General features: G+C 37.8%; 1 long non-coding RNA gene across 1 annotated transcript; it reads right to left on the reverse strand.

Annotated features, from left to right (window-relative positions):
• Positions 1-13,236: 13,236 nt before the first annotated feature.
• LOC147834154 (uncharacterized) lies at positions 13,237-56,179 on the reverse strand. Its single transcript, XR_015505805.1, has 3 exons — positions 56,135-56,179; positions 53,149-53,212; positions 13,237-13,373 (listed from the first exon to the last, which is right to left on the reverse strand). It is a non-coding gene; the product is annotated as an uncharacterized LOC147834154 (long non-coding RNA).
• Between the last annotated feature and the right edge of the window lie 15,910 nt (positions 56,180-72,089).

Raw genomic sequence — 72,089 nt, forward strand, 5'->3', positions numbered from 1 at the left:
AGAGTGTTGACAATCTATGTAGTTTGATAACTGAGCTCCAGAAAACTGTTGACAGTTCTAGACATGAAAAAATAAAATAATTGTAATGTGAAAGTTTCTGACAACAAAGGTGTGAATCCAAATGTAGAGTTTATTCAAGAATGGTCAGGCAGGCAATGGGCAACAAGATCAAAGATGTAAATGGGCAATCCTAAGTCAGGGCCATTAAACAGGCGAATGGTCAGTAAGGGCAGCTAGCAACATAAACAAACAAAACAAAGCGAGGGTAAAAACACAGCAAGGCAAGGGAAACACGTTATAATGTCACAAATACAGTAAAACAAGACTCAGCGCTCATGTGTGTGTCTGTGTATGTGCTGTTTAAATAGTTCTTGTAACCAGTCTTTGAGCAACTTCCAGCTTTGCGAGTGTGTAATCAATGGAAACTTGCAACGTGTGGGAGTGGTTCATGACAGGATATATAGTCTTTATAACAGGGTACTTGTAGTTCTTTAGCGATCTGCTTGTTTACTAGATTGCTGGTGATCATAACAATAATGTAAAGTCTAACAAAAAGAACAATTTCAAGTCTAAATACAACTAAGTGTAAAGACTATTTAAAATAGACATATTTCAAGTGTATATTAAATTATATTATATTATATTATTTTACATTATAATATATATATATATATATATATATATATATATATATATATATATATATATATATATATATATATATATATATATATATATATTAGGGATGGCAAGATTAACCGATATGTTTCGATACACGGTCATGCGCGTGCATCGGTAGAGCAGCAGAGGATGAATTAAATTTTGGAAGCAAATCAAGATGCATTGGTTTTTGCGAGATCCATCGGTTTTTCCAAGATACAACTTATATTTTTAATATAAGAATGTATTTTTTATTTATTAACAAGTGTTGTCAACCTGTTTTTGGCGCATAATTTAATCGACCTATATAAAGTATGCATTAGCAACGGACTTGCGGATGTGTACACTTACACTACAACTCAGTGTATCAGGTGTGCGGATGAAGCTAGTAGTGCGCCTTCAGAAAGCGCGAGAAGCAAAACAAACATTTTATTCCTCACTGAGTTTTAAATCTAAAGTATGGCAACATTATGGATTCTGTAAAAAGGATGGACGACTTGACAGGACAGATGCAATTTGCAAAATGTGCCGCGCATCTGTAAAATACACGGGCAGTACAACTAATCTGAAATCTCACTTGAAGCGGCGCCTCGGTGTTGTTATGGAAGCATCTTCCAGTGTTCCTGCATCCCCGGCTTCCTGCACTGCTTCAACTGTAGCTACCAGCTCCAAAAGTGGTGAGAAAAGTATTGAAAGTTTTCTCCATGCGCAACAGTTCTGCTCGCTCTACACCAATAACGAATGCTATTGCATTGTTCATCTGCAAAGATGTTCAGCCTAGTGTCACGGAGAACAAAGGTTTTAAACACCTCCTGTTAATTTTTATTTATTTATATTTTTATTAGCCTGTTGTTTACAGTGATAGTGATGTTTCAAAGCAACATAACACTGCTAGTTCACGACCTTAAGTTTTGAATATGCAGTGGCACAATATATCTTTGTAAAACTTGTTTTCATAGTTGAAAAGTTAAATCACAATTCTTGTTGTGCAATGGTAAACCTTTATGTTGAAAGAGTGCAAATATATACATTTATAGTATATATTGAACTTATACATTCTGTTTATCTTGAAAATACTTAAATAATATGTGCTATAGGTTCTAAAATGGCCCTCTACTGTAAACTGACACTCTGGCTCTGAGAGAAAAGCCAGTTTGTAAAAAAAAAGTCTTGGTTTTACTTGGTTAATAAATAATCAAACTCATTCAATGGCACAGCATCCTTTCTTACATCATCTCATAAACTTGATCTAATAAGTTAGTGCTGAATTATCGCATTGTATCGTGATATGGGTGTAAATCATATCGTGTTGCATCGCAATGTCACAAATGTATCACTAATATATCGGATCGTATTCTTTGTATCGAGATGCGTATCAGATCGGCATTATAGCTTAGATGCCCAACCCTAATATATATATATATATATATATATATATATATATATATATATATATATATATATATATATATATATATATATATATAATACTAAGGGACATTACTCACAAACAGAAAGTCCCTTAGTCCCTTTATTAATCAAGAGTTGCCACAAAGGAATGAACCACCAACTTATCCAGCATATGTTTTACACAGTGGATGCCCTTCCATCCGCAACCCATCACTGGGAAACATCCATACACACTCATTCACAAACATACACTACAGACCATTTATCTAACCCAATTCACCTGTACCACATGTCTCTGGAGCCAGAGAAAACCCACATAATTACAGGGAGAACATGCAAACTGACCCAGCCAAGGCTCGAACCAGCAACCTTCTTGGTGTAAGGCAACAGTGATACCCACAGCTCCACCACGCTGCCCCTATATTATATTATATTATATTATATTATATTATATTATATTATATTATATTATATTATATTATATTATATTACATTATATTGTATTATATTATATTATATTATATTTTATTATATTATATTATATTATATTATATTATATTATATTATATTATATTATATTATATTATATTATATTATATTACATTATATTATATTATATTATATTATATTATCATCTTATTTGGTCTTTTTTATTTTAACAATACTTCAATAATATGTCAAAGCATTTTCCCCGCTCACCTATAAGCAGCTTATTTACCTTGATATCCTGATTACTGCATGATAATTTAAGGAAATTGTTTTCAGTGAAGTTGTATAAATGCAGCCAATCAAATAGGAGCTTGAATTTTTTTTTATTTTTTTTTTGTGATCAATACGCATCAGACAGTCAGTGAGCAGTTATGTTGTCTGAGACGAGCCAGTTCAGCAGACACTTGATTATACGTTAAAGGGAAATGAACCTTTGAAAATGTCTGGCTGAAATGTTTTAGAACTGCAGGGAATTACATCATATTTTACATCATTTCATATTCACTCTTCTCCAACAGTTTTAATATTCTTTGTGAAGCCATAATCATGATTTGCACATGAGCTACCATACACTGCCCTAAATTAATAGATAACATCAACAGAGATACACTTTCTAAATCTGTCAAATCCAGGCCTGTTTCACACATACCGCATCTCTGCTATGCCTGAAAGTTTAACATATTAAATAAGTGGGATTGTTTGTCCAAAAATTTAAATTACCTCATCATATACTCTCCCTTTTGTGGTTTAAACTTTTATGAGTTTCTTTCTTAAGTAGAACACAAAAGAAGATATTTCAAGAAATGCTGGTTGCTGGCACCCATCAACTTCCAAAACAGGAAAAAAAAATTTAGTAAATGGGTGCCAAAAACCAGCATTTTTCAAAATATCCTTTCAAATTAGAACTTTAGTTAACTTACATACATTGTTTAACATGCATTAATTGACTAAATACAGTACAATGCTCACACATATGGGCTCTATTTTAACAGTCTAGGCGCAAAATCTAAAGCGCATGACTCAAAAGCATTAAGCTCATGTCCGAATACACTTTTTCTATTTAAAGGTTCAGTACACCCCGGAGAACTTTTTTTTTTATATTAACAGATGTGTGTGTGTGTTGAGCATTAGTTAAGACAATGTTAGCACCTGTCAGCTTTAATTGTGGGGAAAACTGGATAGTTTTCAGCTTTTGTCAGCTAATTTCAGCTTCTGGGTTTAAAATGATTTTTGGGGCGGGATCAAAATCGGCGACGTAGCGCAGAACTGCAAGTGCAATGATGACGCGTCGGTTTCTCATTATTATTCATAGCGGAGTTTTCTTATCCTATGAGAAGAGCCGGCTGCTTAATTATTCATGAGACCTGCCAGTGTCAAGCCCGAGCTGAGAGACACGGAAACCACGGCACAGTATTTAGCCATTCATGAAGGCTCATATGCGTTTGTTTCCATCATCCACGAGGTTTGTTGCATGTTTTCCCCCGCGATCTTGTCAGGGCCGATCATACAGCAAAGCTGTGTGTGCTGCTAGCATTTTTGTCGGGAGAGCAGCACGAGAATTGGAGAATGGCGGACGCTGTCTTTTATCAGCAGTTCGTTCATCGCCGTGCTGCTGTGTTTGCCTAAATCCTCCAGATTACCAGCAGGGTTAATGGTTAAAATAGACAGGTCAGGAGACCTGCTGCACTGAGTCTGCTGGATACGGGGATTGGGGAGAAGTCCTCATTTATAGTGTTTACATGAACACGATTATCTTTATAATGATATAAATTGTGGTTATGTGTATATGAAATTACGAATAACAAATGTAGCAGGGCATTAAATCACTGTTCATTTCTTTGCATTTTAACTTTGTAAACTATAAACTCATGCGTCTCCTCATGGTTTGTCTCATTTTGTGAGCTAACTGACAACAGCAGTTATTCGCTCCCCTTCTCCCCTGCTGGCCACGCCCACTCCTGCCCGATGCTCGCGGAGCTCCACGCCCATTAATCATGCATCTTTTGAAAAAATTCTGAAGTAGACTTTAACCAAAAGAGGGGGGTGTCATGGCCCTTTAAGGACAGAAAATTACGGTTTGCGCTGCAGTGCATGGTCTAACAGGGTTGTGCATATTCTCTTAATGAGTTATGCGCAGGGGTGTAGCAAATGGGGGACGGGGGGATACGTGCCAAAAAGTCCCCCTTACTTTTAGAGACAGATTTTGAAACGTGATTCATGAACGAAAAATTTTTGATCTTATAGAGCCGCCCCCTCCACGTTTAAAATGTCTGCTATGCCCCTGTTTATGGCATAACCAGGGCCGGATTAACATAAGGGCTAGGTGGGGCTGAAGCCCCTTGATTGGCTGAAGAATTCATTTGTGCCATGACACGAGAAACATATCTTTGCATAATGCTTTCTCTTGTCGATAATGTGAAGTATTCCTTTCGGTTCACTGCTGTTTAAAAACAGTGATGCTGGTGCTAAAATGCGGCTCAGAGTGGCTGTAGCCCAATCAGAATATTAAATAGTCCTGTTTTAGTCACCCATATGGGTGATCAGATGTCCTAATTTTCCCAGGACAGTCCCTTATTTCGACACTACCATGAGAACCGTCAAGTCAAAGGCTAACCAAACTCGTCCTAGAACAAAAATAAAATTCAAACTGTCTTCATCATTAATAAACGTGTACATGTAATACCAGAAGCTGGGATATGCGGAATCATAATGAATAACTGAAGTGCTGTCTCCATTACAGCTGGACTCAAACTGGCGCGAGCCAACACAATCCTTCATCATCACACTATATAACTGAGACAGTGTGTGAGCAAATTAAATAGCCTACACAAGCAGTTATCAAAATATTCATCACAGCAGAGTATCTATCTTATGTAAATACATTCGGTTATGCTTTACAGTAGGTCTAACTGAACTATTTAGAGCAATGTATAAATATTATATATATATATATATATATATATATATATATATATATATATATATATATATATATATATATATATATATACATATATATATATATATATATATATATATATATATATATACATATATATACATATATATATATATATACATATATATATATATATATACATATATATATACATATATATATACATACATATACATATATACACACACACATACATTATATATATATATATATATATATATATATATATATATATATATATATATATATATATATATATAGTAGCGAGGCAGAGGGAAAACACAAACACAGTTGAGTAGAGTTACAAACAAATCCCCGGAGGGTGCTTTATTTACAAGTGATATACGTGATTTAAAGGGTGCTCTTCTTGAGGTGCGTGCTCGAGTGCTCCGGGAAGGTGGTGAAGGAAGGTGAGAGTTCTGGTGCTGGATCGTTCACGAGCTGGAGTCAGCTGTGGGAGAGACAGAGAGACAAGTGTTAGCGCAGGGAGTCATGTGAAAATGAAGCTCGTCTTCCTACTGTGTGGAGCTGGCTTTTATCTCTCCCTGGCTGATGAGGTCCAGCTGTTCCATCTTATCCTCTCCGGCTCCGCCCCTTTCTGGTCAGGTCTGTCAGAGGGCGGGCTATGGATGAGAAGTTAGGTATAAAACATCTATTGTAGCCCGCTAACCCCAGAAATGCACGTACCTGGGTCTTTGTGTTGGGTTGTGAAGTTTCTTGTAGTGCTTTGATCTTGTTTTGTTGTGGCTGTATGAGACCTCTTCCAATGTGGAATCCGAGGTATCTGGCTTCGGCTAGCCCCAGGTGGCATTTCTTGGGATTAGCTGTGAGCCCAGCCCGTCGAAGATCTAAGAGCACCCTCCGTAACCATGTTCCTCCCATGACTCGGAATGGACGATGAGGTCGTCCAAATATGCTGCTGCATATGGCTGGTGGGGCCTCAGCAAGATGTCCATCATTCTTTGGAATGTGGCTGGGGCCCCTTGGAGCCCGAAGTGAAGAACCCGGTATTGCCAGTGCCCACCGGGTGTGGAGAAGGCGGTTTTCTCCTTGGCATCTTCACTTAGTGGTAATTGCCAGTAGCCTTTGGTGAGGTCGATGGTGGAGGTGAATCGGGCTCCACCCATCGAACTTGGAGATCTCGTTGAGTTTCCTGAAGTTGTTGCAGAAACGGAGGGTGCCATCGGGTTTGGGGACCATCACTATTGGGCTGGACCACAGGCTACGGGATGGTTCGATGATTCCTAACCTTCTCATCTTCTGGATCTCCTCGTTGATAGCCAGCCAGCGAGCCTCTGGTACTCGATAAGGCCTCTGCCGGACGATGGTGCTAGGTGGAGTGATGATGTTATGCTGGATGATGGTGGTTCGGCCCGGTTTCTCCGAGAACACATCCTTGACCTGACCAACCAAGGCTTGCAGCTCCGCCTTCTGATTTGGTGTGAGTTGCTCACCTATGTGGACGATGGGAGAACTTTCTTCAGTGAAGGCAACTAGGTGTCCTGGAGCTGCAACCCACTTCTTCATCAGATTGATGTGGTATAGTTGTTCTTCCCGTCTTCGTACCGGCTGACGGACTCGATAGTTTACCGGCCCTACCCTTTCTACCACCGTGTATGGTCCCTTCCAGGATGCGAGGAACTTTGAGGTTGTGGTGGGTATCAAAATCATCACCTTGTCCCCTGGGTGGAACTCTCTGGGTTGGGCGGACCAGTTATATAATCTCTGCTGGGCACGCTGGGCTTCGGTCAGGTGTTGTTTGACGATGGGCATGACTTTCTCAATGCGATCTCTCATGTCCCGTACGTGTTCAATCACCGACCGCTGGGGGGCTGGCTCCTGTTCTCAGGCTTGACGAGCCACATCCAATAGCCCGCGGGTTGGCGGCCAAACAGCAGTTCAATCATGAGGTCCCAGTCCCGCCCGTCCTCTGCCACCACCCGTCGAAGCATCTGCTTCAGAGTTTTGTTAAACCTCTCTAGAAGGCCGTCAGTCTGTGGATGGTACACTGAGGTTTTTATTTGTTTTACCTTGAGGAGGTGGCAGAGGTCTGAAGAGGTCAACCGGGACATGAAGGGGGTGCCCTGGTCGGTCAGTATCTCTGCTGGAATTCCCACTCGACTGCATAATAAAAACAGCTCCTTTGCGATGGCCGATGATGTGGCTTTCCTCAGGGGAATCGCTTCAGGGTATCTGGTGGCATAATCGAGGATAACAAGGATGTGTTCATGTGGTATTAGAGGGCTGGGGGGTGGTGGTTGGGGAGAGGTTCTCTGGCAGATGTCGCATGCCTGGCAATACCTTTTTACCTTTCCGTCTAGACCTGGCCAGTGGAAACGATCGTGGATTCTCTTCACCGTGTTGGCCGCTCCCAGATGTCCAGCCATCGGGTGAGTATGTGCCAATTCTAAGACCGTCTCCCTCTTGGTCCTCGGAACGACCAGTAGTGTCTTCTTTTCCCCCGCCTCTCTGCAACACAGTACAGCAGACCATTTTCCACAATAAAGTGTGGGAGGGGGTGAGGGCTGGGAAGTCGCTCATTACCGTCAATAACTCTTACTTGTGGCCAGCAGTGTTTGAGCGTCTCATCTTCCCTTTGTGCTCTGCCAAAATCGCCTCCTGCGGTTATCTGTTGAACAGATCAAAGTACAAATTAGCGGATGTAGATGACTCACCCCCTCTGTCGCTCTCGGTAGTCATCAGCGCTGGTTTGCGGTCCAGATGAGGCCGTGACTTGTTCTTCTTCTTGGAATGAGCTGATAGAGCGTGGTGGTGAGTAAGGAGTTCATCGAACCCCGGCCAGTCTCTGCCCAGTAGGAGGGCCACAAGAAGATCCGGAACAACCCCGACTTCGATGCGCCAGCTGCCTGGTTTAGCCACGAAGGTCACTCTTCGAGCAGGTACGTGGCAGGTATCGCCGTGCACACACGTAATTGGAATTCGGCTTTTACCTTCATGCTGGTATTTTAAGGTCTTCGGGTGGACCAGAGTGATGGCGCTTCCTGTGTCTAACGTGGCCGTTTGTGTTTTTCCCTCTAGTTGGACTTTATGGGTGGGAGCTTCGGGAGGGATGTTGCAGTGTACCACGCAACCTGCTGTCCAGGCCGGGGTCGAGTGCGTGGTCGGCTCGGTGGGCATCGGCTCGTCCATCGGGCTGGGGACCGCTGGTCTGCCGCCTGGTCGTGCTGTACCCCCCACCGGTCGCCATGGTGCACTTATACCCTCCGGGGTGGCAGAGCCGCTCTCTCCCCATTGTCTCTGGCGATGTGAGCTTCAGCCAGCTCGATCGCCTCCACCAGGGTGGCCAGTGATTCAGGATTTCTCATGCTGGTGAGTGTGCGACCTGGACCGCCGAAGGATCTCCTCCCAATAACCACAATCTTCCCAACCGAGAAAGTTGAGCTGCTTGGGTACGTACTGGCCATTTCTCATCATAAGACCACTGGGAAAACTGTTGTGCTGCGCTGATCGTGGAAAGCCCCATTCTGGCTAATATCACTGTTTTTAACGCTTTATAATCTTTATTTTTGGGTGTCTCAAGTGGAAATATGCTCGTTGTGCTTCTCCTGTGGGAAATGGAGCCAACATTCTCGCCCAGTTTTCCTTCGGCCAGTCTTCTCTCTCGGCAATTACTTCAAATGTATGCAGGTAAGCGTCAATATCATCCAGGTCGCTGAGTTTGGTGAGATGATGATGCGCACTCACTTCAGGAATCGGATGGTGTCTGGCCGCCTGGCAGAGCTGTTGTTCTAGTCGATCCTGTCTGGCTGTAAGTTGCTCAGAGATGGAATTCTGTTTGCTGGAGATCTCCGCTAGGTGGATCAGTACCTTTTCCAAAGACATGGCGCTGGGATGTTGACAGCCGAGTAAGAGGAAGCGTTAGTGAGAGAGAGAGCAGATGCCTGTCTGTAACACACAAAGAAAAATACAGCGGTTATTTCTTCTTACTGGTAAGTGTTTCTTCTGAATTTTTCCCTCTGCAATGCCCGCATTCTCCACCAGTTGTAGCGAGGGAAAAACACAAACACAGTTGAGTAGAGTTACAACCAGGTCCCCGGAGGGTGCTTTATTTACAAGTGATATACGTGATTTAAAGGGTGCTCTTCTTGAGGTGCGTGCTCGAGTGCTCCGGGGAGGTGGTGAAGGAAGGTGAGAGTTCTGGTGCTGGATCGTTCACGAGCTGGAGTCGGCTGTGGGAGAGACAGAGAGACACAAGCGTTAGCGCAGGGAGTAATGTGAAAATGAAGCTTGTCTTCCTCCTGTGTGGGGCTGGCTTTTATCTCTCCCTGGCTGATGAGGTCCAGCTGTGAGCGATCCGGTGCTCATGAGGTTCCAGCTGGGGTGAATTTGTGACCAGGGCGACGTGGCATCAGTAGACTCGCTACAATAAATATATATATATATATATATATATATATATATATATATATATATATATATATAAATATATAGTTTGCTTTCTAAATAGTTCAGAGAGGCCTTTGAATTTGCAATAGCCCCAGGGCCCAATGTGTTCTAAATTCGGCCCTGAGCACAACGTGCATTAAACCAATCAGAATCTCTCATCTCCCATTCCCTTTAAGAGTAATTTGCTTCACGTCATGACACATTTGCTATTTACATGATAGACTTTGTCAGTGGAAAAACTAGAAAAATAGAAAAACTCAGAGCTTTACTAATGAGAAAACAATTAAACAGACCATCTACGCAAGGATAAAGAATGAGCCTCTACCATTTAGCCTCTTTGCTTTACATTTACTATTTACTTTACTCCTTTACTTTCGTGGATAAGGAAACGGTGTTGTACTCACTTCACTGAGTACATCCATACATGTTTAATTTAGTTTACGCACAAAGTTTTGTTTCAAAACTATTTCTAAATTCAGTTCTGATTTCCAGCAAACTAATAAATGAATAATAATAACAAAGTGTGGTCAAAGGTAAAAATAACTTATTTCTAAAAACACATCCTATTCTTATACCCCATAAGGAGATACATTCATCTCCAAAACCCTACAGGTGGAAAAATCTAAACATGTTTTTATTAAAACAAGCATAAATATGCATACAATAAATAATATTGTTAATAATAATAATAATAATAATAATAACAGCATTATAACAAAAATGCAAATTGCCATGAATTAACTGAAAAAAAATATTAATAATAAGGCGTGGAGGTAGGTTAGTGGTAGTTAACATTTTCATCCTTAATTTTTTTTTTTATATATATGTAAAGATATTTGTGTATTGCACTGCACATCATGTGTGCATTAAGCAATTTGTAAATGTTTAAACCCACATAGGCGCATAACTAACGTGCTCTAAGCTGGACTTTAGACCACCTTGCACCTTGTGCAGGGTGTATGATACGGCCTATGGATGTATGATATGATACTTAATGTATGTATTTACTAAAACACCACTAAAATAATTTTCGCGAAGATCCATTTGCTGAACAATATTTTTTGCAATATCATAAAATTTATAAATGCTGCAAAATTACGATTTATAGAGTTTATGTTGAGGTTATGTTACTGCAGCTTAACTACAACAGCAGGCTCACATCGTGACAGTGTTTGCTGCAACTCCTAATAAAAATACATAATAAGAAGAATATAACATGGCTATTTTCCAGGATTTGTAGGTTATTCCATTGCATCTTTCCTTTAGAAACAGGTAAAATTATAATATGCTTAACAGAAAAAAACTATTGAGAATTATTACAAAGTTGATCCTTAAATATCTCATTTACATTAGGAGAGGAAAGCAAACTTACATTCAGATTTATTTAATTTACATAGAAGCCAAATCCCAGCGAAGCTATAAATGGCTTAAATCTTTCAGTCAGATTTAGTGAATGTAAATTCTATTTGTGTGCCTGTCAGTTCATGCTGAACTTAAATCAACCTCGACTGATGTGCATGTGCGTGTGTGGGTGTGAGAGTTTGTGCGTGTTTGTGTGTGTTTAAAAAACATTAGAGTAATTCCAGCATTTCTAATTGCTATATAACAGCCTATTTTGCAAAAAAAGTGCATTGGTAAATTTTATTATAATTCCATTGCATATAACATGTTTCATCAACAGGAACTGCTGCTCACAAGTGCAGTGTGAATATTGTAACCTATTAATATGGGTGCCGAAATAAACACAGGATGTGTGAAACTGATGATGAGAGTACAGGTTAACTCTCTTGCTAATTGTTACTTTAAAAAAACTATCAAAAAATCAGTTTGATTACATTTAACATTTAAACAGAGAAGGGGTATCATAAAATTACTGCATTCAAAGTTATTTACAATGCTAAACAGTTGTATAGATTCTCATGCTAATTATAATCCTAGTGCTAATAAAAATGTGCACATATTATAGTGTATTTCTCAAAAAGAAGAAAGAAAAAAGTACTTTAGGTTAAAGTTAAGGGGAAGGGAAGTTTACCCTGTTCAACTGTAGTTAGTCAAAGTCACTTTAAGGCAAGTCGTTTTACTCGACAGCCATCTTTGAAACGCCTCTTAGGCAGTATGCTCGGGCATTCTGTCTAAATGGGAAAACATCAGATTCTCCAAAATTTGCCAAGCTTACATTACATTACACATTTAGAATCACTAATAAAATTAAACAACTGTCTTATAAGTTTTGTTTCTAAACATTTGAGTAAAACAAAATCTGCGTTTTTTTAAAGCTGCCCGAGCTACTGTGTATATGCACTCAAAAAGACAAGATCATGACACCAACCTCATTTATGGCCATTTTACATCATATCATGGTCTGGATGATTGTGCTGGTCTTCTAAACTAATTCAAATCTTGGTCTTGATAATGAATCTCTTCCAGAAATTACAGTGACTCTTTGTTTGCAAGTTTGTGGGTGTTTGAGAAGTTGCTGTCATGTGATGTACCTTTGACCAGATGAACTGTACCTCGCGTTTGTTTAATGCAGATTACAAAACCAGAAAACTTTTGTTTACAAGTGTAGTTGGTTCATTTTAAAAGCACAAATTTTAAGCTTTATGTGGATATATTTCTCATATATGTACTATTTGCTACTATTTGCTAGTATTTCAGTGCATTTGTTGACACAAAACCTGTCGTAAAAGCACATGACTGATCCGAGCTTCCCCCTGGAGAATCTTCAGTCTATAGCAGTTGATGACTGGCTCCTGTACTAGATGGGACTTTGTGCTCTATATTGACTGTTACACTTTTCCCCATTCAAAACTACATAAGTAAAATGTCTTGAGTATTCTACAGTTTTTAAGTTAGTTAAGCATAGTACACATGAATTTTTAATACCTCAGCTGACCCCTTTGTCTAAGTTTTCTAACGTAAACATTGGTTAGATTGCATCACTATTATTTTCCATGGCGATGATGCGTCTGGGTTATGACATGGCAAAACACAACCCTTATGTACTGTAGTGGAGAGATTAGAGCTATTGGATATAACACACATTGTCAGAGTGTGTAAAAAACACTTATTACTGCCATCTCCATAGACAACAATGTGTATTTTACGAAGCACAAAATGTCTGAAACCTATGCAACATTATTTTATTGAAAAAAAAACTGATAAGTTTTGATCTTAAAAAAAAACAGGCACTTGTGTTCCTCTGCATTATCAGATTTTGGAGAGCGGAGAACCGACAAACTTTTAATAAGTTTTTAATTAGTAAATAAAACAAACAGGTGGCAGCTCCTCACTGAGAATGCCGTCAAACTGAAAGCAAAAGTAAAACAATATGCCTGGGCCCGGTCTTCTCTTGTCCAGCACTGGTGTCTCTCCTCGTTTTAGCTTTCAGGGCTCCTCCGTGAGACTTGAGGCAGGGGACGTGTCCAGGTTTCCTTGATTATCTCACCTGTAAAATATACAGTATTGTTCACAATACATCTTTAAAATACAGTAACAGACTGCAAAAAATATTCTACAGTAAAATACAGTTCACATTACAGTAATATATTGTGTACTTTACAAAAATCGTTAACAGTGTATATTACATATTTTTTTTACAAATACCACTATAAATGAGCCTTAAAATGAACAAAATCTATGTCATGATGAAAGAAAGAGAAGAGTGTTTTTGCCAAAATGGACAGGAACAGGAAACTCACTCTTTTCCCCTCGTCTCTGACAGACAGGTCTTTGATGTCTGACAGTATTGATGAATATAAAATTTCTCTATGTCTGTCATTGTCTTCACTTGGAAAAACATTTGCTGAAAACTAATGTGATGCGGTGTTGTATGCAAATTAATTTGCTCTTGGTGATGTGGTGTTGTCTGCAAATTAATTTGGTCGCATATACCAACACACACGCAAACAAACACTCATTTAGTCACTGTCACATACACCATAGAGGGTGAAACCTCTGGAATAGGGCTATATCTAAATGCACACCCTTCTTCTGTTCTGACAATATTCAAATCATCTAACACCTCTATTTTGCTCGGATGAGATATTTTACACACACACACACGCACACACACACACACACACACACACACACACACACACACACACACACACACACACACACAATCATTCCCTGCTCTCTGTGGAGAATGACTACTTCACAAATATAAGCCAACACTGAGTGGAAATGGACGTCAAACGGTTCACAGGAGCAAGGATTTTAAAAGACACTGTGAAAAATCCTTGAGAGCTGAAATTTCTAAACAACTGCATCACTTTTGTGTCATAGTTCAGCAATAAAATATTAGATATAATCAGATGCTATTCAATATGAGCAGGATTTTAACTAAATGTGCTTAAATGATGGCCCCAAAATAATAAGTAATTCATAATTAAATACTGGCGGTTCATTCCGCTGTGGTGCCCCTGATTAGTAAAGTGACTAAGTTGAAAAGAAAATGAATGAATGAATGAATGAATAACTAAATACTTTCACAAAAGGCATTTTTGGCGTCCAAAATACTTGATAAAATGCCTGATGAAGTATGCCATTAGATGATATGAAGATCTTTCATTACCTGGCTTAACAGGACAACCAAATATAGTTTTTTTTGGCAAGATGTGAATAATTCATGTGACACATCTGTTGGATTGCTCAATGTGAACTGGAACAGCAAGAAATAAAGCCACTATGGTGCTCAGGGCTGACTGCCACAAGGCAAAGTAGAATACAATTTACCATAAGACATTTCTCACTGAATAGTATTATAAGAAGAGAGAAGAATAACAACTTAGCAAACCAGCTTTTTCTTTCTAGTTGATGAGTGAGATTAGTTTGCTGATCAGCCAATTTAGCTACTTTATCTATTTTTCATGCAGTTTATGAAATACATTTAAGCAGCTAAATATTTGCTTTTGTTTTGCTGATAATCTCAATCTTTAGTTGGACTAGTAAATATATTATGGCACAGGTGACGCTTTGATGCTTGCTCACAAGCTCTGCACACTCTTCAACGTTTTTTTCTACAAATCTACATCTAACTAGAAGCCTTGGATCAGAAAGTGAGTGCTGACTTGGTACCATCACAAGGCTCTACATACCTTTCCAGAACCTTTTGGCTTACTGTTTCATGTTGGTGGAAAGATCTCCCCAAGACCCTACAAACTGCTGAATTCTTGGCAGCAAAATTAAAAAGGCATCTAAAAGCCCCTTGTTTTCATGAGCAAAAATAAACAGTCTTTTTTTTAGTCCCTACCTACTCCAGCTTGTATATATTTTTGACAAATTCAGGTATTGTTAGCATCTGATGCAAGTACTGTCTCTTTATGATGAGTTGCTTAAACCCATCTTCATTGCAAGTTGCTTCAGATCAGGGGTGCCAAAACTCAGTCCTTGAGGGTCGGTGTCCTGCAGATTTTAACTTCAACCACAATTAAACACACCTGAACCAGTTAATCAAGGTATACTAGAAACTTCCAGGCAGTTGTGTTGAGGCAAGTTGGACACCAGCCCTCCAGGACAGAGTTTGTGAAACTTTGCTTTAGGCCCCGTTTACAGTATTACGTTTTAGCTTAAAAACGCGTAGGTTTTGCTTGCTGGTTTTGCGTGTAAGTTATGCCATCCATCCGCACTACACCAGAGTTTTCGAGCACCAAAAACAAAGCGTTTTGGAAACCCTGAAGAGGCCATTTTCATTTTAAAATGCTGCTGCTCCGTGCTAGTGTGGATGGGGGAAAATGGAGACATCTGATTGGGGTTTTTTCCTCAATATTAAGTAGCCTACAAAGTTTTATACAAAGTTCAGTCTTGCATGCTTTCCTTGTAAGTTTAGACTTTGCAAGTTTGATATGGAAAACAAATTCCAGAGGACACGTCGGGTAAGACTTCAAAGGAAACCTCATTCACATCACCCTGGCTACGTTGTTTCACATTCTCAACAATAAAATGAAAACATGATACAAGGAATTTTCATTTTGATATTAACTTAACAAACACCAAAAATGTTGAGGCTTCGTGTAGCTATATTTATATGACTGTCATCTTTACTATATGTATATTTATAACAAAACGGAGCCTATAGCAGAACTGCCTCCTTTCACCCTTATTGAAAATACAAAACATACCCTCTCTTTTGCTGAATGTCAGTTTAAAGGGCACCTACTGTAGGTTACCATTTTTTCAGATTTAATATAAGTGTTTTGCATCTCCAGAATGTGTCTGTAAAGTTTAAGCCCAAAACACCTGTCATATTTTTCATTATAACTTTTACAAGATTCTATTTTATACATTTTTGCACCAGGGGGCTTTTTTTTTTTGTTCTGCGCCTCTAAGGCTAGTCCTCCCCGCCTACCGTTTTTATGTGCCTTTCTGCGTGCCTTATTCTCCTCCCTCGGTTGCGTCAGACAACAGACAGACTTAAAGGAAAATGATCTCACGTAGCGTTTGTGAGAAATACTACAGTTAGAACTTTACCAATGAGTATTTGTTGTGCAGTTGCATCGATGAGTCACACACAATGTCTTTACAAAGTTCATGCACGTGCACACACAAACACACACAGACAGAGCATGTTTAGCTTTACACTCTTTTTGCACACAAATGTGACAGGATACAGGTTAATCTCCACTGCTATATGGATATCTGTTATGTTAGTGTACTAAATAAACCTGATTCAATGTCTACAAACTGGGATTGAAGCATCTTCCTTTATAATTGTTCTGACAGTGTTCTGAAGTAAATCAATGTAATTCATTACACACGTGAACTGTTTTGAAACATGCAAAAGTTACTCTTGATCACATTTGATGATGACTGATGATCCTAGCAAACTGAACAGACCTTTTATTCCAGGTTGCTTTGCGCACATCTGGTCTTGTTGATATGATTATAACAAGACTACCGGGACATGTTAATACGTGCAGCTGTCAATCAATTCGGTGGGCGGGGTAACCGCACTCCTACCTCAAGTTGTGGTCGGTCTGAAAGCCGCTCCAATTGGTCCACCGTTTTATGTTGTTAAATTTAAAAAAAAAAAGACTAGGTGATTTTATATTACCCCAATATGACAGTCTATGCACTACATCTACACATATGTCTGTCCAAACAGCTTGAAAAGTTGATTTTTCACCATAGGTGCCCTTTAATAATCAATAATAGCCATTATAAAAGCATAATGTACAATAAGTTTACACAATATAGGAAATAAAGGCAAGCAATCAGTCAAATGTGCAGAATCAGTATACGCGGCCAGTTACATTAATTAATATATTATTTGCGCCCAGCCAAAACACATTACCTGAGAACAAGTAATAGATTCAAAAGACCAAAGTCGGGGAATACGTCATTAGATATAGACAACAAGATGAATTAAATATCAAATTTAACAAATGAGATTAAATCTTAAAATTAAATGAGATTGAGGTTAAAAAGAGTTGTTCAGAAATGCTGGGTGAAATGCCAGGGTGGATGCGGATCAATTTCATTCTAAAACAGCATTTTAAAACTAAAAGGTATTAGTGTAAATGAGGTCATAGATAAAAGTGTCTGCTAAATGACTAAAATAAAAGGTCAATTTTGTAACAATAACGAAACTTGCATTAGTGTATTAGTAAATAAATAACTCATGTTAAATCACACAGGAAACACACAAGAAATGTCGTTCTGAAAGATGGTTCATGTGAAAAAACATGTAATAATAACACTTTTTAAAAAGTCAGTTGCACTTGATTAAAAAAAAAAAAACTCTAAATGACCAAATCACATCTTCAAATTTGTTAAAGGTCCAATAATGTGCTTTGAAATATGCTATTTTTTTTTTCAATGCTTGACGTGATCTCAACCGTAACACAAAGGGAGGGTGGGACATAGTGTAGCTCCTCCTCTTTAAAAAAAAAAAAAAAGCCAATAGCATTTTGTTTTTAATCACAGCTCTGCCAGTGAGCACCTGCTTCGAATGTTATTACTCGATTGAATGGACGTTATCAGTGGTTATCAGCTGATAGATATGGGCCAGTAAGTGTAATTCTCGTGGTTAATCAGCTATTATAATAGAGATTTCTCCGGATCTGTTTCTACATTACTGTGACAGTTGGTTTTAGGGTTGGGGTAGGAGTAGATGTTGATAAAATACAATTAATGGGAAATTTGTTAAATAATATAAATAATTCTGGCGATGCAGTGGTGCAGTAGGTAGTGCTGTCGCCTCACAGCAAGAAAGTCACTGGTTCGAGCCTCGGCTGGGTCAGTTGGGATTTCTGTGTGGAGTTTGCATGTTCTCCCTGCGTTTGCGTGGGTTTCCTCCGGGTGCTCCGGTTTCCCACACAGTCCAAAGACATGCAGTACAGGTGAGTTGGGTAAGCTAAATTGTCCGTAGTGTATAAGTGTGAATGAGTGTGTATGGATGTTTCCCAGAGATGATTTGCAGCTGGAAGGGCATCTGCTGCATAAAACATATGCTGGATAAGTTGGCGGTTCATTCCACTATGGTGGCCCCAAATTAAAGTATCTTAGCCGAAAAGAAAAGGAATGAATGAATAAAGAATTCTCATTAACTTCCAGCCGCAGCAGTATGTGATCTATAGCTGATTAACCATTTGGATGGAGAATAGCCTACTGAGCCTACTAGTAGTCGCAGAAGGCCCCTACTAACCCATGTCTATCAGCTGATAGCCACTGATAACACCCTTTAAATCAAGTTATAACATTTTAATTAGCTGCATGGAGGGTGGTTGAGCTCAAGTGCATCAAATGAAAAGCAAATAAGCGTCCAGGCTTATTAAATACTAGAGCATTTAATTGGTTGAGATGTGATGACAAACTGTAGTATGTGTTGACGTGAATAAAACCGCTGATCCATTTGGGCAGAAATGACAAACTACAAGCTTTGTGTTCGTATCAGTTTTGTATTTTCTAAATGCTAATTTTGTCACTGTTTTGGAGCACACTAGCTTTTAGATATCCTAAAAATAAATAATACTGATACTAACATCTAAAAAACTTTATTTTCATTTCATGCGACCTTTAAAAGTGCTGTTATGTTTAATAGCAAATAATATAGCAGACATTTACTAGATAAAATAGAGATAACACCTTTACAATAGCATACTTGTAGTATAATTTTACAGAGCAAAAATTCACTAAATGTGGGTCCATGTGTAACCAAGCACCCTTTGGCAATTTTACTGAGCAAATTCTGTCCTTGGTTTGCAGTAATACAGAGATGATGCAGTCCCAGTGTTACAGAGAACAATAACCCACTACATCCTTCACAAACTGCCCTCTGAAACACAACCCACAAGATCATGAATTGAAAGATGCAAATTCAATTTAGCACTAAACTGGTGACCACGTTTGTGCCATTACCCCATTTGCATAATTCCTTTAGCGAATGAGGCGACATCCCACGAAATAAACGGCACAATCAGCAGGTGCTTCTCATTCTTCCTGAATTCTCCTCATAGCATGTGCTCCTGCTGAATTACACAAAAGCATCCTCCTTTGATTCCGCTTTTCTTTTTTCCCTGATTCAAACTGAGATATAATTCATATCTCTGTCAAACACCAGCATTTAAAGCCACATCTCTGAAGGACATGCATTTTAGAGCCTGAGGTTTCCCTCAGCGTGGAAAACTTACAGATGTCATTTGATGGATAAAAATGCCTCACAGCAGGCTTTAACAAGCATGCACAAAAGAAAAGAGACAGGACACATGGGGAGCATGGGTCAGTGTGAAGAAAAGACAAAACTGAAAGTAAACCATCATCTGAATAAAGATGGACTGTGAAGCCGAACAGCAAGCCTTTGAATGTTTTCTCTTTTCTATCACTCGTGGCCACTGCTCTTTTCTCCTGTCCACTTTCCTCCTTCAGTGTGGAGCAAGGCACAAGTTCAATCTTGGGTTGGGTCCAAATCCATTTATTTTCTTTCAAATTCACCTTTATTCCTCTATCTCCCTGCTCCTCAATCTCTTTAATTTTCTTTTATAAATTTCTCTGACAGTGGTTATCGGCAGAGATAGTTTAAATGAATGGATGAAAATATGTATGTAATTATTTTGTTTATGTTATCATCCATTCACATGGTTAATCAGCTATACTAATAGGGAAGACTTCAAATTCAGATCTGTTTTTACATTACTGTGCCCGTTAGGTTTAGGGCATACTCGTCAACCCTCCCAGGATTCTCTCTTATTTTACAGTTCTATCCCGCTATCATCCCATAAAGTTATTTTCATGCATTTCTCCCGTATTTTCAGTAATTCTCTGAAGGGTGGCATTACAGATACATTAATAAACATTATCCTCCCTATACACAACTATACCACCAAATATCGCCGTATATCCCTCATTATGGTGGCCATCCCTTATTTTCACATCTCAATGTTGAAAGATATCGTTTAGGGTTGGCCTAGGGGTAGACGTTAATACAATACAATAATGGAAACTTTTGTTAAGCTGCTGTATGCAATCTATAGCTGTTTAACCATGTGAATGGATGATAACAGCCGTCTACCAGTAGGCACAGAAGGATCTTACTATACCCATATTGGTGATGTTAGTTTAAGGTGGTACTGTGATTTAGTGGTTGTAATTGTCACGTTTGAGTCAGTTGGCATTTCTGTGTGAAGTTTACATGTTCTCTGGTTTCCCCCTCAGTTCAAAGACACACACTATAAGTGAATTGGGTAAACTAAATTAACCATATTCACCTTGTTCTTTAGGCACAATCATTTGAATCTTTTTGGCCCGAGACTTCTGGTCTCATTCACTTCTATTAATTTTAGATGTTAAAAATAGGCTGTTTTGCTGCTTGATGTTACAAACTGATATTTTTTTTTCTATTATATTATTCTATTGGTATTGACCAGAGAGGTCTGCTGGAGTTCAGGTTTTATTCACGTGATGCTATACTTCGATTAAAAAGTATAGCTTTTATTTATTTTTGAGCAGTGTACCAAAATATTGATTTTGATGGCTGCAACACGCTGCGCAAAAAAAAAAAAAAAAAAAAAAAAAAAAAAAAAATTGTTGTGACAGTGACATGTTTAACATGATGTCACATTAACTTTCCCTTTGATACAATGTTTATTCATCTGGAAATTGAGGATACTGACTGTTTAAGTTTTACAAGAAATTTTGGAATATCTTTTGAATTTTGAAAATATTGAAAAAATGTTTCGCCTTTTCATGAAGACCCATACAGTTTTAGTATGGATTGCAGACTGACCAGTCAAGCACATTCAGTCTGTGTCTACCAAATCAGACCATTGTGGCACATGCAGAGCAAGTCTTGATCTATTAATCATCAACATGGAATACATCATCTTGATGGCAGAAAATGTCTTGGTACTCTCCCAATATATGCCTCTATGTCAATAGTAACTTTGCACACATCTGCCTGTTACTAATGCCGTTTGTTCTGCTGCTCCATGAATCATAATAGACATTTGCTTTTGCATCTGTCACTCATGAAAGTCTGAATGCTCCCTTGGATTTTGACACTGACAACTCAATGTCTGAATTTCCCAGAATGAAAATTTCAGAGTTGTTTTGATTATCCAAGTTGAGTTCGGGGGTCCGTTCTTCGTACGTGGATTACTCAGTTAGCTGGATTTGGATATTGACGATTTGACAAGATCCAGGATCATTTCGTTCTTCAAAACTGATCCGAGAGTTGTTGTCATAGCAACAGTTCTGCTAGGTCAAACCTGATCGGGAGCAGGTTCAAATCATATAAACAGGATTAGACCGGCTCAGTTCAAGCAAAGATAATACAGAAAGTATGTTCCGAATTCTGATTTTTTCTTACAGTAGTAGTTATATACACTTGGGAAAATGGTACATATTTTTTAACTATATATATATATATATAAAGTTATAGTCATTAATAAAATAAATAAAGTTATACATATTAATAAAACTTATGCAATCTGCACCCTTGAAATGAAAGTACAAAGACTGCCACCTGGTGGTACAAAGAGAAAACTTATTGATATAATCTTTTTAGATCGCTTTAGTACAAATTGTGTATAATAGAAATGCACAATATGTGACCCTTTTTTTTAAAGCAATAATACATATGCGGTCATGAACATGTTTTGACAGTTAATATGCCGGTGATTTGATGCTTCACAAAAGTTGCAGACGCCTTTACCAATATCAAAATGCTTTTGTAAACAACCAGTTATTCTTTACACCGATTAAAAACGGCTACTATAATAAAGAAAATCTTTTCTAAATGTAGAACTAAATACACTGATATGCATTGAAATACATGATGAATACACTTGACACATGAAAGTGTAAAGCCTGCAGCTCACAACAAATGTGGAAGGTTATTGCGTGTCATATTCAACAAACTGTTTACTGCTAATTTGATGTAATTTTGCTCACATGGATAATTGAATATTAATCAGATGATGTCATTACGCTGCTGTGCCGTCAGCCAATCGTTGCATTGCTGATCATGATTTCGAGGATCGATAGATCTGTCCTTCACAACACACGCAGCGATCTCAGATCAGTTTATCCAGACATTCTAATCTGATTCGCGAACTTGTTTAAAGAACCAAATTAGCGAGAGATCAGTTATCGAGATTAAAAGATCCAGGATCTGCCAAATCATCTTAGATCATTTAAGCGAGGTACGAAGAACGGACCCCGGGCCTGGAGAACCAGCAGCTTCACTGCACAGAGCTTATGTACATGTTTCAGCATGAGGAACAAAGATTCAAGTTGCATTTCTTGATGCAGCAGCAGACTGTTCTAAGTGTCAGAGATTTTATAAGGCACTACTGAGCTCATTTGACTAGATTTCGATGGACTCTCTTATTCACTTATTTATTTTTATTTTTTTAAATATGTTAGTTAATAAAAGACCTCAATTGGCTGTGATTCTGTACTGACCCAATCAAAGAAAACAAACAAAAATGCTCCGTTACAAACAAAAATGTACCTGTAACGGAGGGTCTGACACAGAGGCATTCATTTGCAGTATATTTTTTTAAACAGAGTTTAATAACAGACAGCACACAGATGTTAAGCGTGTACGGCGTGTACTCACATAAAACAGAGTTGTAGTTAGTCGAAGGCCTGGCGCCTGGCAATTACAAGGTGAGTAATCATGCTTAGGTCAAAGGCAGGTGGCGAGGATCTAAGTCAGGATGCAGGCTAGAGTTCAGGGCAGGCGGCAGGCAATACAGAGTCGAGAATACTGTCCAAAGTTGTCAACGGGTAAGCAGGCAATGATCAGGAAACACTCAGTAGTGTTAGCTGGGGCAGAACAAGACTTCGCACAGAACTGTAGTGAGCGTGTGGCTTAAATAGGTGAGTGTGGGTCGTTATCGGGATGAGGAACAGGTGTGTGCGCTTATCAGTTTAAGTGGATGATGTAATCTCTGGTGATGATGTCCGGTGATGATGACCTCTGCTGGCCAGAGAGGGGAATGACTGGGACCGAGTCGGTGAAAGTACCACCAGTTCACAAGTTTTTTTTTTTTTGTTTTTTTTTTCAGTTTTTAAATAGTTGGATTTGAATATTTTACTCTTTTATTTTGCTTCTGTAACTTTTTTTTTTTTTTTTGGCGTTAGTGACAGCCATCAAAATGTATACAATTGAAGACAAAATAATTATTAGAATAATAAAATAATTGTAATTATTTTTCAAATATTTTCTAAGTGCTATTTAAAAGAGCAATGCTTGTTTTTGGAATGCTTTTTTTTCTAAAGAAAGTCTTAATCCTTTTCTAGACCCTTTTCACATTTTCGAGTATCTCAGTTGTCAATTCAGTTATCTAAGTTGTCATAGTGGGGAAAACATATTTTATTTTATTTGCTCAAATAATAAAAGAAAAACTCCCCAATGGTGTTATCCAGACTTACAGAAAAAAGAAAAAAATTGTGTGAGACTAATGACAGCAGCAGAGAGAGCAAGGTCAAATGTACTGGAGGGGTAATACATTTTTTCTAATTTGAAACAAAGATGATATTCTCCATATATTAATACATATAAATGTTCATACATTTAAAAAAATCTAAATATTAAAAACTTTTAAGGATTTAAGATGCTGACTACTGTTAAATGCGTCATAACAGGCTTGTGAAAAGGATCCTTAGGATCTTCCGAAGGTCCATTGGAATTGCTCCCTGTAAACGTATCATAACAGGCTTGCGAAAAGGGTCCTTAGGATTTTCTCATGGTCCATGGGTTTGTCCCCTGTTGGATTTTGCCAAATGCAGGACAAATTGTTTTCAGATATGTTAAGTATTTTTTACCACAAAAAAAAAAAAAATGTTTTTAACAGAATTACATGTTGAATTTAAGCTGAATTTAAGCTATTTATTATTTATAAAGATATAGGCCTAGAGATATTTTATGAAGTGGCAGCTGTTGTTCTTAACAAGTGCAAAACTACATGCTGAATGCTGTGAGCTTGTATAAAGCTGATGATACATGGACCAACTTGTTAGGTGATATTGCAGAGCGATGTTGCTTGGCTTCTTTCCTGCTAAAAACTGACTTTTTTTTTTTTTTTTTACATTAAAATAAGGTATTTTCTTTAAATGAGTATAGTTATGTGGTCTAGTTACCAGCATAAAACTAAAAACAGTTGCAGTAATGATACCATTTACTTAAGTACATTTTTGAGGCTTTACTTTTACTTGTACACTGTAAAACCTAACAGTCAACTTTATCAAATGAAATGTGGTTAACTCAAATTTTACTTATTTGAAAAGAGTTTTAAACTCAGTGTTGAAGGTAATGAGTTAATTAAATACATTGTTATTTCAACATAAATGAAGTTCCCAGTACTCATAAATTAGTTTTTTTTACTTAAATGGTTTGTAGCATCAGTTTCCTCAAACAGTTTGAGTTGCCTTAACTCATTGAGTTTTACAGCACTTAGTTGGTTTGGGTTCCCTTTATTTATTGGGTTTTATGGACCATTTCCACTGACTGGTACAGTATGGTACAGTTCGGTTCGGTTCGGGTCACCTTTATTAGACTTGCAGTTCCACTGCCAAGGGTACCCTTTTGGTGTGAGTGATGTGTATTTATATAGCACATTTATTGTGTATGGCCATACACCCAAAGCGCTTCACAATCATGAGGGGGGGGGGGGGGGGGGGGGTTCTCTTCACACCACCACCAGTGTGCAGCATTTACTTGGATGATGCGACGGCAGCCACAGGACAACGGTGCCAGTGCGCTCACCGCACACCAGCTATTGAGGGGATGATTGGGAGGCCATGATCGTATGGGCCAATAGAGGGACTTTGGCCAGGACACCGGGGTTACACCCTTGCTCTTTCACGAGAAGTGCCATGGGATTTTTAATGACCACAGAGAGTCAGGACCTCGGTTTAACGTCTCATCCGAAAGACGGCGCCCACTGACAGTGTAGTGTCCCCTTCACTTTTACTGGGGCATTAAGACTCACATAGACCACCGGTTGAGTGCCCCCTGCTGGCCTCACTAACACCACTTCCAACAGCAACCTAGTGTTCCCTAGTGGTCTCCCATCCAGGTACTAACCAGGCTCAGCCCTGCTTAGCTTCAGTGAGTAACCGGTCTTGGGCTGCAGGGTGATATGGCTGTGGCTTCCTTTTGGTGGGCGTGGTATACAACAGAAATTCAGTTGACGTCATTCTCGCTCTAATAAATGTCTACAGTAAAGCTGTACAGGTCATTCACATATCATATAAGAAGCACTTCTCACAACACTGAGGCTTTATACAAAATAAATATAAAAACTGTATAAATGTTCATTACTAACCTGTCTATGAACATAATTTGATTATAACCGCAGATCAATGACGACGAAGTGCGAAATACCCTACTGTTACATCTGCAATTATATAAATTAATATTTAAATGCAACACATATGAACACATACAGACCCTTACAGTCACCGATATGTTACCACTTACAGAAAAACTGCACACAACATACATTTAGTCCTTATTTAGGTTAAAAAAATAACATGCAACATAGCCCACAGTCAGTTTAAACCTCTCATCTGTGTCTGTAATCTTCAGCAGCACATGTAAGCTCTGTTAGAGAGTAATTCTGTCATTCCAAATTCGTAATAGTCCAAAAAGCGATGATAAACAGGGCAGTTTGTTCATGATTCAGGTTGCTGAAACAATGCGTCACTCTCACGTTTGTCTTTTTCTTTCTGAAAGGATCCAATGACAGAGATACTTCAATAATCATGCACACATCATTATGATCACCTCAAGAAGTTCGTTAAATCAAATATAGATGCAATCGCAAGCTCTCTGAAGAAAGTGAAAAGAAAAAAGTGCTAAAACTTTTAGACGGCCTAATAAAACAACAACAGGACACAGCAATTTTGTTCTTCGTGGCTTTGTGTACATTAAGACAACGACAAGGTTTGTTTGAGCTTGGGTCATCCATGGCTCGTTATTATATGCATATAGTTTTACGGTGTAATCTCTCGGCTGTGTATTTAAAACATGGCAGTTCCTTTGTTTTCATTCTGGCTAGCTCCACACAAGCTCCACCTTTTGATAACCTTTCTCGTGTTTGGTACCTTCGAAAGGGTGCCAAAAAGTGGTACTGTTGTTCAACTTTTGACAGTGGACTGTACTGTACCAAACCACTTAGTGGGAACGGGCCTTAACTGTGCTCAAATTGCTTTGTTTACTGAAATGGATTTAGTTTACAGTACTCATTAGAATTAGTTTTTTAACTCAAATGGTTAGCAGCAGTCGGTTTCCAAATGGTTTTGAGTGGCCTTAACTCATTGGGTTTTACAGTACTTAATTGGTTTGAGGTCTCTTCATTTATTGGGTTTTAGTATGCTCAAATTGCTTAGTTTACTCAAAAGGATTAAGTTTACACTACTCATTAGAATTAATTTTTGAACCTAAATAGTTTGTTGCAATCAGTTTCCTCAAATGGTTTGAGTTACCTTAACTTATTGGGTTTTACAGTACTTGGTTTGAGATCTCTTTACTGTGTAATTTCTTCGTTTACACAAATGCATTAAGACGCTTAACGGTGTACAAAAGTGTAGTCAGTGCTTCAATTTTTATCAGAGCTGTTTTAAACATGTATATATTAGTTGTATTTTTATTTCAAATACATTTATGTAGGGTATATTATACCCATCTGTGGATACAACATCAAAAGAAAGATGAAGGGCTGTTTTTGGACATACATTATTTACAATATAACATCCACCATTTAGATGTGTCTAATGAGACATTCTCTTTCTCCTGTTTGTTTGCAGTATAGTGAGAAAATCCCTCAAAGCAACATTCACAATCGTCAGCTCCGCTCATCTTTCTGAACTCACGGCTGGCCTCGCTACAGCGCATGTGAAGACTAAGAACGAGAATCTCACAGAAGAGCAAAAAAGAGCTCTTTCATCTCCACTGCACGACACGCAGCAGGTTTAATTAGAAAGTGTCGGCCCGGCATCAGTGGGTGTGTATTTCCATGCATCTAACAACAAACCCGGTTTTGATGAGCTTTGGACTTGTTCACAAACTGCAGTGGCGTTTCATCCAGACTGCAACTTGGGCTCTGCTGTCCTTTTCAGAATTAATCTCTTTGTCCGTTTGGGGAAACACAGTAGCAAGTAAATAAACAAATGATTATGAAATGAAGTCCATCTTCTCCACATAAGTAAACAGCCTAGAGGAGCTTAACTACTGCTCAGTAAATAAATGAAGATTTTTAATTGCTTTGTTCGGACCTACAAACTGTAAATGGCCTCATAAATTTGTAGAAAATAACATCTGAGTTATTGACATTTTAAATGTGAAATTACTTTAGCTTTGGAATGCTGAAACTTGTTGTTCTCTATATAATGTAAAAAAATATATAATTAAAACTTCAAGGAATCTAAAGGGTCCTGACTCTCTGTGGTCGTTTTAAATCCCATAATGTCCGTTAAAAAGGGTAGGGGTTTAATCCTGGCATCTTGGCCGAATTTGTTCACTGGCCTCTGTCCACCATGGCCTCCTAACCATCCGCATATCATAATTGGCTTCATCACGCAATATGGCTGCCGTCATGTCATTCAGGTGGATGCTGGACACTGATGGTGGATAAGGAAATTTCCCCCAAAAATGTGTTTAAAACAATTTGAGTGTCCAGAGAAGTGCTGTGTAAATGTAAGGACTTAAAATAATTATTATTAATATTAATTATTAAATATGTTAAGGAATATACAACATACTATTAATGCTAATCAAGCTGCATGCATGTATTTATCAAAAATCAATAATGCAATAACGTGGTGTATAATTTTCAAATGTAATGTCAAAACTGAATTTTTTACTGAAATTTAATTGTAATTTATTATGTCCCAACAAGCGTGAACGTCAGGTCAGTCTCTGGAATGACAGGCTTTAGCAAATTTAGTCTGCTCACACTTTCTGTTGAGATTTTTACACTTTATCGCCAACATTTCAAGAACAGTTTGTTTTACAATTCTACATATGTCTTATTTGAAGTGAATTTTATAGATGATACAACACAAAATAATTTGGTGAGAGAACACATTGATGCTAATTCTCATGCTAAGGTCAGCAGTTGAGGAACAGAAAGCAAATAGTTTAACAGCTAATGTGACATAAAACTTAAGTAATTTTTTGAGGACAATGAGCAAGACTCATTCCCAGACAAAGCTGGGAAGGAATTTGAAGGAAAGTTTGTCTCTTAATATACTTTTTTTTTTTTTTTGCTAATCTATATACAGTACAGCCGATTTTGCTAACAAAAAAAAATACTATAGTGTATTAAGTCATATTAAAGTCTAGCTACTCAATACAAGTACAGCATGTACAATTTAGCAACTCTTTGTTTGTTTGTTTTGTTTGATGTTACAGCATATTGTAACTGTCATGATGAACTATCATGTCATAATTGGCACATAATCCAGAAAGAGGTTGGAATTTTATAGTTATTGATATATTATATTATATTATATTATATTATATTATATTATATTATATTATATTATATTATATTATATTATATTATATTGAATTATATTATATTATATTATATTATATTATATTATATTATATTATATTATATTATATTATATTATATTATATTATTCATTCATTCATTCATTTTCTTTTCAGCTTAGTCCCTTTTTCATGCAGTATATTCATTCATTGATTTTTTTTGTCGGCTTAGTCCCTTTATTAATCCGGGGTTGTCACAGCGGAATGAACCGCCAACTTATCCAGCAAGTTTTTACGCAGCGGATGCCCTTCCAGCCGCAACCCATCTCTGGGAAACAAACACACACACACACACACACACTACGGACAATTTAGCCCTCCCAATTCACCTGTACCACATGTCTTTGGACTGTGGGGGTAACCGGAGCACTCAGAGGAAACCCACGCGAACGCAGGAGAACATGCAAACTCCACACAGAAACGCCAACTGAGCCGAGGCTTAAACCAGCGACCCAGCAACCTTTTTGCTGTGAGGCGACAGCGCTACCTACTGCGCCACTGCTTCGCCCTAATTCAATATATATTATATTACATTATTCATTCATTAACTCATTTTCTTTCCAGCTTAGTCCCTTTATTAATCCGAGAAGGTTGCCTCGGCTGGGTCAGTTGGCATTTCTGTGTGGAGTTTGCATGTTCTCCCTGCGTTCGTGTGGGTTTCCTCCGGGTGTTCCGGTTTCCCCCACAGTGCAAAGACATGCAGTACAGGTGAATTGGGTAGGCCAAATTGTCCGTAGTGTATGTGTGTGAATGCGTGTGTGTGGATGATTCCCAGTGATGGGTTGCAGCTGGAAGGATATCCGCGGCGTAAAATATGTGCTGATTAAGTTGGCAGGTCATTCTGCTGTGGCGACCCTGGATTAATAAAGGGACTGAGCCAAAAAGAAAATTAATAAATGGATATTATATTGTATTATATTATTATAAATTTTGCAATATTTTCTAATAATATTTTATTTTAAAATAAAGCTGCTGTACCACATTCAATAGCTATTGTCTTGAAATTGAACATATTTCAAAAAGATGATTTTCAGAGTCTAAAATGAAGAACCCTTTGACATATCCTATCTCACCAATATTAAATATATCAAGGTTATATTTTCACAGAGTATTCTTTACATCATTTCTTGATTTAATGTCAAAAACAGTAAACCACAAAAACAACATTAGCTGGGTTTTTACAAATATAAAAGCCCTAACTATTGTTTAAACTTGTGTAGTTTTCCAGATTAGCTAAATGCAATTTCTTATACTAACAGTTGGAGAATTTTAATAAAACTGCAGTATACTAAGCATGAGCATCAAAAACTCTTCATGTTGAGGTTTATTCAATACAGCAATTAAGCTTTACCTCATTAAACACAATATGTTTTAAGCTCATAATCATAGAAACCATAATCGTATGAAAATGTGTGGCATACATTGATTTTAATCACAGTAAGCAGGCCTTTACCCTAGTGCTGGTTACTTAATTTCAAATTTCCAACTCTGTAAACACATCTCGCTGCACAATTTTTGCTCCATATCTTCATTCAGAGACAGCACAAAGAAAGAGATGCAGTGAAGGCTGTTCCAGCAGTTTATCACAGTGCCAGTGTTTTGCATAAGTTTAGAGAACATGCTGTACTCTGTTGATTGTTTAGCTTTTATGTGCTGTATTAAATTGGTAGCACTGAAGGAAGCGCTACCTCACTCCCACCACCTCACAAAATGCTTGCATAGCTTACATTACATTTATTTCGGACTGCTTTCATATTGCCACACAGTAGATAGTTAAACCACGTTGTCCTTCACAAATTTGTTGTGGCAAAGCTGATGTCAATTAAAGGATTTGTACTACTGTAAATTCAATCATTCAGTTGGACTGACACAGTTTCAATTTAATAGAATTTCAGTGTTAAGCTGCTATAGCAAAAGGGCTATAGAAAGAAATAAAGATTAATTCTAATAAATTGATGCATTGATGATCTCTGGACCCTATTTAAAAGGAATAGTTCACCCAAAACTAAAAATGTATTTATTCAACATTTATTTAGCATTTATTTAACTTTCACTTGTTCACTGTTTGAGATTTTTTTTTTTTAACAAGAATTTTTGAAAAATATTAGAAACTTGTAACTATTAACTTCCACAGTATTTGTTTTCCCTACTATGAAAGTCAATTGTTTCAGGTTTCGAACGTTTTCAAAAAGTCCTTTGAAGATTTGGAACCACTTTAGGGTTAGTAAATTAGATTGGACAATGTAAGGTACTCAGCTAATGTTTACATTTGTTAGATTTATATTACACTAATTAAAAACCACCTAATGTAGATTTGTATCATTCTAAAATGATTTTTGAAATGTTATCCTCAAGACTAAAATGAAATACAATGTGTTTCCTACTAAAGCAACCCAGATCACTGAAATATAATTTGGTAAACTAACAGTGGGCAGGTTATAGAGAAAAAAAAAAACAAAGACTATGTTCATGTTATTATTCAGACAAATTTTATGTGAGTTAAAATTTTTGAGTAAATCATCCCTTTTATTTTCTGTATTATTTAAGGTCACAAAAGCCAAAAATAAAAATGCATTGTTTCTTTTATTATTATTATTATTAATACTATGTGTTTTTAATGGTACAACCACAAGTGTTTAGCGAAGAAACATTACTGTTTCCACCTGGTTTTAACATGCATTCAAATAAATCTCATGTGATGTTCAGATTTCATTGTGGCTTTTGCATTATATTTATTTATGTTGGTCATGCTTTTTTTAAGGTACAATTCTTGTTATTACAAAACCATTAATGCTGCTTATTAATAGGCTAAAGTTAATAATCCAGTATAATCCATACCTTTTTTGATTTTGGTGTACTTACAGTCACCAGGCAGAGTTTGTACCATTTTATGGGTGTTTACACTCCAAGTCTTGATTCATCTTTATTTCTATAGCGTTTTCATAATGTAGATTGTGTCAAAGCAGCTTCACATAGAAAATTAAAGCAAATTGAAAGTGTCAGTTCAGTTTTCAGTGTTAAAATTCAATTTAGCTCAGTTGAAGTTTAGTTTAGTTCAATGACATTACTGATGCCCAGTTCTGATCAAAGTTTTTCACCATCCATTTTATCGTGGCCTTTATCCAATGCATGAGTTAACACTTGCCATGCCATTTGAAATACTACCTTGTGCCACACACTAGCCAATATGAAATAAATGTCAAATATGATCTGCGACACTTTTACTATGATTTTGGTGTGGTGGAGGACTGAAAAGTCTGTCATTACACCCTGCAAATAGTCTTCAGTTATTGTGTCCTTGAATATTTAGAGGAATGTTAGAGGGATGGGAGAGAGACCTCAGGACTGGTGGGAGCATATTGTGATCATTTTATTATTTTTATTGCTAATTATTATTTTAAGTAGTCTACGTTTACCACCATGTCCTTCCTCATGAGAATAATATGACATTATTAAACGGCAGAAAATTATATATGGAATGGCACAGTGTCTTAGTGGTTAGCACTGTCACCTCACAGCAAGAAGGTCACTGGTTCAAGTCCCGGCCGGGCCTGGTGGCATTTCTGTGTAGAGTTTGCATACAGTTAGGATTAGGGTTAAAGGAAAATGAGTGAGTATTACAATGCCTCAGAAACCAGATCTACCAGTGTAATAGAGGCCAGTTAGCAAAGTGTTGTGCAGGAAACCTCACTCCTTTGACCTCTAAAGGTGCTCTAGTGATTGACCCTAGAGGCTATGATCTTTAGCCTCCTTGTTAGAGCAACTGACTCCCATTCAAAGAATCACTGGTTCGATCCCAGCTCAGAGCGGGTTGGGCGGTGTAGGACTGGTGGACTACATTGGTGCTGTGACCCAAATGAGGGTGAGGTTTAGGGGGTGAGTGTATCTGAGCCCAGCCAGTGTAGAGCTGTGAAGGTAAACCTCACTCCGCTGACCTCTAATCGTGCTTTAGTGTTAGACACTAGAGACCATGGTCTTTAGCCTCCTTGTTAGCCAACCAACTCCCATTCAAAGAATCGCAGTTTGATCCCAGCTCAGAGCAGGTTGGGCTATGCACGACTAGAGAGTTACATTGGTGCCTTATCCCGGACGGGAAGGGGGGTGTAGAGAGGCCAGCTATTAAAGTGCAATGCAGGTAAACCTCATTACTCTGAACTATAAAGGTACTCTAGTAATAAACACTAGAGGTCATTGTATTTAGGCTACTTGTTGGAGCAACCGACTCCCATCCAAAGAATTATAGGCTCAATCCTAGCTCGGAGTAGTTTGGGTGGTGTAGCACCAGCAGTTTACAGCAGTTTACAGTGCTGTAACCCAGATGGGAAGGAGGTTTAGGGGGTAAGTGTAACGGAGGCCAGTCAGTGAACTACTGTGCAGGTAAACTCATTAATATGCATGATAGCTTCCAAGAGTGTTTGTACCTGTTCAGACGGCAGAGAGTTGTGTTGCCAAAACAAGTGGGACAAGAAGAATTGTTTGGAGATACGGGTTGTCAGTGTTCATGAGAGTGCAGCTGGACTCACGTGTGGATTGCAGTGCATGCGACACGTGACAACAATACGTGTCTAAGAAACATTTTTACCCGAGAGCTTTTCTCATCTGAAAATAGTGAAACCCCATTTTTCTCGCTTGTCACCTTAAATAAAGATGCGGTTCCAGTTGGTGTTGATTGTCCTGTCTCTACAGATTGGGTAAGTAAGCAATCAGTGGTCTTTGTTTGTTTACTCAGATGGCAAAGTTGGTTCGTATCATCAGCAGCACTCTTTCAGTGTTTAAAGACGGACCTTAGTCAAAATTATTTCTAAGTTGCTAAGTTTACAGTACGTTAATATCTCTACAAAGGCGAGGCAGTGGCGCAGTAGGTAGTAGAACCTCGGCTCAGTTGGCGTTTCTGTGTGGAGTTTGCATGTTCTACCTGCCTTCTCGTGGGTTTCCTCCGGGTGCTCCGGTTTCCCCCACAGTCCAAAGACATGTGGTACAGGTGAATTGGGTAGGCTAAATTGTCCGTAGTGGATGAGTGTGTGTGTGTGAATGTGTGTGGATGTTTCCCAGAGATGGGTTGCGGCTGGAAGGGCATCCGCTGCGTAAAAAAACTTGCTGGATAAGTTGGCGGTTCATTCCGCTGTGGCAACTCCGGATTAAAATAGGGACAACGCCGTCAAGAAAATGAATGAATGAATATCTCTACAATATTATGGACTGAAAGATCCGCTGTAAATGCTGCTCTCTGAGTGTAAACATGTAAAGTTAAACACTGCAATCAAACTATTACCGTTGTGTAGGATTTTCGCCACATTTTGTGACAGGAATAACCCACACGGCTTTCTGACGCTACCTAGTGCATCTAAGTTACAGAGAAATGTGGAGGGTTTTTTTCTCTCATTCATCGTGCGGTATCAAACATTGCATTAAAAATACATGCTTACAGCAGTTCCTCGAATCAAATATCTTGTTTGTCATGAGGGGCATGTATGAAATTGCTGAATGAAAGAGCCAAACTGCAGTTAAAGTCCACCATATAATAATTTGTGAAATAATTTGATTACAGATGTCCATGTAAACGGTCACTGGGCCCTATCATACACCCGACGCAATGTGATGCAAGGGGCGACGTAACTGTTGTTTGCTAGTTTCAGCTTGGCGCAAGAGTCGTTTTGACATTTTGCGCCACGCTGTTTAAATAGCAAATGCAATTGCGCTCATATGTGCGCCCATAGGCATTCTGATCTACAAAAGGAGGCATGTTGAAGCGCATTGCTGGTGCGTTGCTATTTTGAGAAACTATAATAGATTTTTCAGTAGACCAGAACCAAGCTGGTCTATTGTCCAGCGAAGAGTGCATTAGTTGTGCGCCTCGCTTACACACTACTTAATACACACAAGATGTAGAGCAAGAGGCAAATATACTTTAATGCCTTCTTCATTTCCGGGGCTTTTTCAGTTTATTCATGACAATTTGCTTTTGTATATTGTTATTATTAATATTAGCAGTACTACTTATCATATGCATATTTATATTTGTTATATTAAAAACAGGCTTAGATTTGCCCAACTGTCAGGTTTTAGACCATATGGGGCATAGTCTGTGTATTAGGATATAACTCAGTTTTTTTTAGCACATTCAATTATTATTGTTCATTTATTAATTTGCTGAAAATTAGAACTGAATTTCGAAATAGTTTTTAAAACAAATGTTTGCGCTTAACAAACTAAATTAATTATTTAATGGCTAATTGATGTCTTTGCGTACAAGGTTTCCCTATCCACGAGAGCGAAAGTGAAAGTAGAGAATAAGAAGGCCTTATCTCTCATTCTCATGCTCCAGATCCTGTGTTTAACTGTTTTCTTGCTAGTGAAACACTCAGTTTTTCCACTTACTAAGTCCATCATGTAAATAGCAAATGCAATATTGTGCGATGCAACTGACTCTTAAAGGGAATGGGGAATGAGACTCTGATTGGTTTATTCTCAAAACACACCTATAACTCATTCAGAAAATAAGCTCAACCCTTATAGACCATGCGCCACTGCGCAAATCGCCTTTTTTCGTCCTTATACTAGCAAAAGTGTATTCTGACATGCCCTGAATGTGTTTGCGCCCTGTACTTTGCACTTTGCACATGGATCGTTAAAATAGAACCTACTGTCTTTCTCCCCTGCGTCTGTGTTTGTTTTGCCTCTGCGAAAATCAGCGTGTGCCAAAATCGACACTCCCAATTTTATGCAAATTTTTATGCACCTTCCCTCTTTCCCTTCTCCGACACTTCCCCCTAAACAGAGCTGGACTCACACACTTTCCTGACTTTTTACAAACTAAAAATGAATGTTTTTTTTTGCGTGAACTAAACATTTGACTGACAGTATAAATGGGGCCAAATGACAAATCTATAAACATATCAAGCTATCCACACCCAATGACAACCTCTAGTCAAGACTGTTTTGAAAATGTTGGTGTGCGAGAGAGACTTCAATGAACACGATTCCTGACCCAGTCATATTCTTGACCGAAACACTGTCTGCTCCCAGATGGAAAATTTTCCTCTAGAGTACTTTTCTGAGTGCTTGGTTTCAAAGGAAACAGATGCCAGTGAATTTAAAAGGCTGATAGATCCTGTGTGTGTGTATGTGTGCATTTGTTCTCTCTCAATCACAGCAACATGACAACATTGTGTATTCCATAAATGCAGTCAGTGTGTATAGAGGGATTGTGAGTGTCGATGGAAGAGGGGTGATGTGTACGTAAGTGTTATTTATTGGGCGGGTGTGAAGTGTTTACTGCCGGGACAAGAGACAGTGTCAGTCCGGTCTAATCCCTCTACCAACAGCAACACCATCTCCTATTTTCCTCCCTCTCCATGTCTTTCCCCTCCGTTCTCTTTCTTAATCTGTCTGAACACACACTCCACAGGGTTAATGGACTACATCTTTCTCTCTCTGCTGCTCTAAATCATCCTGTCTTCATTTAGGCCCTCTCAGGCAGATGTTTTTAACCGAGAGGAGTCAAGGTCTCGCTCACGAGCCGGGTGGACAGAGCGTGGAATCGGCCAACACATTGCAGCAATAGAGCCACACACACTGCGTCTCCTGTGTGTGTGTGTGTAAGTGTGTGTGTGTGTGCGTTGCATTAATAGCTGAGGCACGTTCAATAGAAGGAAGGAGGAAACACACTTTAGTGCCAGAAGATGAGAAAGTTCAGCCGAGGTGATTGGATTAGCTTCTCCTTTGCACTCCTGGGCATAAAGTGACTGGATGCGTGTGTGCAAACATTCACAGGCCTGGCCACACGACAATCATAAAATGTTCAGATGCATAATTTAATTATGGAATATGAAGATGCAAAAATGCAGTACTCACTTTGTATTCGTTTTTCAACATTTGCTTGACATTTCAAAGAAACTAATTAAATTGTATGTAGCAAAGAATTGTGCTGAATTACTTTTGTATTCCTTTATCAGCTGACAAAAACACTATTGCCTTCAAGATACTTTGCTTTTCCCCAAATTGAAAGCATGTTTGCCTCTGACTTGATTTGCATGCAATAACATAAAAGGGAAGGTAATGTGCTAAAAGAACCATACATATAATTCAATCATGACAACTCTTGAAATAGCTTTAGCATGTTAATGAACATGGCAATGTTAATGTGTTAAAAGGTTTAATGTCAAAATAGGTTTTCACTGTGATGCCATAAAAGCACCTACTTGTTTTTCATTTTTTTATTGGTTTAGAAATGCAGTAATAATCGTTACAAGCAGTGCTCGGGGAAGCGGAGTGGTGAAAAAGAAGGTTCTTGGAGAGATGAGTTTGTGATGAACTAGCCTACAGCAGATATCTTACATGAACGTTTAAAGGTGCAGTAAGTGATCTTCCACAATGCTAACAGCATAGCATAAATCTCTGAATCACAGTCCCTCCCCTGCCGTCTAGAGCCACGCCTCCTTAAACATGAGCACAGCAAAAGAACCATCTCTTATGTGTTAAAAGCAACTAGCACTTGTCCGGCAGCGTGCAAGCCAAACTGACATGTGATTTCAAAGTGAATATTAGAGTTGCATGGTAAACAATATAGGGAGAGACTAGGTGAAATAGCAATATTTACTTGTGTTTTGTTGTTAAACTAATTAAAATTTACATTATTAATGCTGTAAAAGCACCCTTAGGAAACTGAAAATAGTCTTATCAATCTTTCATCGGAAGATATTAGTGGCTAAACAACACTTCTATGAAGATAAGCCATTTGTACCAACAACATCTAACGTTACTTCAGCTTTGCATGAAGCTAAAACAGTTTTAAAACAGAACATTACCTGTCTAAGAGAAATCCTTCAGACATTGTGTCATCCTTTCTCCAGTGTGCAAAAGCATCTCCAATATTGATTCAGGTTTTTAAAAAGTTGATTCAGCAGGTTTTTACCGATTGCGTGCGTGCTCTCTCTCCCAAACACGCGGCGGTCGGCAAAGCTGCGTACAAAAGGCTGCGCAGCTGTTCAAATCTGCATTTGCTGACAGACAGATTGGGCTACTTATCGGAATTATGAGAGATGTCGGCCCGACTCTATTTAATTGGATGAAAATTTTTTTGTTTTATGCTTTGCCCAAAATATAAAAATACTTATAAATAGATTAGATTATCATAGGTTAGATAATTAGATAATTTACTTTAATCTTTACTATTAGACTGTGAAGAGACTTTCAACCAGCACAACAAAAATTTCTTCTGAAGACAATCACCTACTGTACCTTTAAATGTTGAGCAATCAATCTTATCAGCAGACTTTTCCATGTTGTAAAGATGTGATCGCTTGCAGGTTCCATGTAAAATAATTATGATAATTCAAAAAACTATCATCCCATGTCATCTAGACGTCCATGGCTGAATTTGTTTACTATCATGGCTGATATTTACCCTGTATTTAGATATTTAATCAGTGTTTTTATTTAATTGTAGAGAAAATAGAGATTTATATTTTCATCAGCTCAATAAACAAAGGGATCATGTCACAGAACCAGTCAAGTCATACTAATTGGAAGAGTTAACAAAAGCAAAATAATGTTTTTGAAGCAAACATGCAATTAACTTGCTTCTGCAAACATTTAACCTCTTTATTTGGGTCTTTTTTCATAGTACTCTGGCTATAGGCATAGAGTAGTTAAATAATAAGTGTTCAGTACATGAAAATGACATGCCACAGGCCCCTAAAACCATTGTTTGCCTGTTTTCATGTATATTCTGTGAGTGTAACATCTTGGTGAAAAACATTCATTCATTCATTCATTTAATTTTCGACTTAGTTCCTTTATTTTTTAGGAGTCGCCACAGTCGATTGAACCACCAACCACTCCAGCATATGTTTTATGCAGCGGATGCCCTTTTAGCTGCAACCCAACACTGGGAAACACCCATACACTCTTGCTTTCACACATTTAAACTTATTCAATTCACCTGTACGGCATGTCTTTGAACTGTGGGGGGAAACTGGAGAACCCAGAGGAAACCCACACAAACACGGGGAGAACAAGCAAACTCCACACAGAAATGCCAACTGACCCAGCCGATACTTGAATTAGCAACCTTCTTGCTGTGAGGAGATCATGCTACCCACTGCGCCACAGTGATGCCAAAACAAGCTAATTGAAACAAAACACTGACTCAGTGACATACCACATGGTATCATTAGTATACAAGCACCAGGCTGTGTGTTTATTTAGCATATCTAAGCTATTCATTCATTCATTTTCTTGTCGGCTAATCCAGCCTAAAACGCCAACTAATCCAGCAAATTTTTATTCAGCGGATGCCCTTCCAGCCGCAACCCATCTCTGGGTAACATCACACACACTCATACACTACGGAAAATTTAGCCTACCCAATTCACCTGTACCACATGTCTTTGGTCTGTGGGGGAAACTGGAGCACGCGGAGGAAACCCACGCGAACGCAGGGAGAACATGCAAACTCCTCACAGAAACGCCAACTGAGCCGAGAATCGAACCAGCTACCCAGCGACCTTCTTGTTGTGAGGCAACAGCTCTACTTACTGCGCCACTGCGTCGCCTAACCTTGTATTATATTTACGATATATATTTAGGACTCTTATTAAGAAAACAGGACAGGTTTATGAGTAAAAGAGCCAATCTGTAAAGCAGAAAGCCAATCATGAAGCATCTGATCTTTTCACACTGCAACAGAACGCAAAATGGTGGTATACAGATTATAATTTTATTCAGAACCAAGAGGCTTAAATCTGTTTAAATGTATTTTTTGTTAGTTTAATGTATTTTTTTCAGTCTGCCATGTATATTAGTAATGAGGCAACAGACACATGAAGACTGCGGAGCATGTTTAATGTATGTTTATGCGTTGTGTCATATCACTCGTCTCTTACTGTAATTTTTCTAGAGTGTAAGAACAGAAAGAACACTTTATTGAATGTCATCTGTCTGTTTATGCTGAGGTTGATATTAACTCCTGGCTGTGTTTTCATACATTAAAGGTTCAAAATACAATTCTAAATAAACTACCTGAAAAAATTCCTGTCGGCAATCCTAGTTGTAAGATTACAACTGTCGGCAATCCTAGTTGTAGACTTTTCTGATGAATCATCTGTTTAATTGCATCCAAATTATCACAAATATGCAGAAGACCTCCTGGAAACCACATGGTTTGGGGTTACATTCAGTATTGGGGTATGCAAGATATCTGCAGAGTGGATGGCAACATCAACAGCCGGAGGTAACAAAGCATTTGTGCTGCCCATTACCCTCCTGAGGCCTTACCCATTTACTTGTGTCCTCTGTAGTGGACATTGCGTTTTCTTTATTGTCTTTGAATTTTTTGAGCTACTCTGTCAAGTCCTGTTGTACTGTTCAGAGGACATCCTGGGCTTTCTAGTGATATGTCAGTTGATTGGCTGGCATGCTAGGAACCACTTCTGACACTGCATCAAAAATGGCCGACACACAAAAAAGCACATTTTATGGGAAGGAGGGAGGTATGTAAAATTTTTCTTTTTTTTAACTATTATTATTACATAAATCCAATAACATTTGAAGTGCTTCAAAACCCGCAATATGCTTTAACAATGCAGAACCACAAACTGAACAGTCAAATAAAATAATAATCTAGGCTAAATTAAATTAAAGTTAAATGTTCAGTTTCAGAGAATCCTAAATTAAACTGTTTTCCCATGTTGCGCCGGTCAATCACAATTTAATTCATTTAATCAAATAATTTGAAAGAGCAGGACAGATGTTTAAAAATTTGCATATTCACAACAGCACTGAACATTTACCTCGGTAGAACAAACTCAGTTGGAAGTGTGAGGCAATTGATTATTTATGCCAGCCTATCAGATAAACTTGTTTAATTAAGTTTAGCTGTTCTAAAGAGCGTTTACTCATTTTGATCTTGTTTTAAACAATAGCTATCTAATGGTGATTTTTAGGTGCGAAAAAACCGCCAGTAAAACTAAAGCCAAAAGATTTCTTTACATCTCCCACCATCCAAGTGCATACACACTTTAAAACACACACCTTTTTTGTTGTCATTCTTTCTTGCTTTGTCAATATATCGTAGTGTATACTGTTTAATAATCATTTTAAATTATGTAATAAAAAAATTTAAAAGCGGCATTAATTCGCACCCTCTCATGGTAGGTACGCACAGTGCGTACAGCCGTACACCTGCAGGCGCCACTGTATATATATATATATATATATATATATATATATATATATATATATATATATATATTTATTAAAGTGCCAGGAACAATACATTTAGCTTTCAAAGCTGTTAACTTGTTTGTGTTTCATCCTTTTTTAAATTTCCACTATAGTGGACACCAGGACCATCTTAATGTAATAAATGACTGCATGTTGTAGGAGGTAAAACTGAAACAGAGAGGATTCTTTATAAAATAGTTGAGGGAGACTCTGATTTAGAGTCTGACAAGCAGACAATTAGAGAATTTGAGAATGACAATCAGTTTTAAATAATTTTTATGTTGAGTTTGTTTTGGATTAACATCACTTCTTTTATTTATTTATTTATTTTTTGAGTTCGGCTCTCTTTCAGACTAAACTGTTTCAGGAATTTCAATACAAAAGGTAAAAATGGCTTTTTAGTTTAGTTTTTGTTACATTAATATTAGATTAATATCCTTTTACAGCCATGTACAGTTTTGTTGTCTGAGTGGCGGTCGTTTCGAACTAAAATTGTTCTGTGGTACACTACAGTGGACATGCCGTAAAATTAAAAATAAAACCAAAATGTAAAAGTTCTAAATTGTAGAATTGTTTTAACCCAAAGGATGTTGGAAATCAAAAAAAAAATACATAAATATATATATATATATATATATATTTTTTTTTTTTTTTTTTTTTTTTTTTTTGTGTCTCAGGAGGTTACATTACAAACCACAGGAGAGGGCAAATTCTTCAGCAGGGTAGCACTTCTTCTCATACTTCAGCCTACTCAAAGTTCTGAAAGCATATTATGTCATGCTGCTCCAGGATTGGCCAGCCCAGTCACCAGATATGAACATTATTGAGCATGTCTGGGTAAGATGAAGGAGGGGAGATTGAAGATGAATCCAAAAAAATCTGGGAGTCCTGCAAGAACTCTTTCTTTGCATTTCCAGATGACTTTATTAATACTTTTTTTTTTAATTCATAGCAGAGATATATGGATGCGTGCTCCAAGCTCATGGGAGTCATACACAATATTAATTATTTTCCACTGCATCATGACTTTATATTCTATATTGTAAATTATTTCTGTTAAATGACAAGACTTTTATCCAAGCAAAGTCAGACCTTACTGTATTAATTAAATAATGAAAAATCAAGGCATGATTATATTTTACTTTGGTAAAATAAGTGTAATCTAGAGGCCTTTGCCTTTCATTTAAGCCACGTCTGATACCAAATAATCTACTAGAAGTCAAGTTATTATTTGTTGCCCTCAAAATTTGCATAGGTGACAAGATTTGTCTGGTAGTGTACATGTCTGTCTGCCTCTTTTTGTTGAGTACGATTAAAATTTAACCAATTTTTTTCTACATATTTTTCCACAACGCAACTCATGAGCAAAATATGTAACTGTGTGTGTGGGTGTGTTTGCATGTGTGTTTAAGTTTCAGGCACTGATATGAGCTTTTATGTAGATATCAGAGAACAATGTAACATGTAGCAATGGCACCTTACAAATTATAAACAATAGTAAATACATTATTAAAATATATCTTTATTAATTGACAATTAATTCTGTTATCATACGTTTTGTGGAAAATTAACAACAGCTCAGTCGATCACCCATTCATTCATTCGTTTATTCATTCACGACATCCATATCCATTGCAACGGGAAACTACATTTAATTCTTTTGAATTTAGAATTTTTTTGTCAGCCACTTTTTATGACCGACAAACTTGTGATTACACCCTTGAAATAAAGCACCAGATTCCATTAGGATGACACTTAATGCTAAGCCTGCATCAAATCTGAAGTAGCATTAAATTAAACTTCACTGCCAGGTCAGTCCATGCAAGGGTCTTCCCTAAAGCATAAAAACTGAAACTCACAGTATTGATGGAGGACAGATGTCTTTGAGTTGTAGTGTTGGCAAGGGCTCTTAAGGATGGACAGTAAAAGTCACCGACAGAGAGAACTCAGCATGCATTTGAGGGGAAAATTTCCAAAGTATAGGTCACTTGTATTGGCCATGTGATACAAACAGCTTCACCAGAAAATGCAATGATGGCCACAGAATAGCTGAAAAAAGGACGAAGAAAACCAGAAAGCATGGCAAAAGATGATCCATAGTGTCACAAAGAGTTGGATACAACCGAGCGGTTAACCAATCAATAAAGGCCCATTTTTCCAACTTAGGCAACCTTGCAACACTCTAAGAATAATGAGCCACATATACATGCATAAAGAGATGGCTGAATATATAAATAAATCTCTTATAAAAGTTTGTTTTACAGGAAGGTGATTCACTTACACTTCCACACTGTCTTTTCAGATACTGAGGTGTAAGTTATGATAATTAGTGATGCTTTAAGGCTTATGGTTACCATTACAGTCTGATTTAAACCACACACACACTAACACTTGAGAAAGAAGCATACTGGGAATGTCTTCTCCTCTAGGCTTCCTTGCATTTGCAGAAATATCCGTCTGTTCTCTAGCAGCTTCCTCTCGCTCTTTATCCGTGCACACATTAAATGCACAAGTGTCTGTAATAATAGTTATTCTGTACTGCAGCTATTTAAAGCATGCTGCTTTTAAACTGCATACCTACTAAAGTAACATGCTGGTCTCATCAAGCTGTGGAAAATCTACTCTGTCTTCAAATAAATTGTTTGATTGGGTGTTTCTAAGAAAAAAGTAAACTGCCGCTGCCACAAAAATCTACCTTTAGAGAAAAAAACTTTTCTATTTTAAAGTAAAAGTATGCCTGCTGCACTACATTTATTTTTGGCTAGCCAACAGGAAGCCTCACCATGACGTTGAGTATGAAGACTTAACCTGTTACCAAACCAATTAGCAAAGAAGGATGAATTGCAGCAAACTTTGATTTGCAGCAAAAATGTATATTAATAAATTATAATGAGGAAAATTACTACAGTCCCAAGAAGCACTGCAAATACTATTGTGGTTCAAAGTTAAATGGGCTAAAAAAGTTATTAGAATGATGATGTAAAACTGTACTTTTTCCAGTAATCACACCTTCTTCTTATATTAACAACAGTGTTGCAATAAAGAACAGTTCAGTATTAATTTTAAATCAAAAGTAATTCACAGATTATCTGAAATTATTAATAATATGTTGCTATGGTTACACTAAATTAGTTATGATAAGACATATGAAATAATAAAACATAATTAGCTGTATAAACAATTGACATCTTAACTGTACACAACTTACAGTATACACTCACCAGCCACTTTATTACGTACACTTGTCCAACTGCTTGTTAACGCAAATTTCTAATCAGCCAATCACATGGCAACAACTCAATGCATTTAGACATGTTGACATGGTCAAGATTATCTGCTGCAGTTCAAACAGAGCATAAGAACGGGGAAGAAAAGTATTTTAGAAACTGCTGATCTACTATGATTTTCACGCACAACCATCTATAGGCATTACAGAGAATGGTCCAAAAAAGAGAAAATATCCAGTGAGCAATTTGAGCGATTTGGTTTGAGCTGATAGAAAAGCAACAGTAACTCAAACCATTCGTTACAGCGGAAGTATGCAAAAGAGCATCTCTGAACACACAACATGTCCAACCTTAAGCAGATGTGCTACAGCAGCAGAAGACCACATGGTGCCAGTCCTGTCAGCTAAGAAAAGTAAACTGAGGCTACAAATCACACAGGCTTGACAAAATTGGACAAAAGGAGATTGGAAAAGCACTGTCTGGTATGATGAGTCTCAATTTCTGCAGCGACATTTGTATGGTAGGGTCAGAATTTGGCGTCAACATGGATCCATCCTGCCTTATATCAATGATTCAGGCTGGTGGTTGTGGTGTAATGTTGTAGGGGGTTATATTCTTGGCACACTTTGGGCCGATTAGTACCAGCTCACGATCGTGTCAACGCCACAGTCTTCCTGAGTATTGTTACTGACCATGTCTATCCCTTTAAGACCACAGTGTACCCATCTTCTGATGGCTACTTCCAGCAGCATAACGTCCCATGTCCTAAAACGCGAATCATCTCAGATTGTTTCTTGAACATGACAATGAGTTCACTGTACTCAAAATGTCTCCATAGTCACCAGATCTCAATCCAACAAAGCATCTTTGGGATGTGGTGGAATGGAGGATTTGCATCGTAGATATGCAGCAGACAAATCTGCAGCAGTGATGCCATATGTCAATATGGACCAAAACCTATGAGGGTTATTTCCAGTACTTTGTTGTATCTATGGCACAAAGGATTAAAGCAGTCCTGAAGCCAAAAGTGGGTCCAACCCCGTACTAGTAAAGTGTACCTAATAAATTGGCCGGAGAGTGTATATGAGAGAGGCAAAGAAAGACAGACAAACAGAGCAAGGTCCTAAGAATAAACTAGATCAATAGCCAGAGAGAAAATCGGCTTGAGCAATAACTACAATACTTTTGTCTCGTCTTTGACCATGTGACCAAGAATCAAATCTGAAACACTCAAATTGACCAATCAGCAGTTTAGAGCCACTCCAAGGTTTTCTATAACCATGAGGTCCTTGGTACTATAGAAGTACTATAAACTAGGCTAGTGTTTCTCTACCACATTCTAGGAGGACCACCAGCACTGCATGTTTTGGATGTCTCCTTTATCTGTCACACCCATTACAGGTCTTTCAGTGTCTGTTAATCATCTGATAATCTGAACCAGGTGTGCTTGGTTAAGGAGATGGGAAATGTGCAGAGCTGGGGCCTCAGGTATCAACACTGCGTGTGCACAAAAACTTTGCGTACGCCAGGTTTCACACTCAAGTTTGGATTTACTAACGATGAAATAAACGTGGGAATGTGCTCTGATCCACGCAAACTTAATGCCTGGCGTACATGCATTTCTTGTGTGTGTCTGTTTTATTTCCTTTGACGACTCCTAGAGGCAGTTGTGTTAAATTTCCCAATACAAAGTGTCTTTGAGCTGTGCAATGGTAGCTGAATGAAACGTGTTCATCCGCATGTCTAACAGGTATATAAGGTTTCCATACCATGAAATTGACCAGCCAAACATTAAGTCGCAATTTGCAGCAGTCGCCGGTTTACCCAATGTAATTGGAGCGATGTAAAGCACACACATTGCTATAAAGGCGCCATCTGAAGACGAATATGCATATGTGAATCAGAAACATTTTCATTCAATAAACATGCAAATATACTTGTCTTCCTCATAAGAAAGAGCAGGCAAACTCTGATATGTAGCGGGTTAAAAAAAGAAGAATGAGTTCATCAGACGCTGGATTCCAACCGAGTTCATGCTCGAACGTGTCAAAACATGTTGCCATGCGTTTTACAAGCTACGCCATTCACGCTGTTAAAGACTCCACAAAATTTTACACCTATACATCGCACTTTCTTTTTTTTTTAATCCACTCAGTGCGATGTTCAGACCCAACTGTGTTAACCACATCAGCTAAACTCTCCCACTCTATTTTTTTCTTTTGTTATAAGTTCCAGAGGACAAACTTGCAAATAACACCGTTTTTCTCTACCTCCGAAAGCAGCACCTCAAATTCACATTCAGTTCAAAGTTTCTCTTTTTGCTTGCTTTTGCCATTTCTTTTTTGTTGGGTTTTGCCAAAGTATAGTCATTAGCATATTCATATGGGGGAGAAGGCAGGGAGGGGTTTTGCGCTCGTGCATTTTGCATTTACATTTACATTTAGTCATTTAGCAGACGCTTTTATCCAAAGCGACTTACAAATGAGGACAAGGAAGCAATTTACACAACCAAGAGCAACAATGAATAAGTGCTATAAGCAAGTTTCAGGTCTGTAAAGTCGAAGAAGGGAAGTATTAGTAGTATTAGTATTTTTTATTTTTATTTTTTTTTTGTACAGTTAGTGTGATATTCAGTGAGGCGATCACAGATTAGGAAGTGTAGTGGAGACTAAATAGTTGAGTTTTTAGTCGTTTCTTGAAAGTAGCGAGTGACTCTGCTGTTCTGATGCAGTTAGGGAGTTCATTCCACCAACTGGGCAGATTGAGCGTGAGCGTTCGCGAAAGTGATTTCTTCCCCCTTTGGGATGGAACCACGAGGCGACGTTCATTCACAGAACGCAAGTTTCTGGAGGGCACATAGATCTGCAGAAGCGAGAGCAGATAAGAAGGAGCAAGGCCAGAAGTCACTTTGTAGGCAAACATCAGAGCTTTGAATTTGATGCGAGCAGCAACTGGCAGCCAGTGCAAACGGAGTAGCAGCGGAGTGACATGTGCTCGTTTAGGTTCATTGAAGACCACTCGTGCTGCTGCATTCTGGAGCAGTTGAAGAGGCTTGATAGAGTTAGCTAGAAGCCCAGCTAGTAGAGAGTTACAGTAATCCAGTTTGGAGAGAACAAGAGCTTGAACAAGGAGTTGAGCTGCATGTTCAGATAAGAAGGGTCGGATCTTTCTGATGTTATAGAGTGTGAATCTGCACGATCGAGCAGTTCTAGAGATGTGGTCAGAGAAGTTTAGTTGGTCATCAATCGTTACTCCAAGGCTTTTCACCATTTTGGATGCAGCAATGGTTGCCCCGTCCATCTGGATTGAAAAGTTATGGTGTAGAGTCGAGTTGGCAGAAACTACAAGCATTTCTGTTTTTGCGAGGTTCAGCTGAAGATGATGATCTTTCATCCAGTGTGAAATATCCAACAGGCAGGCTGAGATGCGAGCTGGAGCCGAGGGATCATCAGGATGAAAAGAGAGGTATAGCTGGGTATCATCAGCATAGCAGTGGTAGGAGAATCCATGTCTCTGGATGACTGGTCCTAGAGATGATGTGTAGATGGAGAAGAGAAGTGGTCCAAGAACAGAGCCTTGAGGTACCCCAGTGTTTAGATGCTGTAGGTTGGACACCTCACTCCTCCAAGACACCCTGAATGATCTGTCAGTGAGGTAAGATCTGAACCATTGTATAACAGTGCCCGCAACGCCCAGTGACTCGAGCGTAGATAGCAGGATCTGGTGGTTGACAGTGTCAAAAGCAGCTGACAAGTCCAGCAAAATGAGGACTGATGATTTAGAGTCTGCTTTAGCCAGTCTGAGATCCTCCACGACCGAGAGCAGGGCAGTCTCAGTTGAGTGGCCTATCTTAAAGCCGGATTGCTTGTTGTCCAAGAGATTGTTTTGAGTAAGAAAGTCCAGGACTTGATTGAACACTACTTTCTCCAGAATCTTGGCCATGAATGGAAGCAGGGATACTGGTCTGTAGTTTTCAAGTAGCGTATGGTCCAGGTTGGGTTTCTTTAGCAGTGGGGTTACCCTAGCCTGCTTAAATGAAGTGGGGAATAAACCAGAGTCAAGAGATGTGTTAATTATGTGAGTCAGTGTTGGTATGACTGCAGGAGAGATGGCTTGCAAGAGATGAGAGGGAATGGGATCGAGTGGACAGGTGGTTGCATGGCTAGATAGCACCAGTTTGGACACCTCAGACTCAGAGAGCTGAGAAAAAGAGGTGAGTGTGTGTGTGGTGTTGGTGTACCTTGCGTGTTTGTTGTAGGTGCAGCAAATTGAGCGCTGATTTTTGCAGTTTTGGTGCAAAAGAATGTAGCAAAGTCATCAGTAGTAAGTGTGGAGGATGCGGGTGGAGGAGGATAGAGGAGGGAGGAAAATGTTTTTAAAAGTAGGCGAGGATTAGTGGCATTGTTGATTTTCAGACGGTAATATGTCTGCTTTACCGAAGTAACCTCAGCTGAGAAAGAGGACAGAAGAGTTTGGTATGTTAAGAGCTGTGCAGGATTTTTAGTTTTCCGCCAAATTCTTTCTGCAGCTCGAAGTTTTGAGCGATGCTCACGGAGAGCATCCGAGAGCCAGGGTGCTGGAGGACTGGCACGGGCTGGCCTGGATGCAAGAGGACATAATTGGTCTAGACATGATGCTAGTGTGGAGCAGAGTGTATCAGTGGCACTGTTCGAATCAAGTGCAGAGAGTTTGCAAGATGGAGGAAGAGAGTCTGAAACAATGGTGGATAGTCTATTGGGTGAAAGAGATCGTAGGTTTCTGCGAAAGGTAACCAGTGTTGGAGTGTGTGGCGGCTCAGGAGTAATGTGGATGTTGAGAGACAGAAGGAAATGATCCAATATTTGTAGTGGAGTTACTATTGTTTGATCAGTGAAGCAGTGTCGTGTGTAAATAAGGTCTAGCTGATTACCTGATTTGTGGGTAGCAGAGGTAGGTGCTCTTTTTAGGTCAAAAGAGGCAAGCAGAGTCTGAAAGTCTGCAGCTTGCGGTTTGTCAACGTAAATGTTGAAGTCACCTAGCACCAACAAGGGAGTGTCAATATTAGAAAAAGATGAGAGAAGAACATCCAGTTCATCTAAGAAGTGACCTAATTTACCTGGTGGGCGGTAGATGACAACCACATTTAAGTAGAAGGGGTGGATAATGGTGACTGCATGGAATTCAAAGGAGCTGATTGTTGGCAGGGACGGTCTCAGAGTAAATTTTCATTCTTTGGAAATCAGTAGTCCAGTCCCACCCCCTCTCCCTGTCTGACGAGGAGTGTGGGAAAAAGAGAAATTAGCAGAAAGAGTAGCATGTGTAGCAGTGTCCTCCGGCCTCAACCAGGTCTCAGTTAGAGCCATGAGATTATAGTCAGAATATGTAGCTATGGAGGTAATAAAATCTGCCTTGTTAACAGCTGATTGACAGTTCCAGAGGCCCATGGAGAGAGAGAGTTGTGAAATAGCAGATACATGTATTGAACAAAGGTTGTGAGGATTACGCCTGCAGCGTACCTCCCGTGTTTTGCGAGTGTTAGTAACAACAGGAATTAGAAGACACATAATAAAAGTGCACTGACAACAAAAGATAAAGTAAAAAAAAAGAAAGTACTCAAGTGCTTTGTCGGTGTCTTTGCTCGGTGGAGTCGCGCAGGTAGAGTCGATGGTCTTTACACTCGTCGGTCTTCACACGAGGCTGCCGCGACCGCTGCCGCGGTAAACTAGTTGTTTATATAACCCCAAAGCACTAACGTTAGCTGATTGAATTCAGCTGGACACGCCTCCCGAGTCAAAACAAGGGCCGAAACTGAGGCGGACGACGCGAAACCGACCGCGTTCGCTTCACAAGCTCTTATAGTAACCAAGGAAACAGTGGCTAAACACTCGTAGTATTATACACAACTGAAAGCAAGTTTAAATGTCCTACAACTTTACACAAACAGCTGAAAACAAGTCCTCAAACCATGCACAACAACTGAAACAAGTCTTAAATGTACTTACAGGCTGCTGGTCTCGATGTTAAAGTGCTTCTCCTGCCGACTAAGCTAGCGTGCTCACTATATAGTGGTTACCTGGCGTTTGGACACGCCTCCCGAGTCAAAACAAGGGCCGAAACTGAGGCGGACGACGCGAAACCGACCGCGTTCGCTACACAAGCTCTTATAGTAACCAAGGAAACAGTGGCTAAACACTCGTAGTATTATACACAACTGAAAGCAAGTTTAAATGTCCTACAACTTTACACAAACAGCTGAAAACAAGTCCTCAAACCATGCACAACAACTGAAACAAGTCTTAAATGTACTTACAGGCTGCTGGTCTCGATGTTAAAGTGCTTCTCCTGCCGACTAAGCTAGCGTGCTCACTATATAGTGGTTACCTGGCGTTTGGACACGCCTCCCGAGTCAAAACAAGGGCCGAAACTGAGGCGGACGACGCGAAACCGACCGCGTTCGCTACACAAGCTCTTATAGTAACCAAGGAAACAGTGGCTAAACACTCGTAGTATTATACACAACTGAAAGCAAGTTTAAATGTCCTACAACTTTACACAAACAGCTGAAAACAAGTCCTCAAACCATACACAACAACTGAAACAAGTCTTAAATGTACTTACAGGCTCAGTTTCACGTTCATTCTGATGTACAAAGAGAATATGCATGGGATTTGGCGTACACAGTGTTTCATACATCTGATTTTTTTACTGCGTACGCACATTTACAGCTTTGTGTGTACGCAATGTTTTAGTATGATTTCAACGCAAGTCTTCGTACATGAGGCCCCTGATTGTTCTACAGGAGCATGATTGAGAAACACTGCACTTGGCAATACAGAAACAAAATATAATATTAATATATAGTAGTTTGAGAGCAATTGGGGACCAACTCAATTGTCATCCATATTGGGAGTGGGCGGAGCTAAAAAGCTCTTTGCTTCCAGCTACTCTGATTGGTGGGTATTTCTGCACAACCATGAGCAATGTGGGTTTTCTACACAATTCTGCAATTACGATTTTAAAAATACATTGACTTAATGCTAAGAGACAAGATCAACAAATGCATGAACAATCAATTAACAATCTCAGAGATCAAAGCACCTCTGTCTTTAAAGCTTTTCCAGTTATTGTTAAAAATCAATTTCCCTGTGGAGAAAATGGATGAGTTTGTACTTCTGATTCCCGACTGTTTGGTTCTGTTGATGTTTGTGTCTTAACCAGGGAGTTGATAAATGGTTTGTGGACTGCACAAATTCACATTTTATCAGTGTGCAGCTTATAATCAATCACAAATTTACATCAATTACTTTTACCTTGAGAGGCTTTTATATTATAACATCGACCAGCTTGATCCAATATGATCTTCTACACTATTCTTCAAGCTAGACACCCCACTATCTATGGCTACCCCTCCACGAGGAAAGAAATCTTCATAGTGGTGTGAAATCAAAATAGAATGTTAGCAATAATCTGTGTTAAATGTTAGAAATTAATTTGATGAACTCCATGGCTCGCCTTGGATATTCAGCGCGTGGAATATTTAGCATGGTAATTAATGCCTTCTGATGCTCCTCTATCTCCCCTCGGAGCAATGGTAAAGAGTGTCTGATGGAGTAACAAGAGCTTCATATCTAAAATTCCTTCATGCTATTCAGCTTTTTGACATGCTTTCCTTGCTTCGCATATGAGGAAGTGATGAGAATGTTTTATTAGGTTTGATACTAAATGAATCTTGAAGCATATAAACAGATGATGCCCTGAACCTGACCAATGACCACCAGCTGCATATTGCACACTAATTAAGAGCTGACTAATATCACCTAGTAAAATCTGATTAGCTAATGCTATGCAGCTCCTAGGAGGTGCAGAGCTATTATGATTATATACTTGATGTGTAATATTTTAAAGAGTCAACTTGATGGAATGGATGGAATCTAACTATTCAATACACTAGAAATTACTTTAAAAAAATAAATAAATAAAAAATACAACATTGTAAATGTGATAAATAGGTGCAGAATTAAATTAGTTTCAGTGCAAATGTATGCAAACATGCAAGTGTTAGATTTGTATTTTACATATTGATACCTTTCTACTGTTTAAATGAGATCCTGTCGGAAATTCAAATCCTATAAAGTATTTCACACATTTTTATGCTGCGCAACTGTTGATCTACAAAGAGCTTTAAAATGATGAGATTGTCATTGAAAGTTTCAGCTTTTAGGTGTGAAAAACATAAATGCAGATGTGAAAAATGCATTAATTTGTCTTGTAAGGTTTTATAAAGGACAACAATAATCATAATTTCTTAAAGCCTCTATACTGTTTTTGAATCCTATTATACACATGAAAATGCATTTAAGACTAGAAATGCCTGTGATTGGCCGAATTATAATTATTAAGTTATGATATAAACTTGATGTCACTTAAATAATAGACTTACTGTTGTGGTGTACTTTTGTTCAGATAAATACGTTTCAAACAATCTTTACACTGTAAAACATGATGGCTCCATTTGTCACAGTTCCCTCTGTGCCATCAATTCCCAACACATCGCCAGCCCACTAATAATCATCAGAGTTCTAATGACCAACTCCTGTAGCTGTACCTGTAGCAATGGGATATAACGACAGCGGTTCTAACTGTACTTTTGCAGAATGACTAAAAATGATCCCTATGATAGTGAAAAACTGTACATTACTGGTCAAACCATCCTTTTGCAATCTTACCAAAAACAGAAATAAGGGTCAGCATCTGGTCTTGTATTTACATGCCCGACTCCTTACCTGCTTATCTGTTGTCCTGTCCAGTCTGGCTGCCAGCTTCCTGCCATGCAGATCTTCACTCTACCTGCAAAAGAAAGAGACTTTCATTAGTTTTCTTAAGTAGTTTTTTTTTTTTTTTTTAATGTTTTTAGCAGTTGATAACTCAATGGATACGATAACTCTGAGGGCTTAGATAATCTATTATAAAAAAGCAGTTTGAATCATTTAATGATTACACCCTTGCCACACAGAAACCACATCCATGGTCAACATTCCCTGCCCTTTAACATCAGAACCCATGCAGGTAGATTTTTATCACCTCTCCTCTGCCAAATTATCCAAAAGTTATATCAATATTGTTGCAATGACAGACTATTTGGCCTTTTTGGGAAACTTATTAGCCACTATGCAAAAACTTAACCTTCAACAATTCAAGTGCTTCCACATCCTTCAGATTTCCCGCCATTCAGTCGGAAATGCTGACATAAATAATAAGATGCCTACACCTTGAGGAGATGGTTGCATCTCAGCCCAATTTTTTTACCCCTACAATTGCTAACTTTCCTCTTTCTCGTTCCCTCAGATGTATGTCATTGATTACATCTTGTAATTGTCCACTACAGGTGGAACGTCTGAATAGGTTCAAATGAAACACCCTAAACCCTTAAGGTCTTGGGAACTATGCTTTGTCACCTGTTTCAGCAGGGTGTTTTCACACCTCTACTTTGGAAAATGTTTTGGCGCGTTGCTATTTTGAGAAACTGTAAATAGTCTGTTCTTTAGACCTGAACAAACCCGGCCTTAAGTCCGGTGCAGAGTGCGTTAGTTGTGCGCATCGCTTGCACAATGATTAATACACACATACACACAAGATGTAGAGCAATATGCGAATATCTTTACATATGAAAAATAATTTTAATATTAAAGTGATATATAGGATATAATAAGGATATATATAGGATACAAATATAAAGAATTAAAATATTACAAAACATTATTTTCTAGCCTACATGAATTTAAAAACCACTGCCTTGAAACCTTCATCTCGGGAGGCTTTTTCAGTTCATTCAATTTGCTTTTGTATAATGTTATTATTATTAGCAGTAGTATTTATTATATCCAAATTTATATTTGTTTTATTAACAACAAGCTTAGATTTGGTTTTAGACCATATGGGGCATAGCAGGTGTATTTGAAAATAACTGAGTATTTTGACCACACTTCGTTATTATTGTTCATTTATTCATTTGCTGGAAATTAGAACTGAATTTAGAAATAGTTTTAAACAAATCCTTGCGCTTAAACGAAATTAATTATTTATAGGCTAATTGCATAAAGGTTTTCCTATCCACGAGAGAAAATCGAAAGTGAACTTACTTTACGTCATACAAATAGCAAATGCGCTTATGGCGCGACACAGCTGGCTCCTAAAGGGAATGGGAGATGAGACCCTTATTGGTTTATTCTCAAAACAAACCTATAACTCATTAAGAAAATAAACTCAACCCTTTTAGACCATGTGCCATGGCACAAAACGGATTTTCCCATCCTCATATTAGCACATATGGATTCTGACACTCCCTGAATGCGTTTGCACCCTGCGCCCTCCATTTTGCGCATGGACCGTCAAAATAGAGCCCTGAAAGAGTACTGCTGCTGATAGGAACTAACTTTGCCTCTGAATAAACAAACAAAGACCACTAGTTGCTTACTTACCAAATCTGTAGAGACAGGACAATCAACACAAACTGGATCCATGTCTTTATTAAAAGGAGACTTTTCAGATGAGGAAAGCTCTCGGGTAAACAATGTTCCTTAGACACGTATTTCTATGGCGGCCGCGTACACTGTAATACACATGTGAGTTCAGCTGCGCTCTCATATAGGGAAAATAAAAACAAAACCTTCACTGCAGCAAATTATAAAAGCAAAACTAACTCCAAACAATTCATGTTCTCCCGCTTGGCAACACAACGTAGCGTCTCTCTGCCGCCTGAACACTGCAACTGGTAAAAACTTCTTGGAAGCTATCATGCATGTTAATGAAGTTGCACCACATACATAATAGAGCACGCTGATTGGTTTGAACCAAGTCCCACTCAGAGACGTAATAAGGAACTCCCAGGTACAGACGTCCAGTCTACACGTTAGAATACACAGCAAGATCTCATGGCCGTGACGCAGCTTCAAAAATTTGTTTCAAACCGGAAATACGAATTTCCTTGAAATAACACAAAAACAACCAATTTTCACTTTTTAGTGTAATATATGTGTCCTAATAGTTTTTTTTAGCGCCGTGGGACACATATACGACTGTCAACAGCTCAAAAAATGTGTTTTGGTGTGTCATGTCCCTTTAAGATGGCAAAGGGGATTCCCAGAGGAAACAAGTGAAGAGAAGTTTGCATGTGTGTCAAAAATTGAAGTGGAACGCAGCCCTTTTTTCTGGTGTTGGAGGGCTCAATGGTGAAGTTCGTTCTATGATGCCCCCTAGTTCTCAAACATGCCTCTACAATGAACTGGGCAACCAGTGAGATCATACATTTACGCAGTCAGAGACCTATAAACACATAATCCTGATCAATATATTCATGTACACACTAATTTTGATTCATTAATTGGAATGATTTTAGTTTCGAGTCCTGAAACTTAAATCTAATAGCTATATTTCCATCCAATAAGTAAAAAGAATCATCACTGTCTTATAAACTGGCACCAAATATCAAAAAGAAAAATGAAATTTGCTGTGGTAGAACTGGAGAAGCAGAAGACAAAATACAATGAATATGTGGTGTCTTTTGGAGGTGTGAAACCATACTTTGGGAGATCAGTTGCTTAAGACAGTGCTTGGAATTAAAGAGTTCACACGTGATCGCTGATGCTTGATTAAGTAAAAGCGTATTTGGCATGCTGTCCTGGCAGAGAGCCCTGAGGATCCGGGGTTCCCTCAAGTTTAGTCAGGAGGAAGAGAGGGGAGTCTGAGCTCAGATACGTCTTGATAACTCACCTGCTATTGAAGTAGGAAGGAGTGAAAGGAGTCTGGGTTTTGTCGAAAAAATGAGGACGACCAAGGTAAGGAAGGCAAACTATTTATGTGCATTTGGGTGCATCTGATTGGGGTAAGTGATTTATGATGCAAGACCAGCCGTGGTCAATCATAGGCACATGATCCTCTCAAAATTTGTTTAGAAAACTTAATAATACTGAGCCACTTTCATGATGGACTTTAGCTAAGGGATTTTAGAATGACCAAAACAACATTTCAGATTTTGTGCAAAGTGGTCATTCTATTACGTTGTCTAGTAAGGATATCCTATCCATCACACCCATTTTTTGTCTCAAATTGTCTTTATTGTTATCACTTGACTTCATATGACTTTGTTGATGCGCATTTTGTAAAATCCAAAATTCCATATTCCATATTTTAAATTCCATATTTTATGAACAGTTTCTTCTAAGCAAATAAAAAGTTTATCCTACTCAGTTGTGCACATACTGTGTGTAATATGATTCTGTGCAAGTTGGCATTTCAATTAAGTGTTTTTACGCAATATTCCAAATTGTGTATAAACATAGGTGGATGGAAACATAGCGAATGACCTCTTACAGTTTATGTCAAACAATAAATGTAAACAAATGTAAGCTAAAAAAACAACAACTTTTAAAGTCAATAATACAGTCTGTAAGTGAACTGCACTTGGACAGAATAAAATGCTGTATGTTAGACTTCAGAACAATTGTAAAAAGTCTGTTTATTATCCTAAAGTCTCTGACAGCTTTCTGTGTTTCTGCAGATGATTTAAAGAGCTCCAACTGACATGGGAAGTGACTGCCAAAAGGAAAGCGAACTATAGGGAAATGAAAATACCATGACAGTGATTTTATTCTAGTTAATCGTCCATGAGCGCGAGGAAACAAGGAACTCGCATTAATCTTTAATTCTCTGGCATTGGCCATGAGCACCAGCAAGACGCATACGTCAAGAGAACAGTGTTGCACATGAATAATGCATCAAGAGAGTACATTAATTTCATGCAGGTCCTGGTGTCTGTTTCCAGCTGCACTGAGTGACAATTAAAGGGTTTTTCTGACTCAATGTAATATTTATGCGGTCATGTTGGTGGCTTTTCCAATGTAGTAAATGCTTGTATGAAGTGATTATCTTTCAGGTGGGCACTCACACATTTGTTATCTCTCGTCTCTTCATTATGATAACACATCCTGCCATCCGAAAACCGGACTCGGGAGTGCCTAACGACATAGAACAATAACAATTTAATGAAACAAGTTTCATTAATTTTATTTCCTAAAAATTAATGCGTCCTGTCATCTGAGCTGCACCAGGGAATGCATTACGATATGGAATGATAGCAGTTTAATTCACTTCGTTCCATTTGTTTTGTCTTTTAGAAGAGGTTTAATAACACACAAGCTGTGGGGCGTGAGCAACTAATATAAAGTTTCGAATCTGCACCCAGATGAAGATGTATAGATTTAGATACAGACGTTTTCTGCGCGTGTTGCTGGGAAGCAGAAGGCGAAGCTGTCAGATGTGATTCACTTTCATATCAGAGGCTGGAGAGGCAGGTCGAGTCTGTCATGCCTCTCAGCCGCGCTGATGTTTGATGATGATGATGTTTCTATATGTGAGACTCCTGATGCAGTCCAGCCCTCTGCTGCAGTTTGGATTTCATCCTGTTACAACAGATGTGCAGCCAGTCAGCAGCTCTCATTATACACATGCAAGAGGCTGTGCACGTTTGACGGACTACAAGGATCGAGGGTGTCCTTAACGAAGTACAATGAACCTGTTTCACCTCTTACCTGTGTCATCGTCATTGTGTCCTTGCTTTTTGCTGCATGTGGCCTTCTGGTCTTTAGCCTTCTGTCATCCTCGTTCTCTCAATTGCATACAGCAAGTAAACGTGCATCTCATTGCCAGATTTTGTTTTTCAAGGTTTTTCCACCTCAGCGATGGGCCACACACCTCCCTAAGGCTGTTATGATGCCCGGCATACTGCCACACACACACACATACACACACACAAGGAGGATTACAAATACCATCCTATCCAGTGAACACGCAGCTTAACCCATGGTGTGACTGTGCTGCAAATTTGACAAAAGGAGTTTACGAAGCTTAATATGGGTTACAGGCATTAATAGAGAGGATTAAAGGGATGTTTCACACAAAAGATTTATTCACCCTCATGCTGAAGTGTGAAATGACACGTTGTCAGTTTGAATGTTTGGGAGGATGAGCTGAGATTGCAAGGAAAATTCAGCAAATAAAAACTTCATTCATTCATTTTCCTTTGGCTTAGTCTATTTCAGAGGTCGCCACAGTGGAATGAACTGTCAACTATTCCAGCATATGTTTTATGCAGCGGATGCCCTTCCAGCCACAACCCAGTAATGGGAAATACCCATACACACTCATTCCCATACACACTCCTAGGCCCTGTTTACACTAATATGTTTTAGTTTTAAAATGGCATTTTAGAATAAAAATGATCCAAGTCCACACTGGTGTTTCATCTAGTGCTTCTGGACAGCTCTCTTTCCACACCACCACTGAAAATGCACATCACGTGACCACACACACACAGTCTGGCATGCGTGTATGTGCGCGTCTGAGCTTCAGACAGTCAGAGGGTGTTTTGAGCACACCTCCCTGGGTGAGAGCAGTGCAGATCAGACAGTTCATCAAGGTTCGTCTGACTGGATTTTATCTCACAATAGTTGTTAATAATAATATCTAATTCATCTTGTCTCTATCTCATGGTCTTTTGAATCTATTACTTGTTCTCGGGTAACGTGTTTTGGCTGAGAGCAAGGATAAGTTAATATATAAATATATGTAACCATGTACACTAATTCTGCATATTGAGCGATTGCTTGCCTTAATTTCCTATATTGTATAGTAACTTATACTTTTATGATGGCCATTATTGATTATTAAAACTGATATTCAGCAAAAGAGACATGGTATGTTTCGTATTTTCAATGAAAATGAAAGAAGGCAGTTATGTTATAGGCTCCGTTTTGTTATAAATATGCATACAGTGAAGATGATGGTGATTTGCAGCAATACATTTTTAGTGTCTGTTAAGTTGTTAATATCAAAATGAAAATTCACAGTTTCTTATATCATGTTTTTATTTTAATGTTAAGATAGCCAGGGGGATGCAAATGACGTTATAAAGTACACAGTTTTTACCCGAGTTGTCCTCTAGATTTTGATTTCCAGATCAAACTTGCAAAGTCTGAACTTAAGGAAAGGGTTCAAGACTAAACTTTGTGCACTTAATATTGAGAAAAGCCCCAATCAGATCAAATATCAGCAGCCATGCCTACATTTTAGGTGTCTCGGTTTTCCCCCATCCACACTGAAATGGAGCAGCAGCGTTTTAAAATGAAAACAGCTCGAAAGCCCTGGGGTATTGTGGGTGGAAGGTGTAACCGTAGCAAAAGTTATGCATTTTAAAACTGAAGCATATTAACGTAAATGAGGCCTCAAACACTACAGACAATTTGGTCAATTCAAATAACCTATAGCACGTCTTTGGACTGTGGGAAAAACCGAAGCACCCAAAACATGCAAACTCTATACAGAAATGCCGACTGGCCTAGCGAACTCGAACTAGTGACCTTCTTGGTGTGAGGCAACAGTGCTAACCACTAAGCAACCATGCCTCCCTACAAATAAAGACTTAAACTTGGTAAATTTTAATTAGTAAAGACATATTGTAACACTTCAAATATGTTGGGTGGTGGTGCATCATTGGCCTTAACAGTCTAATTTATTTCTTTTTATTAACTAAACATTGGGTTTGTCCATATGTGTCTTTGGGTTATGACAACCGAATATTTTTTGTATAGTGTTATTTTAGACTGCATCTTACATTAGGCTATCATGTGGCCTGTAAGGTCTCAGAATATACAGTAATGCAGCAGAGCACAGCAGTCGTTTTCCATTCTTTTTTTTTCCATAAGAGAAAATGACTTGTAACAATAAGAGAAACCCCTTCAAAGAGAGACCTGTCCTTAGTGAATTTATTGCATAGTGTTTAAAGAGTTCACACTTAGCTGATGATTGAAAATAAAGTGTTTTTGACATGATGTCCCGGGAGAGAGTTCTGAGCTTTTGAGATCCTCGAGCCCTAGGCTCCCTCCTATTTGCAGGGCGAGAGGGGAGTTTGAGCTCGTGTAGATCTAGATGAACTTCCCTAAAACCTATTTCTGGCTAATGACCGGTATAGGGATGGCTAAGGAGAGATATATGGCTTGCTAAGAGCTTGACTATAAAGTCAATTTGGTGTGTTTTTTTGGACTGTGAGAGGTAAGGACTTTAACCAGAGATATTCTTGCTGTAAGGCAACAGTTCTAACCACTGGGTCGCCGTGTCACTCATCTAGAAAGAAGGGGGAGTAAGGGTGGGTGGGGGCATTCTTTAAGACGAAGATCATGTCTTAATTTTGAATGATTTAATAAGAAAAGTAGGGTCTGACAAAAGTCACTTAACAGAAATAATGTGCAGGATTGAATATAACGTCTTGGTGCAGTGGGAACAGAATGATCATTGTGTACGACTCCCATGAGCTTGAACGACTGCATCCATACATCTCTGCAAATAACTTATAAATAAAGTCATCTGAAATGGCATAGAAAGCATTCTTGCAGGACTCCCCTGTTTCATCAAGATTCTTTAACGTCTCCTCCTTAATCTTACCACAAACAGGCACAATAATATTCATGTATGGTGACTGGGCCGGCCAATGCTGGATCACCTTGATCTTCTTTGCTTTCAGGAACTTTCATGTGGAGGCTGAAGTATGAGAAGGAGTGTTATCCTGCTGAAGAATTTGCCCTGTTCTGTGGTTTGTAATATAATGGGCAGCACAAATGTCTTTATTACCTCCAAATGCTGATGTTGCCATCCACTTTGCAGATCTCTTACATTCCCCCAGACTGAATGTATCCCAAACCATAATTTTGTCTTTACCAAACTCTTGAGTCCATGCGGGTTCCAACAGGTCTTCTGCAGTATGTGTGAGGATTGGGATGCAGTTTAACAAAGGATTAGTTAAAAAAAATCTACCTACTGACACTTTTCCAAATGATTTTATTTTGCTATTGTGGTTATTGTGCATGTGAGGTAATTACTGATATCTACTGATATCTTTGGTGGCTCACCCAAACCAAATGGTTACAGAGGAGCACAGGACCGACTCAATGATAGCAGAGTAAAGCTGTTTCAGCAGTTCCTTTGGATGTAAGCTCCTATTTAATCTTTAAATCTCTTTTAAAAAGTAAAATAATTCTGCTTCTAAATACACCTAACAATAATTTTCTGCGGCACGCTACACTGTAAACCCTTACTGTAGATCATGCAGTAAATAAGTGTAAAATAGCCAGTGTTTAGCTGTAATGAAAGGAAACAGTATTTTACTGTAAAAGAAGCAGGATTTGTATGAAATTCTGTAGTGCAAAGAATAAATCACAGTAATTTACTCTATGTACCCATTACAGATATTTACTGTCATAATAAATGGTAAATTACTGATCAACCATTACAGCCCCATCTACTCTGATGCTTTATGTTGCTATTTATATTTATTATATAAATGTATATATATATATATATATATATATATATATATATATATATATATATATATATATATATATATATATATATATATATATATATATTTACTGTTCAGTTTTGATATGTGAATGGTCAGTATTGAGGGGAGAGTGGGACATTGCATTGATGATAAGCTGAATTTCACTGCAGCCATCTCTGTGTTTCTTTGGTTTCCTTTAAGTTTTAACATTGAGTATCAGGAGTCAACCAATGCCACAGAGATCATTAAAAGCTAAGCATAACATATGGACGAGATGCATTTAAATGCAAAAATATTCACACAGAGTAAAGAAATTGTCACAATAATTCTTAGAACTTTGTTTGTGTTTCTATAATTAATCTAATTTGCCTAATTTAACCTATAGTTAAGCTTTTAAATTGCACTTTCAACTGAATATTAGTATTTTGCTAAATGACTAGTAAAAATGTGTTATTTAAAAAAAAAATCTTAAACAGCACGTACATACATGTTTGCAGAGACTCAATGAATTTGTCTGGAAATCTTCAAATGAAGTAAGTAAAAGTGGGATTAACAGTATAGTATAAAGGCTTTCCTTAATAAATGTATAAATCATGTAATTTTTGTGTTTTTTATTATTACTACAGATTTGGAATCACATGAAGATCAGATTATATATTTATTTATTTTATTTATTTTTTTTTACTATGGATGAAGTTTGCATATTTTTATTGTTTTTATTAAACAATATGTGCATAATTGTAATAAATGTAGGCAGTTGCTTTGAAAATATGCTATGCACCAGGGGTGTCAAACTCCTGGAGGGCCGCAGCCAAGCAGAATTTAGTTCTAGCCCTGCTTCAACACACTACCTTTAGATTTAGTTTGATCAGGTGTGTTTAATTAGGATTAAAAGCTTAACTGCACTGTTACCCTGTAGATTATGCAGTAAATAACTGCAAAATAGCCAGTGTTTTGCTATGATGAAAGGAAACAGTATTTTACTGTAAAAGGAGTAAAGTTTGTATAAAATTGTGTAATGCAAAGGACAAATTAAAGTAATTTACTTTATGTACACATTACTGTGACAATAAATGGCAAATTACTGTTCAACCATTACTGTCCCATTTACTCTGATGCTTTATGTTGCTATTTATAGAGAGGTGCATTTTAAAGGCAGAAGACAATGATTTAGGCCTCACCACAATCCCACAGGCTGTCTGTCTTATTCTAAACACAAAGATATTAGAAAAAGTTTTCAGAAAATGCTGGCCCTTTAAGGGAGTCAGGTGTTTGATTTGTTCACTGCTGAGTGTGCTCTATTCTCTGTCTATCAATTCAGAAGTAGAGTCTGTTATGTTTTAGGCTTTAAATAAGAATCTACAATGAGTAAGTAAAATGTGTTTAAATGTTTTTGAGGGTTTCTAAAATAAGGCTGTGTTTTAAGTTATATTGTTGTTATCTTGAACTTTGTACTTGAAAGCTACATTGTTAGCTAGTTAGCCTCTCCTCGCTTTTGTTTAAGTATATTTATTTATTGGATATTGCAAATTGCCATAATGTACAGATGCTAACAGTTTATGCACATAAAAACCATTAAATTCCATAACCTCAGTAAGGTAACATGTGCATAGAAATCATCACAGGGAATCACAAAAATGATGGTACAAATAACCATCCACACACAAAAGCTCCACGGTCAGGTCCCAGGTTGTGAGTTTGTTGCTAAGTATTTTTCAGAGCTGTGTTTCCACCTAAGAATTTATATTAGAAACAATAGAAAAGCTTGTTATCATGAGTTTTTTAAAGTAGATAATAATTATAACAATAAAAGATTGGATCCTTTGGATTTTCGGTGTTGCCGACTTTGTTTTTGTTTTTTATAATTATTTTAAACTTTTTATTTAGAATTGACACAGTTTTTGCCTGTGTTTGACAAACATGTTTATACATATATATATATATATATATATATATATATATATATATATATATATATATATATATATATATATATAGAGAGAGAGAGAGAGAGAGAGAGAGAGAGAGAGTACGTGTGTGTTCTTTTCATATGCTTATTTTTAATTATTTGAAACTTTAAAAAAATAAAATAATTATTTTGTGTTTTTTGCTGTTTAGTTTTTTTTTTGCACGGTCAGCATTGAGGAGAGAGAAACATTTTACTGCATCACTTTCTGTGTGTGTGTGTGTGTGTGTGTGTGTGTGTGTGTGTGTGTGTGTGTGTGTGTGTGTGTGTGTGTGTGTGTGTGCATGTGTGATTTTGATAAATGTTGACAGTTGCTTTAAAAGTATGCTATATACTATGGGGGTCAAACTCCAAGTTCCTGGAGAACTGCAGTGCAGCAGAGTTTAGTTCACACCCTGCTTCAACATTACCTGATTTCTAACAAGCCTTAATTAGTTTTATCAGGTGTGTTTAATTAGAGTTACAGCATAAAGTCCCTGTCACACTGCACTTTTTTCCCTGTAGACTTCCATTCATACGCATGTGAATGCTGCAGACCTGGAATGCAGGCACAAAAATTTAAACTATGGACCAGTCGCTTGCTTTTTCAATCTCTAATTATTTTGTTTAATCGCACTTCTTTTCGCAGTGCCGTATGACAGAATTTCGCATGCTCAAATGTTAGTGTGACCGCAGCCTTACTGTGCAGACCTGTAATATGTAAGACGATATTTATATCTGCTGATTTCTTAATTTTGTTATACATTTTCTGTTGTATATTTGTTTGCTGCCAAAACAATAAAATACATTTATCTGAATTTTTATGCCTTTTATTTTTAATAACAGGTAAGAATACTAATTAATTTTAGTAATACTATGACATACTATTAATGTGAATGCAGTATAATGCTGTGAGTTGTAACACTACAGCACAGTAATTAACTGTGCACAGTTTCCAGTTAGTTACCACTCCTGCTCTATCACAGTATTTAACTGGCAACACTGTTGCCAGCTACTCACTGTAATGGTTCGGTTACAGTAAATAACTGGCAACACTGTTGCCAGCCACTCACTGTAATGGTTCAGTTACAGTAATTAACTGGCAACACTGTTGCCAGTTACTTACTATAACCAAACTTTTAAAGTGAGTAACTGGCAACAGTGTTGCCAGTATTCTGTAAAAAAGCCTGGTAAGATCTAACAGTGTAGCTTATTGGTTAGCACTGCAACCTAACAGCAAGAAGGTCACTGGTATGAGTCCCAGCTGGGCCAGTTGGCGTTTCTGTGTAGAGCTTGCATGTTCTCCCCATTTTCGTGTGGGTTTCCTCCAAAGACATACACTTGAATGAGGTGAATTGGATGAACTAAATTGACTATAGTGTGTGTACATGTGAATGTGAGAGTGTATGGTGGTTTCTCAGTACTGGGTTGAAGATGGAAGGGCATTCGCTGTGTAAAACATTTGTTGGATAGGTTGGCGGTTCATTCAGCTGTGTTGTACCCTGATGAATAGGGAACTAAGCTGATGGAAAATAAATGAATGAATGAATGAATGGTGTCTTCCATAACACAATTTTGAGAGAATTGGTTTTAAAAAGTTTAACAAATTGAGTTCATTTATCAACACAATTGTAATAAAAAAGTATATATTTATAGTAGGAAATTTACAAAATATCTTTATGAAACATGATCTTTACCTAATATTTGAATGATTTCTGGCGTAAAAGAAAAATCAGTAATTTGGCCAATGCAATGCATTTTTGTTTATTGCTAATAATAAACCCGTGCAACATAAGCATGGTTTTGTAGTCCAGGATGACAATTAAACATTGCCTTTTCTAATGTACACATAAAAATAGTGCTATTCCATTTTTTTATGCTTAAAAAGCTTTTTTTTCTGTAATCGTTACCATTTCTGTTCCTAACATGCGATTTAGCAGTACATCTAGAGGAGAACGGGGCACAAAGTAACATTATTTGGTTTTGTCCAAATAATAAACAAAGTAATGGGATTAGACAAAAGTTTTTGTTTTTTACCAACAACACACAAGCCTCTCATTCAAACAAGCACTGGTTGTATGATCACCGAACCTATGGTTTCTGTGCAGTATTGCCAAATGTGCCAGAAGTAAAAATTTTACTATTTACCTTACCTGCACGGCAAGTTGTAACAAACAGAGGGTTAGTTTTAACACATGCTTATAAAGTTAGATTTCACACAATTATTTTAAATTTAGTTTATTTTAAATGGTACATTTCCTATAGTACTTAACTCAATTTATTTTTATTCTGCATAGCACATCATTTTTACTTATCTACTTGAAAAACACTTATGGATTTATTTGCATTATTAGCAATAAATGTATTTGCTTATGTTACAAATATTTTTTATTAAAAAACATATTTAATATAAAAAGTTCTCATTACACTCAACATTCAACGTTTATATTGCTGGTTTAATTGTTGTCCAACAGTGTGTAAATAATTTGTAACACTCTTTTACAACTAACCCCGCTGTGTTGTGTTGCCCTCAAAACTGGCAAGCAGTCACTGTATGTCCTTTACATCTTTCAAAATGGTTTCATCATTTAGCCAAGAAGATGGTACATATATATTGATCATAACAATATAAGATGTTACTTACATACTTTCACAGATTTTTTTAAACAAAAAAAATTGAGTATAATAAGAAATACATTAAGCTGTAAAAATGGTTTCTCTAGTGTTTTTCAATCAACTTCTTCAATAACTGTCAGGAAGACATCTGCTGACACTGTGGTGAAACCTCAGAAGCATGCCATGGTTAACCCTGTGTAAATACCTTAACATTACCCTGCGCTCCCCTACACCATTTTTAGCATCAAACTCTGGTTCTGTTGTTCAGCACCACTGAATCTGACCTGTTGTGATGCTCTATGATTATACGCTGAGTAAAAAGCAATGTGCACTCTTCAGTAGTTTTAAGAAATGCCTCTGTTCTGAAATTAGATAATGAACAATATTAGTCGAAGGTGAAATGCCAACAGCATACAGAAAACCACCTTAAGTATGCAATTTTCTATAATATCAGAAAGCTTCAGACCTTCTGTCACTCGCACTGCCCTTCAGTCTCTCTCACCTTCAGCTCCTGATGGGCAGATGGGTGGGGTGATTGGAGTGAACCATCTTTTGTTCCCTCTTTCTGCCTTCACTGCAAAATCATTAATAGATTGTGGAGGTGAGCTTTATTGAAACGCGATCTTCTGTACCTGAGACATTCTAGCTGAATTTTACCAGAGTAAAGGCATGCTTGCAGAACAGGTCTCTGGCTTTGATGTCGGCACATAAGCTGAGTAAGGAAAGAGTAAAAATAGTAGGGCAGCTCAGTAGCTTTGCTTTCAGGGGCACACAGGCTCATATTCAGGATTTATGAGAGGCTGAGCCAAGAGTATAAATCCTTATGTAAACATATAGCTCAGGTCAGACTGCTTTATCGATCCCACAAAAGGTTCCAGTTTTGAGATTCAGCCTTCCTCATTTCACCATGATAATATTGACGTGTTCTGGTTCTGCTCGTGTGGAGGTGTAGTTTCAGAGTGACCCAGTTTTGTCTGAGTTAAGCTTAGGTTGTGGTAAACTCTGAGTGCTTTAATGTGGATTTTCTTAAAGGGTCACGAAACACCAAAACAGATTTTTTTGAGATGTTGACAGTCATATATGTGTCCCACACTGCTCAAAACACACATCAGGACACATATACATTCATTCATTTATTCATTTTCTTGTTGGCTTAATCCCTTTATTAATCCAGGGTCGCCACAGCGGAATGAACCTCCAACTTATCCAGCACGTTTTTCATGCAGCGGATGCCCTTCCAGCTGCAACCCACCTCTGGGAAACATCCACACACACACACATACAATAAGAATAATTTAAGCCTGCCCAATTGACCTGTACCGCATGTCTTTGGACTGTGGGGGAAACCGGAGCATCTGGAGGAAACGCACACGAACGCAGGGAGAACATGCAAACTCCACACAGAAACGCCAACTGAGCCGAGGTTCGAAACAGCGACCCAGCGACCTTCTTGCTGTGAGACGACAGCACTACCTAATGCGTCGCCCTCAGGACATATATTTGACAAAAAATTGAAAATTATTTTTTGCGTTATTTCAAGCAAATTTATTTTTCCGGTTTGAAAATAAATTTTGAAGCAAAGTCATGGCCATGAGATGTGTGAATTCCAATGTGGAGACTGGATGTCTGTACCGGCCGGTACATTGTGACGTCTTTGAGGTTTCAACAGTAATTCATAAGAAAGACTTGGTTTGAACCAATCAGCATGCTCTTTTGTGAATGAGGTCCAACTTCATTAATATGTATGATATTGTTTCAAAGACTCGTTTTTATCTGTTACAATGTTTAGAGAGATGCCACGTTGTGTTGCCAAGCGTAATGCAAGTGAAAGAAGAAGAATTTTTCAGACACATGGGTCGTCAGTGTCGCGTTTATAAATGCTGCAACAAAGGTTTTCTTTAAATTTTTCCCCAATGAGAGCATCGATTGTGTGTAGACATTTGTGGATTACAGTGGTCTGCTAACACGCAACAAAAATATGTTTGTAAGGAACATTTTTTACCCAAGAGCTTTTCGCATCTGTAAATGGTGAAATCCGGATTTAACACTCATCTTCTTTTCAAAAAGATATGGTTCCAGTTGGTGTTGATGGGCATGCATGAAATGTTCCAGAATGAAAGTGAAAATGCCAAACTGCAGTTAATGTTGACAAATTAAGAATAAAAAACATTATTAAAACAATTATACATGAAACTCTAGAGGAAATGTGAAAAGTGTGGTGGTGACGCAATGACATTAATCAAATTGTATGCTGTAACATGTAAAATAGGATCACGAAAATAAAATGAAAAAATAAACTCATGTAAACACCTTCATAAAATTAATGTCTTATTCAGATGAAGGCAAATAATTAGATTCCTGATGTCCATGTAAACATAGTCACTGTCTATCTTCTCTGCATCTGTGTTTGTGTTGCCGCTGTGAAAACCAGCTGTAATTCATTTAATGAAACTGTTCTTTTCATGCAAACCCTTCCCTTTTTCACCACTTGGCACACCCACTTAAACAAATGTGGTGGAAGTAAAAAAAAACTGGGTGATGGGAAAATATCTTCTTTTTTTTTTTAAGTTTTTGCATTCCCTTGCAAAAATGTTTTTTTTTTTTGTTCCCTCACAAAATTGTTGTTCCACAAACTGTTGTTCCACAAACACTTCATACATGTCAACCCTCTCGTTTTTGCCGAGATTCTCCCATATTTTACCATTCTATCCCCATATCATCCTATTATGAAATATTTTCCCATATTTCTCCCATATTTTTTTTAACTTGAAACCATGTTGAAATTAATATTAAAATGTCTGCATTCACTCTCTTTCTATTAAAGCTGTGTCGATCATCACCCTTCATATGCAACCTCTGAATCAGTAAATGCAGGTATAAGCTCTGACTGACTGACGTGCACCGTATGATATTCTGATCCCAGATCAGTCTTTGTACACGCCATTTAAAGAGAAGCTAAAGTGCAGTAAACTTTAGAATTTGGGTGTGTGTTTAAACAGACAAATAAATTTAATAACATTTAAACATGTCCATTCTCAGTGTTTTATTTTAAACAACTAATTTTTTTCTTAAATGTGCACAGTTAAGTAATCAAATGCTTTCATTATAGATCTGTGCATTTATAAAGTGACACCTCTGTTATTAACAAAATATAACGAGAGATTCATTTTCTTCTCTTCACTTGTTTGTTAACAAAGGTGTCACTTTAAATGGCTTTCACAGAAACTGATCTGGGATCAGTTTATCATATGGTGCAGGTCCGTCAGTCAGCACTTACCTGCATTCAATTATTCAGAGGTTGCATATGAAGGGTGATGATCGACGCAGTTTTACTAGAAAAAAAGGCAATGCAGACATTTTTATATTAATTTCAATGTGCTTTCAAGAGTAAAAATTTGGTAGAAATAAAGGAAAATACTTAATGAAAGGATGATAGTGGGATAGAATGGTAAAATATGTCAAAATCCCGGCAAAAACAGGAGGGTTGACATGTATGAAGTAAATAGTAAGTGTTTGTGGAACAACAGTTTTGCAAGGAAATGCAAAAACTTAAAAATGTATATTTTCCCATCCATCAGTTTTTTTTTTTTTCGCCCATTCATATTTTTTTCTCCCAACCAGTTTTTTTTTTTCTACTTCCACCCATTATTTCCCCCACCATCACCAGGGCCGGATAAATATAAGGGCTAGGTGGGGCTGAAGCCTTAGGGCCTGCAAAAGAATGGTGCTCTTGATTGGCAAGCATAACTAATCAGAGTTTAAAACTGTAACCTTACCTTTATAATAATGTTTTCTAATTTGAACAGTACCGGCTGCCTGCTTTTTGTCATTGCATCATTAAAGGGGTAGTTCACCAAAAAATGAAAATTTCCTCACCATTTACTCTTTCTCGTGTGGTTTTAGACTTTTTCTTTCTTTTATTACACACAAAATAAGATATTTTAAAGAATGCAGGTTGCTTGCACCCACTGACTTTTTTTAGTGAGAAAGAAATTACTATGGAAGTCAATAGAAAAGTTCAGGGTCAGTAAATGATGGCTGGATTTTAATTTTTGGTTGAACTGTCCCCTTAATTATGTATGAATCTATACAGAAGGAGTCTCAGTTATATCATATTCAAGGAGCTGCAGGTGGTGGATCCTTTATAGACTTTTATCACGGCAGCTGGAGTAAATGGTGCATTGTAAAAGAAAATGAGTACTAAAGAACTTTAATTAGCTTTTCTTGGTTAAAAGAACAATTTCCCTATATGGAATTAGAATTTTATGATAATTAGAGATAAGACTGTACTAGAGCTGCCTGATACTGAAAAACAAACTGACATTCTGATATTTTGGGGGTGAGGGATATGAATACAATTTCCCAGATTACTTGAATAGAATTCATAATTTTACTGTGAATGGGTGATTTCATATCTGCTCAAAATATAATAAAAAATCACAGGCATAGATAAGTACAGCAGAGCAAAGATACAAATGAAATAATCAACACTTCTAGTCTAGCAGTGTTCACATACTGAAGCTACACTGTTAGACCTTACCGTTTTTTTTACAGTAGAATACTGGCAACACTGTTGCCAGCCACTCACTGTAAAAGTTTGGTTAGAGTAAGTAACTGGCAACAGTGTTGCCAGTTAATTACTGTAACTGAACCATTACAGTGAGTGGCTGGCAACAGTGTTGCCAGTTAATTACTGTAATAGAGCAGCAGTGGTAACTAACTGGAAACTGTGTACAGTTAATTACTATATTGTAGTGTTACAAATCACAGCATTATACTGCATACACATTAATAGTATGTCATATATAGTTACTGTAGTGTTACTAAAATTAATCAGTATTCTTAGCTGTTATTTAAAAATAGAAGGCATAACATTTTTCAGACAAATTTTATTGTTTTGGCACCAAACAAATAAATAACAGAAAAAGTATAACAAAATTAAGAAATCAGCAGATATAAATATTGTCTTGCATATTACAGGTCTGCACAGTAAGGCTGCAGTCACACTAACTTTTGAGCAAGTGGTGTTCTAATTTATTGGTTTAGGTGTGTTTGATATGGATAGCAACTAAAATCTGCAGGAAGGTGGATCAGCAAATGAACAGCAAAAAACACAACATAATTATTTAAAATTTTAAAGTTTTAAATAATTAAAAACTGTGTCAAATCTCAATAAAAAGTTTAAAGTAATTATAAAAAATAAAAATAAAGTTGGCAACACCGAAAAACCAAAGGATCCAATTGTTTATTGTTATAATTATCTCATGACAACAAACTTTTTTATTGTTTCTAATATAAATTCATAGGTGGAAACACAGCTCTGAAAAATACTTAGCAACAAACTCACAACCTGGGACCTGACAGTGGAGCTTTTGTGTGTGGATGGCTATGTGCATCATGTTTTTGTGATTCCCTGTGATGATGTGCACATGTTACCTTACTGAGATGAAGGAATTTAATTTTGGCTAAGTTGCCAGAAAGATACATACAACTGTTAGCATCTGTACATTATGGCAGTATGCAATATCCAATAAATACTTAAAAGTAATGTAAGAAGTTATATGAGGAGAGGCTAACTAGCTAACAATGTAGCTTTCAAGTACACAGTTCAAGATAACAACAATATAACTTAAAACAGCCTTATTTTAGAAACCCTCAAAAACATTTGAACACATTTTACTTACTCATTGTAGATTCTTATTTAAAGCCTAAAACATCAGACTCTACATCTGAATTGATGGACAGAGAATAGAGCACACTCAAACACTCAA

This window comes from Danio rerio, chromosome 13 (genome assembly GCF_052040795.2).
Source record: "Danio rerio strain M-AB ecotype USA chromosome 13, GRCz13ab, whole genome shotgun sequence".
In the NCBI taxonomy this organism is placed as follows: domain Eukaryota; kingdom Metazoa; phylum Chordata; class Actinopteri; order Cypriniformes; family Danionidae; genus Danio; species Danio rerio.